General features: G+C 42.8%; 1 protein-coding gene across 1 annotated transcript; it reads left to right on the forward strand.

The window, feature by feature from the left end:
* Positions 1 to 7980: 7980 nt before the first annotated feature.
* Positions 7981 to 33137, forward strand: LOC127629729 (coiled-coil domain-containing protein 106-like). The gene is made up of 4 exons (XM_052106943.1): positions 7981 to 8100; positions 30393 to 30568; positions 31476 to 31669; positions 32824 to 33137. Exons 1-4 carry the CDS (start codon positions 7981 to 7983, stop codon positions 33135 to 33137), a joined length of 804 nt encoding a protein of 267 aa, XP_051962903.1.
* The last annotated feature ends 38952 nt before the right edge of the window (positions 33138 to 72089 follow it).

Consider the following 72089-nt stretch of genomic DNA (forward strand, 5'->3'; position numbering starts at 1 on the left):
TGTGTGTAAAGAATGTGAACAGACAGTGGTCTGTTGCTTTAAGGAAGCAGATAGAAGAGAACAAAAGCAAATGCAGAAAGAATTAGACTGTAGGGTTGAAAATGTGGAATGTAAAAATAAGATGTGTGAAAGATCTGTTTGTGTGTCAGCACCACCAGAACATTTTAATGTATTTTTTTGAAAAGTATGTTTGTGTTTTCCCACATGAAACGATGATTGTGCCGGTGCCGCCGGAATACGATCATCACTATCCCGTGGTAGAGCTGAAAGCCCTGAAACTGAACCCCAACCTCGACTGCTCTCAGCCCAGAAGACAAGCACCACAAGCAGCTTCTCCCGACTCGGACAGAGAAGGAGACCTGAATGAACTTTTTTCCTGAGACCTGAGATCGTACAAGCAGTGAAAGCAAGTTACATTGAATAGAGCGGGCGATTGACCTCCACCCTGGCACATGCTGTACACGCAGAGCAACAGCTGCTGACAAAGAAAGACAAAGTCAAGGCGAAGGGAGAGAGAGATCTTCAGCTGCAGTCTAATGTCAGCACATCAAAACCACAGCAGAAGTGGCCTGACAGGAAGAACAAAGACTATGGAAACCAGCGAAGATGGAGTTGCGGCGTGTGTAAGACTGACAACCATGAGTTTAGAGAATGTACGAGATGCAGGCTGTGTAAGCAGGAGGGGCATTGGGCCACAGACTGTCAGCAGAGGGAAAAGGCAGACTGAAGCAGAGCAGAGAGCGGAGAGCAGCGAAGGTGGGGGCCGGACACAGGGTGATCGGCTGCTGGCTACAGGACAGGGAAGTGAACATATTTTTACACACACACACAGACAACATACACACATACACTGATTACATACTGCTCTCTGCAATGAAGACAATGCTTGCAAATCTTTCAGTGTGACTGATGAAGTTTTATGTGATAATGTTTCGGATGAATGTTTGAGAATGTACAAAAGTTCAGGGTTTTTACAAATGCAGAGATATCAAATGTTAGTTGATGGGACATTAGTAGATTATTTGGTAGATTCTGGGGCTAGCAATTTCACTATACGACTATGTGACTTGCCATGTGTCCCAAAATTGACAGGTTCAGTGCATAAAGAGCACTTTGGCCTAGGGCCTTCTGAAAAATTCACAGTGAAACACAATGAAAAATTCACAGTGCCCTTAAAGTATGAGTCAAAGGAGAAGGGGAGAACATTTAAACATGCGTTTTTGTGTTCACCAGCTTGTCCGGTACCTCTAATGGCCAGAGATTTAATGTGTGAATTAAATTTGACCCTTACTTCCTTTGGAATTAGCATTAAGGAAGAACCACATATATGTTGTTCTAAATTTGAACCGCTGTGGGCTTATGAATGGTGTGTGAAAAATGATGATTGGGAAAAAATTATCTTGAAATTGGCAAAAGATCGAACAATGTCATTTAACACAGAAAATATGACGCCTGACCAATTGCATTGCAAGTCACATGTCGTAATTGAACATGAACCTCAATATGAGTAGGGGTGGTTTAACAGGGTAGAAAATGAGACTTTCTGGGGAAAAAAGTGTGTGTGCTCTCAGCTTGCCTGACAGAAAAACAAATGCAGTTCTATTTTGATAGCAGGGAACACTGAGGCACCCTAATCAGTGATCAAGGCCAAAGAGCAGCTGTGAGCAGATTTGGGCCCCTTTGTGAGAGAATGCATTAAAGCAACAAATTGGGCTAAATAAGTGCAGAAGTGAAACACAGCAAAAGTATAGGAGCATTTATGTCAAAATGTGATTTTGAGATCTAGGTACAGAGAACTTTAACTGCTATTGTGGAGAGTGCGGTGGAGAAACATGGAATGGGGGGGGGCTACTTTTGTCACAGACATTCACCTGGCTCTGACAGAAGTACCTCCTAGGTTATGGGTTAAACACAAATATGATGTGGGTTTAATCAAAGGATGTGAACCGGTTATAGTCAAACCAAAATCTGATTACAGACCGTGTCAAGCGCAATGCCACCTAAAAGAGGAGGCATTGCAGGGTATTATGCCAGTTTTTGACTCCTTGTTGAAGGAGGGCATAATTATAACATGTCATGATTCTCCAGTGCACACTCCAATCTTCCCTGTGAAGACAAATCTGTGCATATGATGAAGCAAAATTGCAGTTTGTGAAACAGGAAATAAAGTTTTTGGGAAATGTTATCAGACCAAACAGTAAATCCATCTGTGACAAACGTGTACATGCCATAAAATATGTGCCAAAACCAATTACAAACAAAAAAAAACAATTATTGTCATTTTTGGGAATGTGTGTTTGTTGTCGTACATTTATTCCTAATTATGCCATTCTTGAACAGCCTTTGCGAACCCTGATGATAGGGAAAGGGCTGAGGTCATGTGACAAACTTGTTTGGGCAAGCGAAGCTGAAGAGGCATTTGCTAACATGAAAGAGCAAATGGCTCTGGCTCCCACTTTGGGCCTGCCAGATGTAAACAAACCGTTTGTTCAGATGGTTGATGAGAAAAATGGGTTTATGACTTCTGTTCTTTTGCAGACTCATGGAGACAGACTGCGACCTGTGACATATTTTTCAACCAAACTTTATGCAGTAGCAGCAGGGCTACCACACTATTTGAGGGCTGTGGTGGCTGCTGAACTGGCATCCAGGGAATTTGTGGGGTATTCTGATTTAACTTTGAGGGTTCCACACGCAGTTTCCATGATTTTGCAAGAGCAGAGAACGTCACATTTAGCTACAGCCCGATGGCTGAGGTACCACACAATTTTATTGGACATGCCAAACATAACTGTTAAAAGATGCACAACTTTGAATCCTACCACACTTCTCCCGACAGAGGAGGATGGCGAGGGACCTCACTGTTTTCTGTCAGCGCTTAAACAGGTGTGCACACCGCGTCCAGATCTATTAGACACGCCATTAGACAATTGTGACAATATCCTCTTTGTGGATGGGTCGGCTTCCAAAGATCCACAAACAGGAAAGAATAAGGTTGGTTACGCAATAACCACTGAATTTGAGGTCGTGACATCTGGCAAACTGCCATCAAATTATTCAGCTCAGGAAGCTGAACTGGTTGCTTTAACAGAAGCATGTAAACTTATGGCAGACAAATGTGTGACAATTTACACAGATTAGCGTTATGCCTTTGGGGTAACACGATTTTGGTGCTTTATGGAAGCACAGAAAATTTCTGAAGTCAGATGGTCGACCAATATTAAATGTATCTCTTGTGTCTGAGTTTTTGGAGGCCATTCTTTTACCAGACAAGGTCGCGATTTGCAAATGCGGAGCGCACACTAATGATAACAGTTCAGTCTCAACAGGAAACGCACGAGCAGACACGGCAGCGAAGGCCGCGGCAGCGATGGAGACAAAAGAGACTACGTGTGCTTTGATATCTGACAATAACCTCAACATTTGTTCTTGTTTACAGAGCATGCAAACTTTTTCCACAGGCAAGGAGAAAACCGGTGGAAGGCAGCTGGCTGTAGCTCTAAGGAGAATGTGTGGATGAGCTGTGATGGCATGCTTTGTTTACCCAAACACTTCTTTCCTCATTATGGAAAGTTGATACATGGGTTAGACCATGTATCAAAAGAGGGGATGGTTGTGCAAATGAAAGAATTGTGGTTTGCTGAAAGGTTTTGCAAAAGATGTGTCATTTGTAACTCACATAACATGGCAAGAGGGATAAAAACACCTATAGTATCTCAACCACCACCAGGGGGGCCTTTTGAGTATCTGATGATGGATTTCATCGAGTTAACCCCTTGTGGGAAACAGAAATACTGCCTGGTGATGGTTGACATGTGGTCCAAATGGGTTGAGGCCTTCCCAACCTCGAAACAAGTCTCGGCAGCAGTAGCGAAGGCTCTTTTAACCGAGATTGTTCCGAGATGGGGAATTCCAAGAAAAATCAGCTCGGACAATGGGACACACTTTGCAATGAAGCAATATAGCAGGTGGGAAAGTTTTTGGGAATAGACATGAGAACACACTGCAGTTACCACGCCGCAAGTGGAGGCGCTATTGAGAGGGAGAATCAAACAATCAAGAACAAATTGGCTAAGTGCTGTGAGGAAACTGGGCTCACATGAGTTAAAGCACTCCCAATTGTGTTGATGTACACCAGAATGAGAAAAAGAGTCAAAACAAATGTAAGTCCATTTGAAATACATTTTGGTTGACCACCATTCATGGGAATAGAAAGGGGAAACAAAGGCTGCCATCAACAGATCTGTGTGAGAATGACATGTTGAATTATCGCAAAGAAATGTCTTCTCTGTTGTCCAATGTTTGTGTTCAGGTGAAAGCTGCTCAGGGGAAGGTTGCTGAAACATTCCTGCATAAGATCAGGCCTGGCGATTTCGTTGTGATTCGTGACCTGAGGAGAAAGAGCTGGAAGGCGAAAAAGGTGGCTGGGACCATTCCAAGTGCTACTGACGACTCACACGGCAGTGAAGGTCGCAGAGAGAGCTACGTGGGTTCATGCCAACCATTGCAGTCAAGTCTGAACACCAAGTACCACTATCAGTGGAAGAGCAAGGCCAGCCACAGAGGATAACATGGCCTGTGTGCAGAGTGAACCCCATCGTGTGGTCACAAGCAGTAATCATCGTGAAAAGGTACGAACTGAAAATAATTCAAGAACAATGCAAGACGGTTTAAAGCAGGATGGTCTGACTGCAGGGTCAGAATCAACGTGAAGGACAGAACAGCGGACAATTGTACAGCTGTCATCAACGACAAAGTCAACTTCACATGCCCATTCAGCAAGCCACATGAAACTTCACCTGCAGCAGTGTGGGTGTGTGGCAACAGGGCATTTCATCGGATGACATAAGAAATGGTCAGGGTGTTGTTATCAAGCTTTGAAGAATGTGGGTACATCTGTGTATTTGCCAAACAGGGCACCTGGGGTGGGAAGGGAAAAAAGAAATGTTGAACTTTTGCCTGGGGTTTTACCAAAGCACTATGCAGCAAATGTGGGGTGGTCATTGTTCTTAGGGGTGGGTACAACGGTAACAATTAATAAGATAAATGGGCTAGCATGGACAGTATTAGCAATAGCTAATAGCACAGAAAATGCTTTGACAATGATAAATGATGAAATGAAACAGTTAAGAGATTCAAAACAGGTTGGTTCTTGATAGGGGGAGTTTGCAAAATGTTGTGAATGTCTTGTTGTTTCAATATTCCAGATTACAGTGACAACATCACGAATGTAATTGAACACATGAGAAAAGCCGTACAGGAGCCAGAACATATTCAAAGTACATGGGTTACTTGGTTTATGAATCTCTGGGGAGGATGGGGGTATTGGCTGATTCAAACTGTGTTACCAATTGAGGTGGTAGGACTGTTAATATTGTTATGTTTACCATGCATCATAATGTGTGTTTCCAGTTCAGTACAGAGACTGGTTGAAGCAGGGGTGTCTGTTCAAATTGTAAAAATGACAGTATATCCAGATGAACACAAATATGATGATACGAGTAGCAAGAGCTGCTGTGAAATTTGTTAAAATGAGGTATGTCTTTCCTTTCTGAGAATGTTTTGATATGTAAAGAGGGTTATAAGCAGCGGTCATCCGTGTTACGAGATGGTGTACAAGGAGAGGGTTTGAAATAAGGGATTTTGTTATACTTTTATTCTTTGTATTTTTTTTTTATAGCCTGCTGACATAACCAAAATGTTAAATTGATGTGTTTTTTCTACTTAATCTGTACACTATTCCTTGTTTATTCTGAAGTGACTGAGGGTCTGATTGTATGTCAGACGTGCAGTAACGGTGTTTACTCATTTAGCCCGGCTTCAGATAAAGTCTTTACTTGCTTGCAATACTTAAGGGGACTATCCCCACAAAAAACAGCCTAAGCTTTTTATTTTTCCAAACATTATTTCACAAATGTTTAAGAGAGTGATCATTTATGCGAAAATCAGAGGTGAAGAGTGTAAGTGTGATGATATGACTTAAAATTTGTCTTATTGTTTATTATTGTGATTGAGTAATCTGAATGATAAAAAGCAGGGAATTGTTGTAGAAATTTTGATACTCAGTGGTCAAGACTCAGTCATTGCACAGGAATTCCACCTGGTCTTCTGATCTGGAAAGGGAGAAGACATTGGGAAATTTATGTTTGAACAAGGGACAGTATTTACGACTGAAAAGCAGAACAGAGACACCTCGGTCCAGGCTGAGTGGGGACCTCTGCCCTCTTCAGGTCAGAAGTCATGTAGTACAGGAGGGGTACGTTTGGGCTGGTTAATAGTAAATCAGACCTAGTAGCCTAGTCCCTGTATCAAAGGGAGAGAAGGGGGGAGGAAGATCTGCTTCTGCCAGCTGACCTCCCTGATAAAAATCACTCTCTCATGACACAGACGGGTTGCTGTGTCTTCTTGCAAGAATAAATTTATTTTAAAAGACTGTTTGAGTCAGAGTGTCTCTTACGCAGTGATAATGGTTGGTTGATAATTTTTTGCCACAACATCCCTCCTAAATGTTGCATACCAAATATCCTACGATATGATTTTAAAATCATGGCATCATCCAATCCCCCCTCGCTCTCTCTCTCTCGCAATCTTTCAAAAATGAAATGTTTGCATTTTTTGAGTTCGGAGGGGAATTTATGGTACTATACTGTATATACGTATATACTGTACACACACACACACACACACATACACACACACACACACACACACACACACACACACACACACACACACACACACATTATATAGAGAACATATCAAACAAAATATATATGAAAAAGATAGATTTAGTTGCTTGAAATCTAGAACCTGGGCCTGTATTCACAAAGATTTTTATCTTACGACTAGGAGTTCACCAAAGAGTTCCTAGCTAGGAGTTTTTGTGAAAAACCTATGCACAAAACTGCTAAGAGCATGCCTTTTTTTCCCAAGGGGAAGACACCGCGGAGACCACACCCCGGCCAGAGAGGAAATGTGTCACATGGTCTTGCCGAGTCTTTTTCATCAGAAGTATGTCATGTGAAGATATACTTTTAACGGAAGATATACTTTGCATGGGTTACCTACAGGGAACCAGCAAATGCGGAGCACCTACCCCAGTACAGGGCTTAGTTAGCACCTGTACTGAGCCGGCAGTGAGTTACTCTCCAAACTCGTCTGCAACAGGGCTAGGAGGAAGTCATCCAGGAAACATTTTGTGAACAATACTGGGAGTCAACAGCGCACGTCCTCAGCTCAGTGGAGGTGAAAGGCGCTATGCGCAAGCGATACACCCCGCCAACTGTCCCAGACATACCTGTTCGTTCCTGCCAAGACAGGTGACGAAACCGGCTCAACCCGGAGATTGTATAACATCGCAAAGTTGTGGCCATTGCAAATGTCTGTTAGAGAGGCGCCACTGGTCACTACACTCCTGGTAGAATGGGCTTGTAGCCCTGCGGGAGGCGGCACGTGCTGGGAGTGATATGCCATAGCTATGGCGTCAATGATCCAGTTGGAAATCCTCTGCTTGGAGACAGCTCTTCCTTTCACTGTCCACCAAAGCAGACAAAGAGCTGCTCAGAGATGCTGAAGCTCTGCGTGCGATTCAAATAGATGCGTAAAGCGCGCACCGGGCACAGCAACATCGAGGCTGGGTCTGCCTCCTCCTAGGGCAGCGCTTGCAGGTGTCCCATGAGGGAATGAAGCGCGGTCTGGAGGGATTCAACCTCCTGGCACCTCTCAGCAAACTGATGATCAGGTTGTGCTTCCCTAAGGACTTACCGTCCACTGTGTCGTGGTGTGCAGCTATAGTGGCTACATACACATTCAAGGTAGAGGGGGACAGCCTCCAACCCTCCTGCAGGAAGGAAAGCACCGATCTGACTGCGTATTTCTGGGAGTCTTCATGTCGGGAAGAACACCACTTAGCAAACAGATGCCACTTTAAGGCATACAGGCGCCTCATAGAGGGAGCCCTAGCCTGAGAGATTGTCTACCATGGCGGTTGGTAGGCCACCTAGGTCTTCCGTGTCCCGTCCAGGAGCCAGACATGGAGATTCCAACAAGGTGGACATCACCCGCACGAGAGACTGCGCCGTGACCTACATCACCTGGAGGGTGAGGTCAAGGCACCTTAGCTTGGTGGACTTGAAGGAGAGCCATGGCGTTCAGGGCGGGCCGTGGCTGTGAGCGGCGACATGGGCCCAGAAACCAATCATTGAGCCACGAGGGTTCAGGGGAGAGTGGAGGGTTCCACTCCAGCCCGACGCTTGCGGCTGCTCGGGAAAGCATGTCCGTCATTTCGGCATCGGCCTGTTACCGGCCGACCATACTCGAAGGGCGAAGCCCAGCCGAGGCTTCTGCATCCGACTGGACGAGCCCGCTCTCCGATGCTGCACTCAAAATCACATTCGCGGGCCCCAAACAAAAGGTCGAACTCGCACTGAGACGAGCCGGCACACTCATCCGGAAGCCTGATCGGGGCAAACGAGCATACTGGGGAATGGGAGGTCTGTGGGGATTTACCTGCTGGAGGTGGTCCCATTGAGGTCCCCAAATCGCCCCCAGTGCTAGCCGCACTGACCTCATACCCATAGGTAGAAGGACCGAGGGAGGGAGCCGCAGGTGTGGCTTGGTTTCTTACGAAGGCAAGCCACTACTGCAACGTTGCCATGGTCATGTCCTCGCAGTGAGGACATGATGCATCCACGAAAGTTGTCTCCGCTTGAGCAGCGCCCAGATACGAAAGACAGCGATCATGGCCATCGGAAGGCAAGAGATAATGACCACAACCAGGAATAACACACAAAAAAGACACATCTTTATAAAGACGTTTCCATGTGTGCCACTCTTTTAGAATATTCTCTTTTAGGGAAAATACTATTTTAGATTATACTCTTTCAGTTCTGCCAAAGCGCCCAGGGGTGATCTCTGAAAAATCTGAATGAGCGGTTCACAAGTCAGCTCCTTTATACCCGTATGTGCAGGGGAGTGGCATGCAAATACCACTTGCCAATTCCCATTGGCCTTTTATCAAAGATCAGAGGTGTCTCGGGCTCCCAAGTGTGACCCCTACTGTGACTTCATCGACACAACATCGAGTGAGTGACAGATAGGGAAACTTTATCTCCAGTGTACTTTGGTTGTTTCAGTTTGCGGAAGTGGTATCTGCGTGTTTAAGTTTAGAATAATGAAAACACACTTGCCATTCAAGCGATACCTTTTTTAAAGCTCAGTGTCAATATTATAATATTATAATATATTGTTTTTAATGTGGATCATATATATATTGTTCGCATGCTTTGGATCGTTTGTTAGACACTCTCATGAGGACTTCTAAGCTGTCATGGGTTTTGGAGCTACTTTAAATGTTAAAGTACTTCATGAAGTACTCTTAGATTAAATTTGGCCCAAAATTGAGCCCTAAAATTAGGAGTGACACGCCCCTAATTTTTAAGATTTGCTCCTAATTTTCCGCATTATCTCTTTCTACCATCAAATGCTGAATAATATTAGTTGTGCATAGAAAAAGTTACTTAAGTCACGTAATTGAAGCAGGGATAGCAGACTGCTTATTAGAACATCATTACTGAACTTGAAAAGTGCATCCCGTTGTAATTAAGACAAACTTATGCCTATTTGATTCTTGTGTGCTGATATTATGATAATTGAATGTAAAACAACAAATAATACTGTGTTAGCTGTGTGAGAGGAGGTCTACTGAGAGGCCTTTAATCATTGTCTACATAAGCACTTCTAACAGCAGGGCGAAACATAGGAGAGTTTACCTTCATTTTAGATTTTTGATTAACAAAAAAATAAAGGGAATCATTATTCATTAATAATAAGCATTTTCTCTTTTGCTCACAAAATGAAGTTTATATATAGCTATATTAATATACAGAGCTTTGAGTCTACTGTACGTGCTAATAGCACACTATTAAATTATTAGCAACTGAAACATCTACTATAGCACAGAGCTAAGTACCATTCTCAGAATCATACTCCCCCCCCCCCTTATGCTTTGCTCATTAATTGTGCCTGAACACTGCCACATGAAAAATAAATTGCTTTTAATTTGTGATTTCCTTTTTGCTACTGCCAGCTTCACTTAATTTAATTAGCTCTGAAACTGTTGATCGTGTTCAAAAGCTTAAGCCGCTCTCAAAATTGAAAAGACGCAGGCTCTTTTTATTTATTCATTTTTATGTGTGACCCCCCCACCACTCAATTAAGAGAATCGTTACCTTTCAACTAAAATGAATGTTATTTAAACCAATTAACATAGACTGGAAAATCTCTCGTTAATGAGAGGAGCATGGGTGAGTAAACAGAAATGTAAAAATTAAATTAGAAGAGAGCCTCTTCTTGTTGGCCCAGAATAATTACATGCTTAGTTGCCTAATTGTGTGGTGTAAAGCACCACAGCGATAGTAACAGATTGCCATGTTCATTAGTCTGCAATGGGCCACCTGCTGCTGGGGCCGCTGCACCCCCACTCCCCATACATGTGTTTATCCCAGGGGGGAGGGGGGTTTAGACCCAACACTCATAGTGAAAAGCAGATGAGCCAGCCAATGATAATGAGTCTTATGTGTTTGCTTTAAAATTGTCCAGTAATCCCCGTTTTCCTCAGATGTTTTACGGTATGTGTGAGTCTTTTTGGTCTCACCCCTTAATATTAAATTTAATGATTTAGGCTAAATTATACAGAAGCTATCCTGTTCTTCTGGATTGATATCTGTATGCAAAAAAGGGGGTGTTACTTGAGTAACATTGTTTTCAGTTCTAATGAAATATTAAATTATTGGCCTAGAGTAAAACACCTTGAATAAATCTAATTAATTCAGTGCGGTCAAAGCATGTGATTAGGATCTCAATCTATATTTTTCCTCTGCAAAAATATTTTGTACGACATCTGATCTCACAACGTCTATCAGTTCTGTGATATAAAAAGATAGCTGGCAAATAAAAGTTTTTGCTGTATTTCTCTTGTAGAGAAAACATAGAATTAGAATATGAAACCAAAAAAGAGAGAGCCCAAATTAATGTATGTAATATCATATAAGCTAGTGTGCTTTTGTTCTGAATTATCTGCAGTGTTGTGTGGTCATAAAGCACATATTTAGTACAACAGCACAATTTCTGTTGAAAGTGGAGTGATATTGTTTTTTACAACAATGAATGGGTAATGTGAATACACCCTATAATGTGAACACAGACAAGCAAAGGCATACAAACACAGTGCAGCATCCCAGTGATGTTATACTAAATATCAGCACTCTTGGAACACTGCTTGTCCTGTCAGATTAGATGACCAGAACTAACTGTTGTATAACACAAAACTCATTCCTAAGGGGGCTAATTAGGTATTCACAATAAAGACCCCATGCAGTCACTTGATAAAGGCAGTTACCTTTTACTGTGTTGATATATTTCATGTTGAAAAAGGAAGATGGGACGGGACATATCAAAATGTTTTTCTCTTTATTAATAGCCCATAGCCTTTAGTTTACATCAAAGCTGTTAATCATGATTTGCTATTTGCTATTGCAAGTGCAGAACATTCTCATTCTAGAGAACAAGGATACGCCTGTAAATGCAAGATAAGCCAAAAATGTTTTGGTTTGTTTACCCAGAAAAGAAAGACAATAAATGTTAAATGTGTATCTGCTAAAAGACGATTTTGTCAGCTTTTAGTGGTCAACGCACTCGTAACAAACAGTCACTAAAGCAACTTTTTGACTGGACCACCAAAACGCCACGCTTAGTCTGTATTTTAAATGTCACTTTGGTGCCTTAAGTTGTTTCAGAGGATTCCATTACTTTACCAAAGCCAAAATATAAAAATGAAATGAATGAATAAAAATTAATTGGTAACACTTTACAATAAGGTTTCATTCATTAACATGAGTTAATGCATTAGGTATCATGAACTAACAATTGACAATATGTTTTCAACAGCATTTATCTTTTTTAATGTTAATTAAGTAAATAAAAGTTTTTATTTTAAAAATGTATTCCTATATGTCAATTAGCATTAACCAAGATTAATAAATGCTGCAAGTATTGTTCATTGCTAGTTCACGTTGACTGATGTAGCTAATTAATGTAAAAAAATGGAAACTTATTGTAAAGGTTTACCAATTTATTTTATTGTTGCTTTATCATTTCATTATTTATTTCTGTATTTTTGTGCAGTGGGGGAGTTTTTAGGATGTCCAAGCTGTGGCCAAAAAATGAAAAAAGCATCATTATATATACATATATACTGTATATATATATATATATATATATATATATACTCAATTTGCAAGTAAGCACTTACAAGTGAATGTTGGCCAGAACCTTGAAGCTCCAAAAAGCACATAAAGGCAGCATAAAAGTAATCCATAAGACTCCAGTGGTTAAATCTATGTCTTCAGAAGGGATATGATAGGTGTGGGAAAATTTGGAAATTACACCATAAATATTTAATCACAAATAAAATCAAAGAAATGTCCTTCAAACTTATGTATAAGTACTACCCCACTAATTATTTTCTTGTAGAGAGATTTAATTGTGATGTCGATATATTCTGTACATTTTGTGGTCTTCATTTATTTTGGAGTTGTCCCTACTCGACTTGTTTTTGGTCTGATTTCTGCAAGATTGTTAGAGATCATATCATTCCCAGCTTTCAACATTCTTTCAACAAAATGTTTTTTTTTTTTTTTTTTTTTTTTAGCTATGACATGTCTCTTCATAAGGAATATTATTTGATTAATTTTCTGCTTTTGTTGGCAAAGTTTAGTATTCATAAATGTAAGTATGGTGGTTTAAACCATTAGTTTTAGCATGAGGTTCAGCAATACCTAAGAAAAATTTCCAATTTGAGTAACAAGAAAGCTGTTTTTGAAATATGTAAACAATTTGATATTTTTATTTAAACTGTTTATTTATTTATTTTCCTTTTTGTTGTTGTTTGTTTTAATATACCTCTTGGCTCTAGATGTAAAAGTTTTGTAAGCATTAATAAAAATAAAAAAATGTCTGATGCAGGTGTAAATTGGCGGGTCCTTAAACAAGCCCTCATAATACATCTCAAACTGATTGACACATTCACTTGTGAAATGGATTGCTGTGAACTGTATGCCAATGATTGACTTATGATCAATAATATGGTAGTAAACAATACATTGTATTCTAAAGCCGTGTTTTGTACTGTCTTATCAATGATTAACTCTTCTAAGAATGTAATGCATTTAAATTATTTGAATATTTTTTATTATATATACACATATATTTAAAGATAACTATGTATAATTATATATTAGGGCTGCACAATTAATCAAAATAAAATCGAAACTGCGATATGACCTTGTGCAATTATTAAACTGGAAGGGCTGCGATTTAATTAAATAAATAAATATTCTGCTCTCCTCAAAGTTTATTTGCGCTGCAGTCTATATTAAATTAGAGCATTGTCTGTGTTTTCAGAGTGGTTCTGCACTCCACAACTCCCTCTCATGTTTACCGTGCGTTCAGACCAGTGGTGGTCAAAATTCGTGGACGCTCTGATGTATTTAAAATAGGCTATCTTATATTTTTAAATAATATTTTGTGTTTATTGCATTATTCAATCAACCAACATTATTTTTGACAGCAAAAACTAGGCAACAACTATGGTTCCCCGTCTGTCGCTCACTTCGATGTTGTGTCGAAGAAGCGACACTAGGGGTCTCTCTTGAGCACCGAATATGCCTCTGATCTATGAAAAAAGGCCAATGGGAATTAGGCAGACAGTATTTGCATACCCCGCCCCGGACATACAGGTATAAAAGCGGGCAAATACTTAGAGTTGGTGGTCGTGTTGCAGTCAGCTGCGAGTCACACACCTGTTTTCCTCATAAGGTTGCCTGTTGGATTCGACGGCACATGACAGCGGCTTTCTCTTTCTCTGCACGGCAGTGCAGTTTGCCCCTGGGCACTTCGACAGCACAAGAAACTAAAAGAGTTTATGAAAGAGTGATTTTCTCTGAAAGAGTTATTTCCTCTAAAAGAGCAAATATGCAGCTGGCGTTGAACGTACTTTTCAGGACGCGTCTTTATAAAGATGCTGGCTCACCTCATGGCCAGTCTGCCTATCCTCTAGGGCTCGAGGTGGATGAGCTCACCACTGCATCGGAGAGCGTGGCGTGTGATGCTGAGGACTCCCCTGGGCTGCCGCCTTCAGGCCTGCATGCCCAGGCTGAGGCCGACACACAGATATCCGATATGCTTGCCCGGGCCGCCGCCAGCGTGGGTTGCCATCGTGGTTGGATGACTGGTTCCTTGGGGCTCCGCACCGCTCACAGCCGCGTCCCCCCAGTCCCGTTTTTCCCGGAGGTGCATGATGAGCTGACGTCTGCATGGAGAGCACCCCTCTCCACACGTCACAAAGTGATTCGCTCATCTGCTCTCGCTACCCTAGACGGCGGAGCGGCCCACAGGTACACGGTGATTCCTCAGGTGGATAGGGCTGTTGCGCTTCACCTATGCCCCGAAAACCCTACCACCTTGCAGGGTCGCCCTTTATTCCCCTCCAAGGCCTGTAGGACAACATCGTCACTGATGGCCACAGTGCCGCCAGACACGCCACTTCCGCACCGCATGCCATGGCCCTCAAGGCACTCAAAGATCTGCACAGGGGTAGCCCTGATCCCGACGTGCTGCAGGAACTGCGCTCAGCGGCCGACCTCGCCCTTAGAGCCACGAAGGTCACAGTGCAGTCACTCGGGCAGGCGATGGCCACACTTGTGGTCCAGAAACGTCACCTGTGGCTGAACTTGGTCGAGATGCGTGAGGCCGACAAAGTGCTCTTCCTCAACGCCCCTGTCTCCCAGTTCGGCCTCTTCGGCGACACCGTTGAGGACTTCACCCAGCAGTTCTCTGCGGTGAGGAAACACACGGAGGCAATCTCACATATTCTGCCCCGCCGCAAGCGTACCGCCGACAACCCCGCCTCACAGACCCCCTCGAGGACCCGTAAGGCTCCCAGGCGATCCTGAGGCGATCGACACAGGGACCAAGATGTTAGCTCCGGAGCAGGTAAGCAGACTTCTCCGTCCCCCGGTGGAGGGCCGGGAGGACAATCTTTTGTTGGATTTATTTCATTTGCCGCAGCCCCGTACCCACATTCTCAATAAAAGAGCTATTTTCTTCACACGGCACTCTGCCGCCACACCTCAACGGTCCCGAACCCTCCGTAAAAAATAATCGTCCCCTTGGTGCCCCTAGCACGAGCTTGGTTGCATGGCTTTCACTTCCCAACCCGTCACACTGGCTGGCCCGGACCATCCGACTCGGTTACGCAGTTCAGTTTGCCAGGCCCCCGTCCCCCTTCATGGGCATCCGCTTCTCCGCAGTACATGGCGAACATGCCAAATCCCTGCATGGGGAAATCGCTACTCTTCTACTCAAAGACACAATAGAGCCTGTCCCTCCAACTGAGATGAAGAAGGGTTTCAACAGCCCTTACTTCATCGTACCCAAGAAAGGCGGCGCTTACGACCGATCTTGGACATGCAAGTTTTCAACCGAGCCTTGTACAAACTTCCGTTCAAAATGCTCACGGAAATACACATCCTAACTTGCGTCAGGCATCCAGAATGGTTCGCAGCGGTAGACCTGAAGGATGCGTGCTTTCACGTCTCAATTCTGCCTCAACACCGACCCTTCCTACAGTTCGTGTTCGACAGCCAGGTATATCAGTACAAAGTCCTCACCTTCGGCATGTCTCTGTCCTCTCGCGTCTTCACGAAAGTCACAGAGGCAGCTCTTGCCCCGCTCTGAGAAGCCGGCATCCGCATACTCAATTACCTCGATGACTGGCTCATACTGGCCTACTCCAGGTCAACCGAGAAAAGAGCAAACACCTCGGTTCAGAGTATCTCTTTCCTCGGCATGGAGTTAGATTCAGTCTCGATGTTAGCACGTCTCACCAACGAGCGTGCGCAGTCAGTGCTGGACTGCCTCGCCACCTTCAGGCCAGGCGCAACGGTCCCTTTAAAACTTTTCCAGAGGCTCCAGGGGCATATGGCATCCTCCGCGGTGGTCGGGCCGCTGGGGTTTATGCATATGAGACCGCTTCAGCACTGGCTTCAGACTCGAGTCCCTAGATGAGCATGGCACCACGGCATGCACCGGGTATCACCCCCGCCTGCCACCAAATGATCAAACCCTGGACAGACCTCTGCTTTTTACGGGCAGGAGTGCCCCGGCAGATGCGCTGTCACGACAACACTGGTCCGGTGGAGAGTGGAGGCTTCCCCCCCAGTAGGTTCAGTTGATTTGGGAAAGATTCGGCAAGGCCCAGGTAGACCTGTTTGCCTCCCAAGAGACCTCCCATTGCCCGCTCTGGTATGCCCGAACAGAGGCTCCCCTTGGTGAGCTGGCCCTCGGGGCTACGCAAGTACGCATTTCCCCCAGTGAGCCTTCTTGCACAGGTGCTGTGCAAGGTCAGGGCGGACGAGGAGCAAGTCACCCTAGTGGTTCCTTACTGGCCCACCCGGGCCTGGTTCTCGGACCTCGTACTCCTCACAACAGCCCCTCCCTGGCAAATTCCCCTGAGGAAGGACCTTTTTTCTCAGGGACGGGGCACATCCAGACCTCTGGAACCTCCACGTCTGGCCCCTGGACGGGACGTGGAAGATCTAGCTGGTCTACCACCTGCCATCGTAGACACAATCAGCCAAGCCAGGGCACCCTCTACCAGGCAACTTTACGCCCTGAAGTGGCGCTTGTTCGCGAATTGGTGTTCTTCCCAGGTCAGAGTTAGGTCAGAGCTCCTATTCCTGCAGGAGAGGTTGGAGGGAAGGCTGTACCCATCCACCTTGAAGGTGTATGTTGCTGCTATCGCGGCCTACCACGACGCAGTAGACGGCAAGTCTTTGGGTAAGCATGACTTAATCATCAATAATCATCCCGGAGGTTAAATCCTTCACGGCCAAGCCTGTTCCCCTCCTGGGATCTCTCAGTGGTCCTCACAGGCCTTCAGAGACCCCCCTCGAGCCGTTAGAACCCTCTCTCTAAAAACAGCCCTGCTGATCACGCTCGCCTCCATCAATAGTGTCGGGGAACTGCAAGTGTTGTCTGTTAGCGACACTTGTCTGGAGTTCGGTCCGGCAGACACCCATGTGATCCTAAGACCGCGACCGGGCTATGTGCCCAAGGTTCCTACCACGCTTTCTCTTCAGAGACCAGGTGGGGAACCTGCAAGTTCTGCCCCGGGAGGAGACAGACCCAGCCCCTTCTTTACTGTGTCCGGTACGTGCTTTGCGTACCTACTTGGACCGCACGCAGAGCTTTAGACGTTCTGAGCAGCTCTGTGTCTGCTTTGGCGGACAGCGGAAAGGGAATGCTGTCTCCAAACAGAGGCTCTCCCATGGGGTGGTGGATGCCATTTCATTGGCCTACCACACCCAGGCTGTAACCCCCGCCCCTTGCGGGTCCGAGCACACTCAACAAGGAGTGTTGCCTCCTCGTGGGCACTGGCCAGGGGAACCTCCCTGGCAGACATATGTAAAGCAGCGGGTTGGGCAACACCTAATATCTTTGCGAGATTTTACAATCTCAGGGTTGAGTCAGTATCGTCCCTTGTCTTCTCAGGTCTGAGCCAGTAGAACTCAGTAACATGCTGATGAACTGACCGGGTGGATTGCTTGCACCTTGCGCCCTTTCCTCTCCCTCACAGTCAAGGTAAAACTGTGTGCTTTCTCTCCCAGGAGATTCCATATATTCAGCAATTCGGCGGAGGAATTCACTGACCCAATCCACTACGGGTACTTAATCTACCCGTATTGGAATAGGTGCTCCACAGGTCCGGACTCTTGCGCGGACTCCTCCTGTGTGTATATTCCGTGGTACGGCCCCCTTGTGAGTGGACCTGCGTCTCCCTTAGGCAGTTCCAGTTGCCCTCCGGTTGCCGAGCTGTAGCAACTCCCCCTCCTTGAGGCTGGATCTACCACCGTGCCATTTTTTCCACATGTGACCTGAGGGGCCCATGTGATGTATCTCGCCACTTGCCTCCCCGTTCCAGGGCAGGTGTGGTCTCCGCAGGGTCTTTTCCCCCTGAAAAAATAGGAAACTGGGTAAGTCCCCCTTCCCACGATGCGTGTAAGGGCCCCAGCCGCTTTGGCTCTATGCGAGAAACATAGAGAGAAAAGAGGCCCGGCTAGGCTCGGCCCGTTCCCAGATTGGAAATCGTCATCTTGTTCCCCTGCTTAGGGTAACCAAAAGGGTTCCGACGTCTTTTATGCGGCATTGGGGAAGGATACGTGCAGTCTGACACAACTGGTCGCCTTTGCACGTAAATATACCTGCCCACTCTTGTGTCAGCAGTACACTTACACGGCTCAGCGCATGGCGTGATTTTAATTGGACCCCTAGTGTCGCTCCTTTGACACAACATCTCTTTCCCTCCATCAGGGTTTACATCCGTAACCTAGAATTTTTACCAACAGGGACATTCAGTTAACAGTGACATTGAGCAGAAAGCTTACAAATAACCAGTTTTGACAGAGCTGCTGATAAAAAGTTAAATGATCAGCATTGATTGATGAGATGAAATCCTGATTGGAGCATCCCTAATATTCAATTTGACTGTTTCAAAAACTAATGATGATGATTAGTGTGCTGAGACCCTATCACAAAATGGACAAAAACAGGTACATGGTGGATGGTAACATTTGAATATGAAGGAGACTTTGTTTCACTGTTTATATACTTATTTGTTTGTGGTTGAACTGAAAAAGGTCTCAGTTAGTTTTTTTTTTTCAAGTGTGAAATCCCCAGTAGCCTTTTTGCAGTTGAACATGTAGAAAACATTACCATCATAAGCGCAGTTCAAATCGCAATCACAATATTTTTCAGAATAATCGCAATTTGACTTTTTGTCCAAATCGTGCAGCGGCAGCCCTAGTATATATTGATATAAATATGTATAATCATTATATATTGAATTATTGTTATATGAGGGGCTTTCTCAGCAAATATTTTTATATGCGATTAAATGCGATTAATCAATGTGGAAACTCGGTAAGCAGCTCAAGTTCTGTAATCAAACAGTGTTCTGTAATTCTCAGCTGCAATGAGCCTTAATCCTGAAATTGTTCATTTAAAGCCGTTTAAAACAATATCCTAGCTTAAGTAATGTAGTGGTAATACGAGCGCTGTTCTATGTAAACAATGACTAACGGATTCACTTTACGTCACCAACTGGCTCATTTTACACACAAAATGATATTTTGCCACCACCTGCTGGCTAACATATGTAATTTCAAATATAAACCCTAATGCCTAACAGATATGCACTGCTCTTACATATATACACTGCTCTTATATATATATATATATATATATATATATATATATATATATATATATATATATATATATATATAAATATATATATATATATATATATATATATATATATATATATATATATATATATATATATATATATATATATATAGCAAGTCTTCTTTGCTTTAACATATTTGGAATGAGAAATTAACTGGCACACCTCTAGCTTCCTGGAGGACTGGAAATCACCATATGAGAGTATTAGTTTCAAGTTTTATTTGTCACATACATAATCATACACAGTACGACATGTAGTGACATTCTTGATACGACTTTTCTCCCCACAGTTAGCGATAAAGATAAATTATGTTTATTGTTAAAAACAATAAAATACACAATAAAATAGGGGAAAGAGAAATATACTGTATGTACAAAGTATGCATATGAATATGAACAACAACAGCAGCAACAGTTTGATTGGCAATATATTTATATGTATATTGTGCAGGGTAAAGTGCAATTCAGAATCAGAATCAGAATCAGCTTTATTGCCAAGTATGCTTACAAATACAAGGAATTTGTCTTGGTGACAGAAGCTTCCAGTGTACAACAATACAAACAATACCAAAAACAGCAGCAAGACATAGGTAATTAAAACAAAAAACAAAAAAGAATACAATATAAATAGTTATACATATACGTACATACACTCACCTTCATACATACCCACATACACACACGTAGTGCAAATCTGTTACAATCTGTTATATAAAGAATAAAAAAACAGTATATTATGTACAGAGCAATGTAAGTAATGGCAGAAGTGGATATGTTGGATAATATAAATAGAATTAAACTGTGTATTGCACATAATTATTGCTCAATGGGCCAATTTAATTGTTCATTAGATGGATGCCTGAGGGAAAAAACTGTTCCTGTGTCTGACGGTTCTGGTGTTCAGAGCTCTGAAGTGCCGGCCAGAAGGCAACAGTTCAAAAAGGTAGTGGGCAGGGTGAGTGGGGTCCAGAGTGATTATTACAGCCTTTTTCCTCACTCTGGAAGTGTATAGTTCTTGAAGGGGGGCAGAGGGCAACCAATAATCCTCTCAGCAGACCGAACTGTCCTTTGTAGTCTTCTGATGTCTGATTTCGTAGCTGCACCAAACCAGACAGTTATTGAAGTGCAGAGGACAGACTCAATGACTGCAGAGTAGAACTGTTTCAGCAGCACCTGTGGCAGGTTGAACTTCCTCAGCTGGCGAAGGAAGTACAACCTCTGCTGGGCCTTTTTCACAATGGAGTCGATGTGTATCTCCCACTTCAGGTCCTGTGAGATGGTAGTGCCCAGGAACCTGAATGACTCCACTGCTGCCACAGTGCTGTTTAGAATGGTGAGGGGGGACAATGTTGGGGTGTTCCTCCTAAAGTCCACAATCATCTCCACCGTTTTGAGCGTGTTCAGCTCCAGGTTGTTTTGACTGCACCAGACAGCCAGCCGTTCAACCTCCTTTCTATATGCAGACTCATCGTCATCTCGGATGAGGCAGATGACAGTGGTGTCGTCTGCAAACTTCAGGAGCTTGACAGAGGGGTCCTTGGTGGTGCAGTCATTGGTGTACAGGGAGAAGAGTAGTGGGGAGAGCACACATCACTGGGGGGCACCAGTGCTGATGGTACAGGTGGTGGAAGTGAATTTCCCTGCCTCACAAGCTGCTGCCTGTCTGTCAGAAAGCTGGTAATCCACTGACAGGTAGAGGTGGGAACAGGGAGTTGGTTTAACTTAGTCCGGAGTATATCTGGGATGATTGTGTTGAAAGCTGAGCTGAAGTCCACAAAAAGGATCCTTGCGTATGTCCCCGGACTGTCCAGATGTTGCAGGACGTGATGCAATCCCATGTTGACTGCATCATCCACAGACCTGTTTGCGCGATAAGCAAATTGAAGGGGGTCCAGAAAGGGTCCAGTGATGTCCTTCAGGTGGGCCAACACCATCTCTCAAATGACTTCATGACCACAGATGTCAGGGCGACAGGTCTGTAGTCATTAAGTCCTGTGATTTTAGGTTTCTTAGGGACAGGGATAATAACGGAGCATTTGAAGCAGCATGGGACTTCACACTGCTCCAGTGATCTATTGAAGATCTGAGTGAAGATGGGGGCCAGTTGGTTAGCACAGGAACAAAGGCACGCTGGTGAGATGCCATCTGGGCCTGGAGCCTTCCTTGACCTTTGCTTCCAAAAGACACGGCACACATTGTCTTCACAGATCTTGAGTGCAGGATGTGTAGCAGGATGGGGGAGGAGGGGGGTTGCAGGAGGTGTTAATGGTTGTGTGAAATGAAGGTCCGAGTGCATGTGGGGTGTGAAATTGGGCCTTTCAAATCTGCAATAGAACACATTCAGGTCGTCAGCCAGTCGTTGGTCTGCCACAGGGTTGGTGGTAGGAGTCCTGTAATTAGTAAGTTGTTTCAGGCCACTCCACACTGATGCAGGGTCGTTAGATACCCACTTGGGTAACACTTTATTTTACGTTGTCCTTGATACAGAGTAATTACTTAGTAATAAATGTTGTAATTACATGTACCAAAATGTAATTAACATGTAACTAAGTTATGGTACAGCCTGTACTTACAGATTGTAATTACACACATGTAATAGGCAGCTACTGTTACACATATGTAACAAGCCGAGTCTGTTACGTGTTACAAACTTGGTACACTGTAATTATGTAAGAAAGTACTTAGTACCACACAATGTAACAAGAAGTACTTAAATATATTAGGCTACTAAGGTCTGCAGTTACACATGGCAAATGTGTACGTTTTGTAGCATTACATGTATGTAACATAAAATAAAGTGTATCAAGATTGTACTTGAGTGCAATTCATGTGTATCTACATACCTTATCCATCTTAAATAACCCACTAGTTCACAGCTTAAATACATGCATTAGCTTCCTAATTACATTGCAACTACAGAATATTACACAGGTATAAGCTACGTAAAATAAAGTGTATCAAGACTGTACTTAAGTGGACTTCATGTGTATCTACATACCTTGTCCATATGTACCTTAGTTTGAATTAACTCTCTAGTTTACAGCTTAAATACATGCATTAGCTTCCTAATTACATTGCAACTACAGAATATTACACAGGTATAAGCTACATAAAATAAAGTGTATCAAGACTGTACTTAAGTGGACTTCATTTCTATCTTACCTTATTCATATGTGCCTTAGTTTGGGTAAACTCACTAGTTCACAGCATAAATACATGCATTAGCTTCTTAATTACATTGCAACTACAGAATATTACACAGGTATAAGCTACGTAAAATAAAGTGTATCAAGACTGTACTTAAGTGGACTTCATGTGTATCTACATACCTTGTCCATATGTACCTTAGTTTGGGTAAACTCACTAGTTCACAGCATAAATACAAGCAGTAGCTTCCCAACTACATTACAATTACAGAATACTGTATTTTAACTCAATAGTGTAGAGTTGAATTGATGTGGTTAGCCTTTCCATCCACCTGCCTGCACACAAAAGGTGACATTATCAAAATGACAAGTCAAATTGTAAATTTATTTTCCCCCTTCAAATACAACATATAATTAACTGCTAAAATGTACAATGTTTCACAAACATTAATGAGAATACATATTTTATAAATGAAATTCAAGCATATGTACTCTAAACTTGATTTGTTTACAATTTTTTCAACAATCCCAGAATGCACACCAGAGTTGTATTCAACAAAATGGGAATTTGCATTATAATAGAACAGAATCCAAAACTAATCAAATCAAAACTAACACTTAAGCTTACCTTTCTGAGCTTTTTGTTCATTTTTGAGAGTGTTGTTGAACTGGATGCCACTCCATCTTCCATCATGTCAATCTGGCGTAGTCTCAATCCTTGAGCAAACCTATAAAACAACAAAGTTAGTATTTACAAAATTGAAAACCTTACCAATGTCAGAAATTGAAGTTTGTGACATTTTCCCAATGAAAATTATTTCCAGGGGATTTGTTTTCACTAACATTATATAATGTATCTGTCCCATCTTTTATATTAAATCAAAATACTTAAAATTGCATCTGTAGTGGCAAATTGTTTAATGCTGCCCAGATGTGGCATAAATGCATTTACACAGCAGTTAAAATCACACAAGTAACATAATGAAATTTCTTTATTCCTAATTTTATATTTAAATTAACAATAATAAAATGACCGAAAAAGGCCAGTGGTATCTTTAAATAACCTAAATTATGAGGCATGTTATATATTTATAGGTTCTTGTCATGCTTGCAAAAAAAAAAAACTTTTAGATTTTTTTTTAAATGTTCCAACATGAATTTGAGCAAGAACATCAGTGTTTTTAAGCCTGCACAAATAAATACTACATGTTCATACAGAACAAACCCATACAATAAGGAAATAAATCATATATATCAGATTCTTTCAGATTGGGGCCTATGGTTGGGGCACACATTCAGCTGCAGAACAGGGTAAATGCAAGTAACTCAAGACATGTTTTATTCTATTTTTACATAATAAACTTGGTTTATGTACTAACACATCAGTACATACTAATTAGAGGTTGATGATATTTTAGTTTCCTAGTATAAAATTGTGTTTAAAGAAACACAACAACTAGATTATTTTGTTGATACTACTAAACCTACTGTATATAATTGAATTTGTTAGAAAATGTTATTTCCCCTTCTGTCGCTCTCTCCACGTTGTGTCGGAGAAGCGACACTAGGGGTCTCTCTTGAGCGCCGATATCCACCTCTGATCTATGAAAAAATGCCAATAAGAGTTGGCAGCCAGTATTTGCATGTCCTGCCCCCGGACATATGGGTATTTAAGCGGCGCAAATATGGGAGTTCATTCAGAAAATTTCTTCGGAGCCGATGGTCTGTCTGCAGTTTGCTGCGAGTTACACACCACTAACGTTCCTGTTTCCTCTGACGATCTGCATGCTGTTGGATCTTGACGGCGCACAACAGCGGCTTTCTCCTTCACATTGCACGGCATGCATTGTTGCCCCTGAGCGCTTCGACAGCGCAGACACACACACACACATTGTGTATTTAAAAGAGTAAATTCCTATTAAAAGAGTAATTTCTCTAAAAGAGCAAAACACAGCGGCGTTGAACGTCCTTTTCAGGATGCGTCTTTTTCAAGATGCCCTTCCGCCCCTGTGTTGTTCCTGGATGCGGTAGAGTGCTCTCCACTTCAGACAGCCACAGGCGCTGTCTCCGTGTGTTTGGGCGCGATCACACCGGGCGGCGTTTGTGGATGGCTCATGTTCTCACTGCGAGAACATGACCATGACCACGTTAGCGATCGCGGCTTGCTTTCAACAGAGAGCAAGCCACCCCAGCTGCACCCGCATTGCTCCTTCTTCCCACGGGATTGAGGGCGATGCGGTTGGCGCTGGGGCGATTTGAGGCGGCAGCGGGTGCAGTTTCGCGGGTAGCCCCTGCGAACCTCCCGTTCCCGACACGCTCGCTGGTCCCGTCTACGCTTCGCGGCGATAGCGGCTCGCCTCACGGCCCGGCTGTCTATCCTCCCGAGCCCGAAGCAGATGAGCTCGCCGCTGCATCGGAGAGTGTGATGTCTGATGCCGAGGACTCCCCTGGACTGTCGCCTTCGGGCCGACGCTCAGATGTCTGACAAGCTTTCCCGGGCCGCCGTGAGCGTGGGGTTGGATTGGAACCCTCCATCCTCCCCACAGCCTTCACAGTTGGATGACTGGTTCCTGAGGGCAGCGCGCCGTTCGCGGCCTCGCATCCCCCCGGTCCCGTTTTTCCCGGAGATGCATGACGAGCTGAAGTCTACGTAGACTAGGTGCCACCCGCTCCACTCTCACCACCCTCGACGGCAGAGAGTGCCAAGGGTACGGGGCGATTCCCCAGGTCGATAGGGCAGTTGCGTACCATCGATGCCCCGGTAGCACTACCTCCTGGTGTGGCCACCCCGTACTCCCATCCAAGCCCTGTAGGACAACATCCTCGCTCAACGCGAAGGCCTACAGTGCGGCTGGACGCGCTGCCTCCGCCCTGCATGCGATGGCCCTCCTGCAAGTCCACCAGGCCAAAGTACTCAGAAGCATGCACGGGGGTGGACCTGATCCTGATGCGCTGCAGGAACTGCGCTCAGCGACCGACCTCGCCCTGAGAGCGACGAAGGCCACAGCGCAGGCACTCGGACAGGCGATGGCCACCCTAGTGGTCCAGGAACGCCATCTCTGGCTCAATCTGGTCGAGATGCGTGAGGCTGACAAGAACCGCTTCCTGGACGCACCTGTCTCCCAGATTGGCCTTTTCGCCGACACCGTCGAGGACTTCGCCCAACAGTTCTCCGCGGTGAAGAAACAGATGGAGGCCATAAGTCACATCATGCCCCGCCGCAGACCTGCTGCTACGGGCCCCGCCCCGTCTGCCCACCGAGGGCGTCCCCCTGCGAAGAAACCAGCTCCTGCTCTGCCTCAACCCGGGCCCAGCTCTCAGCCCCAGCGTCGAGCACCCCGCAGGCGGCGCATGCCCCTGTCTCACGAACCCCCTCTAGGACCCGGAAGGCTCCCAAGCGTTCCTGAGACAGCCGACCCAGAGCCGAAGACGTTAGCTCCGGAGGTGTTAAGACCGCTCCGTCCCCCGGTGGAGGGCCGGAAGGAGAATCCTTTGTTTTTTCATTTGCCACACCCCCTGACGGGGGCTGTGGTACCCACATTCTCAATAAAAGAGCTATTTCCTTTGCCTCTGGGTCACCTGGCCCGCAAATGCCATTCTCACGGCAATCTGCTTTCAGATTACGACAGTCCCGGTACACCGGACGCGGCGATCCCGCCTTCCGCCTGCCCACGACTGTCCCCCGGCCGGCCGGTTCAGACGAGTCCAGAGGACGCCAGCATCATACCTCCTCCTCAGTCACGAACCCGCCCCCTGCCGGGTTCGCGGAGCAAGGTAAGTGCTTTGAGTCTATTCTCAGCACCTCAGCCTCAGGCCGCAACGAAGCCGCCTGACGCAGAACTACCTGTTCCGCCCCGCTGCGAGGCCCCGCCGGGTACGTCCAAAATACTCGTCCCTTTGGTGCCCCTAGTGCAGAGCTGGGAAGCGTGGCTTTCGCTTCCCAACGCATCACGCTGGCTGCACCGGACCATTCGACTCGGTTACGCAATTCAGTTTGCCCGGCTCCCGCCCCCCTTCAGGGGCGTCCGCTTTTCCGCAGTACACGGCGACCCTTCTTACGGTTCGCGTTCGACGGCCAGGCGTTTCAGTACAAAGTCCTCCCCTTCGGCCTGTCTCTGTCCCTTCGCGTCTTCACGAAGGTTGCAGAGGCGGCCCTTGCCCCGCTACGAGTAGCCGGCATCCGCAGAGACTGTTCTGCAGATTGGTGTTCTTCCCGAACTGAAGACCCGCAGAGATGTGCGATCAAGTCAGTGCTCCTGTTCCTACAGGAGAGGCTGGACAGGAGGCTGTCCCCGTCCACCCTCAAGGTGTATGTTGCCGCCATTGCCGCCCACCACGATCCTGTAGACGGCAAGTCTTTGGGTAAGCACGACCTGATCCTCAGGTTCCTGAGAGGCGCCCGGAGGTTGAATCCCTCCCGGCCAGGCCTAGTTCCCTCCTGGTATCTCTCGGTAGTCTTGGCAGGACTCCAGAGACCTCCCTTCGAGCCGCTTGAATCAATTGGACTCAGGGCCCTCTCTCTCAAGACGGCCCTGCTGATTGCGCTCGCCTTTATCAAGAGGGTCGGGGACCTGCAAGCTTTCTCTGTCAGTGACACTTGCCTGGAGTTCGGTCCGGCAGATACGTCTGTGATCCTAAGACCGCGACCGGGCTATGTGCCCAAGGTTCCTACCACACCCTTCCGAGATCAGGTAGTGAACCTGCAAGCGCTGCCCCGGGAGGAGGCAGACCCAGCCCTTTCGTTGCTATGTCCAGTGCGCGCCCTGCGCATTTACCTGGACCGCACACAGAGCACCAGACGCTCTGAGCAGCTCTTTGTCTGCTTTGGGGGACGGCAGAAAGGGAATGCATCTCCAAACAGAGGCTCGCCCACTGGGTTGTCGATGCCATCACACTGGCTTATCACACCCAGGCCGTGCCCCTACCCTTGCGGGTCCGAGCTCACTCAACAAGGGGTGTTGCGTCCTCGTGGGCACTGGCCAAGGGCACCTCCCTAGCAGACATCTGTAGAGCCGCGGGTTGGGCAACACCCAACACCTTCGCAAGGTTTTACAACCTCCGCGTTGAGTCGGTTGCGTCTCGTGTTTTCTCAGGTCCGAGCCCGTAGAACTCGGTAACAGGTAGACCGACCGGCCGGGTGGATCGCTTGCGCCCAGCGCCCTTTTCCTGACGTCAAGGTAAAGTAGTGCGCCTTCTTCCCAGGGCGCCCCACTCCAAGTCGGGCCCCTGGTCGATTCCTCCCCAGCCCTCCGGGTCCGCGGTTCAGCAGAGGAACTCGCTGACCCAAGCCACTGCGGGTACCCTGATGGCTACCCTGTACTGGTATAGGTGCTCCGCAGGTAAGGCCTCTTGCGCGGACTCCCCCTGTGTGTAATTCCACGGTTCTGTCCCCTTACGAGCGGACCCCTGTGTATCCATTAGGCAGTTACAGCTGCCCCGGTCGCCGTGCTGTAGCAACTCCCCCCTTTCGAGGCTGGATCTACCACCACACCATACTTTCCACAAGAGCCCTAAGACGGCCGTGTGACATGTCTACCACTTTTCCTCCCCAAGAAAAAGGGCAGGTGTGGTCTCCGCAGGGTCTGGGTAAGACCCCCTTCCCTATATACGCGTAAGGGCCCCGGCCATGATTGCTCTATGCGAGAAACATAGAGAGAAAAGAGGCCCAGCCAGGCTGGCCCATTCCCATGTTGGCAAACATCGCCTTGTTCCCCTCCCAGGGTAACTAGAAGGATTCCGATGTTCTTATGGGGCATTGGGGAAGGGTACGTGCAGCCAGGGACAGACGATGCGCAGCGGGGATGAAATCACTGCCCGCCTCTGTATCGGCGGTTCACGTCCACGGTTCAGCGCATGGCAAGATTGGAATGGGTCCCCTAGTGTCGCTTCTCCGACACAACGTGGAGAGAGCGACAGAAGGGGAACGTTTGGTTACGTATGTAACCTCCGTTCCCCGAGGAAGGGAACGACACGTTGTGTCTATCCTCCGCCATGTCGCTGAACCGAGCCACTGTTGTGGCCGGACCATTTCCGGCTCCTCAGAAAAATCCTGAATGAACTCCCGTATTTGCACCGCTTAAATACCCGTATGTCCGGGGGCGGGACATGCAAATACTGGCTGCCAACTCTCATTGGCCTTTTTTCATAGATCAGAGGTGGATATCGGCTCTCAAGTGAGACCCCTAGTGTCGCTTCTCCGACACAACGCGTCGTTCCCTCCCTCGGGGAACGGAGGTTACATACGTAACCAAACATTGTCTTTCCTTCCTGTGATGGGGTGGCAAAGGGAGAAGCCACAGAAACAGCTTATTGTATAACCAAAAGAATAAAAAAAAAAAACCTGCAAGCATAATCATAAACAAGCCAGAAATTCACTGGGACTCTTATTTTGACATGTTTATGCTTTACTACTGTTGCTACAGTTTTACTTCTTTTTTTTCTTCGTAAATTTTTTTTTTTTTTTTTACCACAGATGATCGAGGGACATAAAATATGCCCTTTTACAACCATATAACATATTACAGTAATAAAAAAAACGTAAACATAATTCCACGAGCCAGTACAATGTGCAACATCGCAGCATTTTGACTTTGAAATCACATGTATCGACATTTCTCTGTTTTTCCATCGGCAGGAAAAATGAATAACACTTAATATTATAATTCATAATTTTGCTATAATAATTAAGCTTTTATCCTCTTTATATGGCCTTAAATCTGATCAAACAGAACCACGGAAATCCTATAACATGTCTGATGGCTATTTAACTTCTAAGAAAGCATGTTGTGTTGTTTAATGATATATATATATATATATATATATATATATATATATATATATATATATATATATATATATAATTGTGTGAATTACCTGTAAATAAACATCAACCATTGATGAAGTTCTTTATGGGATCGTGAAAAAATTGATCTGGTCCGGATTGATTTTTTCTTCCTTTGGGTGTGGTTCTGTTTGCGATAGCACACCCTGTTTTTTTAAAAAAGAAAGAAAAATATTAATGGTACTAAAGTGATCAGTAAATTAAAAATAAATAAATTACTCTTTTTTCCAAACCACTCACCAGGTATATCCATCTTTTCTGTTGTCTTTCACGAACTTCATTTTTCTTCTGCAGTGTCCACATCTCATTTTTTTGGCCAATAATTTATTTCGCTGCATCCATTGCTTTATCTTGTCATTTTGTTTGTGCTGTGGCAATGGTACAGACACCATATTTGAACTCCCGCGCTGCCGCGCCTAGCCGCCAACCTGCGCGTGCGCGGTTTCTGTACGTCAAACGCATTACCACGCGACACAATAATGTTCTCTATTGTTTAAAAAAAGGAATCGTCTGGAGTCTGGAGACGCCTGCAAAACGAGTACGAGTCGAGAAGATACAGTAGGTATGGTATAAGTGTTTTTGTTGCTATATACAGTACATATTTAGATAATATATTGATGTGAGATGTATTAAATTATGTATAGGACTGTCTCAGTTGACTGATTTACTATAAACTTTACAATAGGCAATATCAGATAACCACTACAGTCTATGGTCAGACTCTCTCTCTCTCTCTCTATGTATCTAACTCTCTCTCTCTCTCTCTCTGTATATCTTATCTATGTACCTGTACCCCCTCTCTCTCTCTCTCTCTCTCTCTCTCTCTCTCTCTATATATATATATCTTGTCTATGTATCTCTCTCTATCTATGTATATAGCTATCTCTTTCTCTCTATCTTGATAGATATATACATATACTTACTTTTAATAAAAATAAAGTACATTCACCGATTTTAATATTAAATACCATAGCCAAAAAGTTTTAATGATGTGGTTTATATCATATCTGCTGTGTGGATCACTATTTATTCTGATCCAGGTCCACCATGGCCAGCAAAAGAGGGAGAAAGAAAATGAAAAAAGTATGGATGAAGAGACTCTAGAGAGCCCCAAAAATGTGACAGAAGATCTACAAGTTGCTGAACAAGTAGAGAAGCATGGAGAAGACCAGATCATGCTAGATGAAGATAATGTGTCCAGCGAGGAGAGTGTACAGTGTGATGAGATGGTTCTGTCCAGTGGTAAGAGTTTAATCTTTGTATTCAGTCTTGATTCTGAGAATGTAAGCATTCCTCAATTGAAATTTTGAAATATAGATATGTGCCTTCGATTTTTAACTGGTACACAGAAACGGGACCACACTTTAGGTTTTACCCATACATTGCTTATTTTATTAACATTGATTTTTCAAGTTCATTTTTATTATCAGACAATGTCACTGATTTTAATGTAGTAGATTATTTTTAACATCATGCTTTTTTATCTTATGTTAAAATGGTATTGTCAAATAACTTTTGTTTATCTTTTTTTATCTCTTATTGAAATCTTTATTTAGCGCTTTGGTTAAAGTGGAAATCCAAGTGCTTCATAAATATGCCTTAACTCTACATTGAATATTTTGTTGATTGCAGATAAAACCAGCTCTCTGAATTTGCTGAAGAAAAATAAAAGACTGCGGAAAGTAATTAAGAAAATGCATGAGGAAATTGACATTTTGAAGAAAAAATTGAGGGCAAGAACAGGTTGGTGACTATGGCTGGGTGAGGTCTGTTAAGATGTTTATGAAATGTAGAACTGCTTTGCGACAACAGGATGGGGCTGATTTTAAAATAAGTCATTTTTGCAAAGTCTGTCAAGTGTCAAAATATCAAGGACAATTTGATTACCCATTTCATTTCAAACTAAACAAATGTTGCATGCAAGCTTTAGTTCTTTGTCAGGAGATAGCAGATGCCAAAGCTCTAATACATCCACAGTAAAAAACAAAACAAAAAAATGACTGGCAGTTTAGGCTTATTTATGGTGTGAACTGAAGGCACTTGAATACAAATGAAAACCAGTTCACACAAAAAGTAAATTTTTATAATGTGATGGTTTTATAATGTTTTTTGGTTGGGGGCAGGGAAGTCAAAAAGTACAAATCCCGTGATTCAGATGATTCTAGCTCCACCTCCAGCTCCAGCTCAAGCTCCACCTCCAGCTCCACCTTCAAGTCCACCTCAAGCTCCTCACTTTCATCCTCTTCGTTCTCCAAAATGAAGAAATCCCGCAAGAAGAGTAAAAAGGAGCACTGTCATCCTCTGGCAATGGCGAGAGGTACTGTTGTGTTTGGCAACCATTTTGCAATTAAGGGCCATAGCGTTACCTTTTTTTTCTAACAGGAATAACTATTAGGGATAATTCAGCATGCAGATACAGTTATTCAACACTCCTTGCACTTATCATTTGAAATGTTTTTCCCTTGGCACACCTTCCTAGGCTTGCCAACGTCTTATTATATTTAGTATATGAATACATAAGACTATTTCAAATAACATAAAATTTACATCACAATAACAAGATACAATGATTAAATACAAATGTGTAAAAGAGTCATGATTGTGATTCTAAGAATGTTTTGTAAATATGCAATTTGCTAGAATGTTGTTGGGCTTACCTCACATGTTTCTTGTTTATCTTCAAAAATAATGGGATAGCCTGCAGTAGATTAGCCAGCAGACAGGGCAGTTCACAGTAGAGTGCACATACTGGATAACAGTGTTCTTCAAATCTGACTTTGGTGGGCCTGTAGAGTTTAGCTCCATCCCTAATCATTTTTTTTATTTTATTTTTTTACTATTGATAGAATCCTGCTGTTCTTACCTGCGGTGGTTCCCAAATCCTGTTTTTGTAGCCCCCAACACTGTACATTTCATATGTCCTCATTGAACACACCCAATTCAATACTACATCTCAATTCGCCTTCATATACTACACCCTAAAAGTATACTCCTTTTGTGAGGAAAAAGTACATACATTTGAGTATGTATGAGAGGCATGTAGTAGTATCCAGCTTTAGGACATAATACTTCCTCATCTTTGACAGACAGCTCTGTTGCTTAGTTATGTGCATCCTGTCACCGTTTAAACTGCCCTGTCAATCATCTTGTCACAGTTCCACATTCCACAGATCCACAGTCTTTCATGAGGAGAAACTCTCATGTGGATAACATTTAATAAATATGTTTTCGTATATTAAACAACACTGAATAAATATATTAATTCAATGCATGTAGATAAGCAAGTTGTTTGGCTGGCAGTTTATATGACACAGACTTATATTGATTCTTGTCTGTACTTTGATCATTTACAATGCCGCCTAAGACAATTGGGTGGGAGTAAGCAATGCTATTTAATATATAATTTCAGTCCTATTCTAGTCAGTTTAAAGTAAATGGCTTATAATTCTGTTTTTCTTGTTTTCTTTGCAGCTCGCATAATTGACGATGTGGTACGTCGGTACCACAAATTTGTGAAGGCCTACAAGAGTCAGGGGAGCATGAATAAGGCCTTCAAAATTGTAGGTGTGGATCGTAACACACTGGCTCTGTCTGCTCCCCTGGCTAAAATTACAATCGCAGCTCCAAAGTTTTTAAAGAGCCTCCCACCATTTAATCTCAAAAAAGAGAAGCTTTTAGATTATTCAAAGCGTTGTGCGGAATCAATGACTCCAGAGGTCCGTGCTAAAATTGAAGAGCTAAAAGCGAAAGGGAAGCTTCTGCCAATCAAGTATAAATATAGATAAGACCCTTATTTTTCAGTTGTTTTATATTGGGGCTATTGTATTATTTGTTTCTGAATCAGTCCCAGTAATATGTTTAGCTTAACAATGTTTAAAAAGCCATTTTATTTTTGTGTTGCAATCTTTTAAAACTTCAGAATAAAGTTTTGAATTGTAAAAATCTGCTCACATCTCATTAATTTCCATTATTTGTATTGACAGGCAGGTGGCTAAAAAGGGTAGGTACACTTAAAGATTGGGTATATTTAATTTGTAGCCTTATGCTTTGTTTATTTAGCACTCGAAAATCACTCGTCCATGAACAGGCTACACTCAAATAGTGTATGCAGATATCAGCGGACTGTGCTGATGACAAAAATCATGTATTTATGCTGTGAACTAGTGAGTTAATCCAATCTAAGGCACAGATGGATAAGGTAAGATAGAAATGAAGTCCACTTAAGTACAGTCTTGATACACTTTATTTTACGTAGCTTATACCTGTGTAATATTCTGTAGTTGCAATGTAATTAGGAAGCTAATGCATGTATTTAAGCTGTGAACTAGAGAGTTAATTCAAACTAAGGTACATATGGACAAGGTATGTAGATACATATGAAGTCCACTTAAGTACAGTCTTGATACACTTTATTTTACGTAGTTTATACCTGTGTAATATTCTGTAGTTGCAATGTAATTAGGAAGCTAATGCATGTATTTAAGCTGTGAACTAGAGAGTTAATTTAAACTAAGGTACATATGGACAAGGTATGTAGATACACATGAAGTCCACTTAAGTACAGTCTTGATACACTTTATTTTACGTAGCTTATACCTGTGTAATTTTCTGTAATTTTAATGTAATAAAGAAGCTAATGCATGTATTTAAGCTGTAAACTAGTGAGTTAATTCAAACTAAGGTACATATGGACAAGGTATGTAGATACACATGAAGTCCACTTAAGTACAGTCTTGATACACTTTATTTTACGTAGCTTATACCTGTGTAATATTCTGTAATTTTAATGTAATAAAGAAGCTAATGCATGTATTTTAGCGGTGAACTAGTGGGTTATTTAAGATGGATAAGGTATGTAGATACACATGAATTGCACTCAAGTACAATCTTGATACAATTTATTTTGTTACATACATGTAATGCTACAAAACGTACACATTTGCCATGTGTAACTGCAGACCTTTGTAGCCTAATATATTTAAGTACTTCTTGTTACATTGTGTGGTACTAAGTACTTTCTTACATAATTACAGTGTACCAAGTTTGTAACACGTATGTAACAGACTCGGCTTGTTACATATGTGTAACAGTAGCTGCCTATTACATGTGTGTAATTACAATCTGTAAGTACAGGCTGTACCATAACTTAGTTACATGTTAATTACATTTTGGTACATGTAATTACAACGTTTATTACTAAGTAATTAACTAAGTAATTACTCTGTATCAAGGACAACGTAAAATAAAGTGTTACCAAAACGTGTTTTTCAGCTTCTCAGAGTAGCTTCTTTTAGCCACTCTGATTTCCCTATTCAGTGTGTTCCTGGCCTGATTATACAAGACTCTAACCCCACCTCTGTAAGCCTCCTCTTTGGCATGATGAAGCTGTCTGAGTTTTCCTGTGAACCATGGTTTATCATTGTTGAATGATAAAAATGTCCTAGTAGGGATGCACATATCCTCACAGAAACTGATGTATGATGTAACATTATCTGTGAGCTCGTCCAGGTCTGTAGCTGCAGCTTCAAAAACACTCCAATCAGTGCAGTCAAGGCAGGCTTGCAGTTCCAGCTCTGCTTCATTAGTCCATCTCCTTGCAGTCCTTACAACTGGCTTTGTTAATTTTAATTTCTGCCTGTAGATCGGGAGAAGATGAACCAGACAGTGATCAGAGAGTCCCAAAGCTGGACGTGGGACAGAGCGCTATGCATCCTTTAATGTTGTATAGCAGCGATCCAATATATTCCTGTCTCTGGTTGGGCATGTAATGTGCTGTCTGTATTTGGGCAGTTCGCTTGTGAGATTCGTTTTGTTAAAGTCCCCAAAAATAATAATAACTGAGTCCGGGTGTTGTTGTTCTGTGTCTGAGATTTGATCAGCCAGCTGTTGTAGCGCTATGTTCCCAGACGCGTTTGGAGGAATGCAAACACTCACCAGAATAAACGAGGAAAACTCCCACGGCGAGTAGAAAGGCTTACAGTTAATAAAGAGTGCTTCCAGATTAGGACAGCACATCCTCTTTAATGTTGTTACATCTGTACACCAACTTTTGTTGATGTAAAAGCATGTTTCACCGCCTCTCGTTTTCCCGCTCTGAACAGCTGGAAGCCCGGCAGATGTAATGCGCTATCCGGAATGGCTTCACTCAGCCAGGTTTCAGTGAAGCACAAGGCAGCAGAGTTTGAAAAGTCCTTATTTGTACGTGTGAGGAGATGTAGTTCGTCAGTTTTGTTGGGAAGAGAGCGGAGATTCGCGAGATGAATGCTCGGCAGTGCTGTTCGAACGCCGCGCTGTCGGAGCACGCCAGCGCCAGCTCGTCTCCCTCGCCTGCGTCTCGTAGCGCGTCTAAACAACACAGCAGCGCCTCCAACAAAAACATCCAGCAAAACGTCTGAATATTCAAAAACCGAGAAAAGATTATCTGGTATGTGCTGCCGAATGTTCAGCAGTTTGTCCCTGGTAAAACTGACTGGTAAAAGATTGCTAAACACAGGACAAACAAACAAAAACAACAAAAGAATTGGAGAGCTCCATACCGAGGCGGCCATCTGTGGCGCCATCATAGATGTACAATTGCGCAGTAATGTTCAGTATGTAGGAATGTAGACCTGCAACAGACCAGAATATTGCTGAAGAATATTGGTTCAAGTGTGTGTTGTATAGTATAGAGAACCTGGTCCTGGTGTTGTCCTTGGTTCAGGACACGGGAAGCTCCTCCTCATTCTCCTGGGAAGCTCCTCCTCATTCCCTCCATTTTGGCCATCAGGGAGTGGAACCATTATTAGGATGGCTGAGGTTTTTCATGATTTTCCTGGCTTTGGTCCAGCATTGTTTGCTGTAGATGGACTGCAGGTCAGGGAGTTTGATGTGGGTGATGCGCTCAGCTGTTCGCATCACTCTTTGTAGAGCCAGTATGTCCTGTTTTGTGCAGTTTCCATACCAGGCTGTGATGTTTCCTGTCAGGATGCTCTCAATGGTGCAGGTGTAAAAGTTTTTTAGCACCATAGAAGGCAGTTTAAAGTCGCTGAGACGCTGATGGGCCTTCTTCGCTATGGTGTTAATGTGACATGACCATGACAGGTAATGTGAGATGTTTATACCAAGGTAATGGAAATGGTCCAGTCTCTCCATTGTGCAATGAGTATAGCAGGGAACTTAGAACACACCCCTGGGGGGCTACTGTGCTGAGGGTGAGGGGGGTGAGCCATGTCTGCCCACCTTTACTGCTTGAGGTCTGTCAGTCAGAGAGTTGGAGATCCACTGACACAGAGGTTGAACTATTCTGACCTCCGACTTGGTGGTGAGTTTTGAGGGAATTATAGTATTAAAAGCTGAACCGTAAACAACAAACATGTTTTTAACATAATTTCCCTTCCTCTTGTCCAGATGTTCGAGGACTGTGTGGTGGAGATGTGTGATGGCATCGTCCGTTGTGTAGCGAATCAGCTCTATATTCTTCCACCATTAGGTAGCGAATCAGCTCTATGAAATATTAATAATCAATCATAACTTGTTATAATCAATTATGAATATTTGGATCAGTTAATCGGGTTAACTTGATGTAGCTACATTAACATTACAACCAAATACTCGGTTCATCCCGTGAACACTCAATTTTGGTTATTAATTAATTAATTAATAGAAATGTACATTTCGGGGCAAGGGAAATGTCTTTCTTACTAAGTATTAAGAGCAAGTAGTCAAAATCTATGATTAGTGACTTTAGATATGAGCTTGAGACACAGACAACTTTACATGTGACATGAACAAGACTTTATTAACTAGACTAAACATTTAAACTACTCTAACATACATATACATACATTCATACAGTTTACCAAGGGAAAGAGGGCTGAAGCAGAATACAGGAAGGCAAGAAGTTATAGCATTGTTTGAAGTTCAGCAGATCAACAGCCTGAGCAAACCATCATATTAGTTCTGACACGCCCTTTTTAGAAAGGGGTTAAGGATACTTAATGTATCAAATAATGAGACTAAGTTTGATACTTGCATGTCCCATTTGAATTAAACTGTCCTGATGCAATTTGTTGAGGCTCCAGTTGATCTTTGATGATGTTGTCTTGATGAGAGAGAGAACCAGGGGGAGTCAGAGACAAGGCCGTAGCCTGGCACACGCTTGGGAGTCCTTGGGGCCTTCTAGTTTGGCATCATTCAGCGAGAGAGTGAGAGAGCACAAGGCTCAGAGAACCAGAAAGCAAGAGATAAGCGACAAGAGAGAGAGAGAGAGAGAGAGAGAGAGGAAGTGGGCGCAGCAATTTTATACCCTCAGGAAACAGGTCCCACCTCTCATTGGCTCGACCAATAAGAAGGGTTTGAGTTCTAGGCGGGAATTTGGTTTATTGCTCTTTGTTGTAAAATTGCCCATTGCATGTGCAAGAAAGAAAATAGGAAACATACTTGTAATACTAATATGTTGTTGTTATCGACATATCATGTACACAGTCATTTCAATCTTCAGAATACCAAGTTATAGAGACCAAATATGCCACACATATGATTTTGGTTAACCATAGTATGCAAAGTCTGAAACATTAACCCATTAGTTTGCAAGAAAACATAGATCAAGCACATTTAAGGGAAAATGTGAGATGGCACATTAGATACATGTCAATATTTATCACATGGATATATAGAATATATATATAGGATTAACAGGGTTCATTTCTCTTTCTCAGTAAGAGAATGAAGTGAGGGTCAGTACTTCTCTGAACATTCCTTTGGAGGTCGTAAAATTCTCCTTCCTTTGGGCAGGAGAATGATGCCTTTGTCCCGTCTCAAGCTCATTTGCATGTTTCTGGCTGGGTTTTATGACGGTGAGAGATTTTGGGCTGAATGACTCAAAAGATAGTAAAACATCGCGTAATATCATTCTACAGAGATCTTATATTCAAATTCAGCTCGGACAAATTGTCAGGTTTAATTTGATACCAAGAAACATGTGTTTAGTGCACTTAAAAAGGGAATATACACTGAGGCTATTAAATATGAGGCCTCAGAGTTTAAAACACACAACGAAACAGTTCTAACGAGTTTGATATACCTCAGAAATACACAACATACAGGGATTACACGTATTTCATTAGCAATATGCAGTTCTGTGTTTAACTGAAAAACACACACACACACATTTTTACGTTCAAAGTTTCCCCTTCCTGTCCACCACGATAAGCACGTGGTGAGCATGCGGATGTCACATGCGGTTCTCTGTCAATAGTTCATTGTCTCTTTGTCAATACATTTATTGTGCTTGTGGAGACTGGTTGGCGCTATTTCAGTAATTAGGGGAGTTTTTAACAGTAAGTTCTTGTTTGTTCGTGAATCTGTTAAAGCCACTGATCCTCCGCCATACCTTACAGTTGAGCGATTTGGACGGTAAGCGAACTGTAAGGGATCCAGGGTATCAGGTAGTGAGGAGGTGACAATAGTCATTAAGGCAGGAAGGTTGGGGTTTCTTCGGGACAGGAACAATAATGGACTGTTTAAAGCAGGTTGGAATTACTGACTGTTCCAGGGAGAGGTTGTATATCTCTGTGAACACCGGTGCTAGCTGGTCAGCACAGACTCCGAGGACCTGACCAGAGATTCCATCTGCTCCTGCTGCCTTCCTGATGTTCACTCTCTGGAAAGCATTTCTCATGTCGCACTCTGTGACGGTGAACGCATTTCAAGCTTTAATGCTCTCCGCATACAAGCAGTCATTATCGCTATTGGCACTGTCAGCACCGTTAGCACAGTAAACTGCACCCTCGAAGCGAGTGTAAAAAGTATTCAGCTCATCTGTGAGAGAAGCATCAGCATTTGCGATTTTGGGGGATGGAGTTTTATAGTCCGTTATCGTTCTCAGTCCCTGCCACATGCTTCTGGAGCCACCCTGTTAAAACTGTGACTCCAATTTCTTCCCGTAGTGCCGTTTTGCCTCCATTACTGCTCTGCGTGTGTTGTAAGATGCGATTTTGTAGTTGTCCATATTCCCAGTGGCGAGCCCCGCTGTAGAGGAAGCGGTGTGGGATGACAGAGCAACACGGATGGATTTATCCACCCACGGCTTCTGGTTGGGAAACATCCTGATGATAGTTTTGCAGACTGCATCATCTATCAATTTCCCAATCAGTCCCATGACTGCTTCCAAAAACACATTGATGTCATCAGAGCTGTGCAGTAACATGTCCCAATCTATGTCAACTAGAGCATTTTGCAGAGTGGCCACTGATTGGTCCATCCAGCGCTCGACCTCCCTCTGAACCGGAACTTCTTGTTTCAGCCTTTGTTTGTATTTAGGCATGAGGAAGATGGCAACATGGTCCGATTTCCCAAATGGTTGTAGAGGGATCATGTGACACTGAAGACTGCAGTATGATGTTGAAAATTCAGCTTTGATCACAAATTGCCTTTTACAATATATTTAAATAGAAAACGGTTCTTTTAAATTGTAAAAAGAGTTCAGAATATCAATGTTGTTTCTGTATTTTGGATCAAATAAATCCAGTCTTGGTGAGCAGAAGAGACTTCTTTTAACGGTAGTGTAGGTCTAAATTTAAAGTCTTTATGTAAAGAAAATGTATAGTCAGATTTCTTCTTTTAACTTAAAAAACTTGATTTTGATAATTAAGTCTCCTCACATTAATTCTCTATCCCTCATTGATAGGCCCAGGGGAGGGTCTTTTGTCTCTCAGGTGTGAATTACAATCCATATTCATGATCATTCACGCCTCCTTGCATATTACCTTTCAACATTAAAATTGTCTTACAAAAGTTAATTGTCAAAAATGAGTGATCAGGCTGGTTTTCACATCATTTTGTAGCAAAAACTCTAGGCTACAAGATCCCATTCTCAAAAGGTTTGTGCACAAATGTTTAGTATGTGTTATAAGGCATTATTTCAGTGACTTAAAATGTTAGTTTTTCAAAAACCATGCATAAACGTTATTTTCTAAAAAATACAAACCTGTACACACATGTTGCTCACATATTATTGTAGCCCAGTTTGTGCTGAATACAGTGTTATCAGACTTTAGCCATTAATATGTTCTTAACTCTTTCCCCGCCAGCGTTTTTAAAAAAAGTTGCCAGCCACCGCCAGGGTTTTTGACGATTTTCGCTAAACTTTAATGGCCCGCAGAATATTTTCTTCCATGAATATATGAAGATGCTATATATCAAAATAAAGATCTGAGCCTCTGCTTTTAGGCAAAAAAACGATTTTATTTTATCTTCATATGTTCTTTTTTTATTGCCACTTGAACAGAGGTAGGTTTTGTCAAAAACAACATTTCGGACAAAAAGCTGAGAAAAAGGCATTTTTATCAAACAAGTGCTTTAGTATTAGTATGGTGTTCCACTTCACGTTTGAGACGATCGCAGTCTGTTTCTTTGATCAAAGAGTTGCGTACTCTTTCAAAACATGCGCGCGGGTCTTCCTTACCATATACCACCTAAAACACGGATACCCGGAAAATTCCGTGTTTGGCGGGGAAGCGTTTTTTCATAAAACCCGGAAAATTCCGTTTTGGCGGGGAAAGAGTTAAGCAACTGAAAAAAGCACAAATGTCAAGGCATGTCAAAACTTCTCCAGGGCCCATTATACCCTCAGACCCCAGAGGGTTAAATGGGGTGTAATAATGATCAAGAGTCCTGTTGCCTGTAGCATGTCAGTGCATCACATTGCATAATTTATTGGAAAATAGACATAAATCTTCATGAATTAAATATGAGAATCCATCAATATTTCTATAAATGTGCACACTTTTGGACTAATGTTAAATTGGATGTTATTCACTTAAGCCTGCTTGGGACAAAACAGCGGGTGTTTTACATCATTCAATAGGTACATGCATTTGTTTACGGCTTCATTTTCACAATGCTCGCTTTGATATTTTGATGTATTAACATAAATTAACATAAATTAATTAATCTGGCAGTAACATTTCTACTGTAAAACAGTGGTCTTACATCGATGCCTGAGGCTTAGAACTTTTTAATGATATATATTTTGTCAAGATTAATTACATTCTTTACATTGAAACTAGAGTAAATTTTAACAAATGTAAACAAAGAACACCAAAAATGTTAACAGAAAAAACATTGATGTAGTTATGTAGCATTTTCCTCCCATTACACCACTACTTGTTGCAAAAAGTATTTAATTACTGGCAAAGTTACTCTGTTTTGAAAACAGATGAATTAGTGTAATGCACCTGAAAATGTAGTTAATTAAGTTGCGACACTACTTTTAGGTATAGATTTCTCAACACTGATTTAGGATCAGTAGTTTGGTAGTATTTTGTGGTATTGAGTGGGTGAAAGTGAGACCATAGCAGCAGAGGTGGTTCTAGAGTCAGTGGATAAGCCCTTAGTCAAGTGGTGAGTGGTGGTGGCGTAGTGGGCTAAAGCACATAACTGTTAATTAGAAGGTCGCTGATTTGATCCCCATGGCCACCACCATTGTATCCTTGAGCAAGGCACTTAACTCCAGGTTGTTCCGGGGGGATTGTCCCTGTAATTAGTGTACTGTAAGTCGCTTTGGATAAAAGCGTCTGCCAAATGCATAAATATAAATGTAAGTCAATTTTATTTGTATAGCGCCTTTCACTACACACATCGTTTCAAAGCAGCTTTACAGAAGATCAGGCATTAACAGAAGATAAAACTGTAATGTCTATAATGTCAATGAATCATTATTGTGTAATTAGATAAAATATGATTGTTAATCGTGTTTAAAATAAGTAATTCAATAATAATTGTATTTATAACCCCAGTGAGCAAGCTGAAGGCGACTGTGGCAAGCAACGCAAAACTCCAAAACATTTAGATTATTGGAGAAAAATAACCTTGGGAGAAACCAGACTCACTGTGGGTGCCAGTTTCCCTCTGGCTAACATCATGAATATAATGCCAATATCACTTATGTATAGTGCAAGTCATGCTTTAAAATGATTAAACTAAGTAAGTGTTAAGGGACAGTGTTTAAACATAGATTTTGTACTGAATTTATGAACTGTAAGATTAATGACTAATGTCTTTGAAGTCCATCCTGAATTAACTGCAGAAGTTCACATAGATGCAATTGTCCTTGTTAATTGGCTGATGAAGGGTTTTGTTGGCAACTGATAGTCTATGTATTCCATTATAAGAGTATAGTCCATGAATAGACAGATCCTGGCAGAGATCAGTGAGGTGCATCGCAGTTCAACCTGGCCAGTCATTTCGATGAGGTTCGGTGTGGTCCATCCTAAATTCAAGGTTCAGACAATGGCATATGAAGTATCCCATGTCTTATGGTTGGAGTTGGCATCAGTTCATCCTTTGAAGTCCATCATAATAAACTCAAGTGATGTTTGGATGGCACCGGCTGCATTTAGTCATCATCACACAGCGACACGTAGCAGTGGAGTCCAACATGAAGCAGGAATGGAGCTGGATCCAGCCGGTTCTGGTGACCTCAGTATAGGAGTCCAGAGGTTGAGACATGGAAACAAATAAAATAATATAAGCATAGATGACATTCAATTTATTGCAGAGTCATAGATCATGATCAATGTTTCTGGTTCTGGCAGACTAAACAAAAGCAGCGTAATTGTGGGTTGGAGGATAAATTAAGTTTATGAATGGCTAAATAGATGAGTCTTTAGTCTAGACTTAAACTGAGGGAGTGTGTCTGCATCTCGAACAGTGTTAGGGAGACAATTCCATAGTTTAGGAGCCAAATATGAAAAGGATCTACCTCCTTTTGTGGATTTTTATATTCTAGGAACTATTAACAGGCCAGAATTTTGTGATCGTAATGAATGTGATGAAATATAGCGTGGTAGAAGGTCAATTAAGTGTTAGTTAACAGAATTTTAAAACGAATATGAAATTGAACAGGTAGCCAATGTAACGATGATAAAATTGGGCTAATATGATCATATTTCTTGGTATTTTGCTGCTGTATTTTGAACCAATTGAAGTTTATTTATTGATCTTGCTGGACATCCTCCCAGTAATGCATTACAATAATCTAGTTTTGAGGTCATGAACACATGAATTTGTTTTTCAGCATCAGCAACAGAGAGCATGTGCCGTAATTTAGCAATATTTCTTAGGTGGAAGAATGCTGTTCTACAAACACTGGTAATTTTGATTTTCAAAAGGAAAGATTGGTTTCAGATATAACACCTAAGTTCTTTGCTGTTGAAGATGATGTAGCAGAACATCAATCAAGAGTCAAATTATATTTTAGTGGCTTATTTTTTGAGTTTTTTGGTCCAATAATTAGTACTTCTGTTTTGTCAGAATTGAGTAGAAGGAAATTTCTGGCCATCAAATCTTTTATTTCATTGATACACTCTGCTAATTTGGAGAATTGTGAAATCTCATCAGGTTTTGAAGAAATATAAAGTTGTGTATCATCAGCATAGCAGTGGAAACTTATTCCATGATTCCAGATCTCCCAGGGGAAGCATATACAAGGAGAAAAGCAGAGGCCCTAAAACTGATTCCTGAGGCAAACTTTTGTTTGGTTTGACAATTCCTCATTTACATAGACAAAGTGGTAGCGGTCTGCTAAATAGGACCTAAACCATGCTAATGCAACTCCACAAATGCCAACATAATGAATCATAACCTATTCAAGAGAATGTCACGATCTATCATGTCGAATGCAGCACTAAGATCTAAAAGCACTAGAAGAAAAATGCAGCCGCAATCAAATGATAAGAGCAAGTCATTTGTAACTCTGATAAATGCAGTCTCTGCACTGTGACAAAGCCTAAATCCTGACTGATATTCTTTGTATATACTATTTCTCTGTAGAAATTAACATATTTGGAAGGATACTACCTTTTACTACAAAGGGAGATTTGAAATCGGTCTATAATTAGCCAGTTCTCCAGGATCAAGTTGTGGCTTCTTAATAAGTGGTTTGATAACTGCCATTTTAAAGTTTCTTGGGACATGTCCTAAGCATAGCGAGGAGTTAATAATATTAAGAAGAGGTTCTGAAATTACAGAATATACCTCTTTAAGAGCTTAGTTGGTATTGGATCTAACATACATGTTGTGGCTTTTGATATTTCGATCTGCTCTTCATGACCTATGACAGCGAAGGATTGAAGTTGCACGTGAGGAAAATTATTAGACACTGTTTTCTTAGGTGCTATGACAGATGATTGCATAATTCCAATTTTATTTCTGATTATTTCAATTTTATTAGTAAAGAAATGAATGAAGTCATTACTCTTGTGCTGCGACGTAATATCTGGTTCTGTTGAGGATTTATTTCTAACCAATTTAGCCAAAGTACTGAATAAACACCTAGGATTGTTGTGGTTATGACTTGTTTCATGATGGCTCCGCAGATGGCCACCTCGGTGTGGAGCTCTCCAATTCTTTTGTTATTTTTGTTTGTTTGTACAGTGTTTAGTAATCTTTTTCCAGTCAGTTTTACCAGGGACGAACTGCTGAACATTCGTAAGCACATACCAGATAATCTTTTCCCGGTTTTTGAATACTCAGACGTTGTTTTGTTGGACATTTTAGTCGGAGGCGCAGCTGTGTTGTTTAAACGCGCTATGAGACACAGGTGAGAGAAACGAGCCAGTGCGCTGGTTAAACCCCGTCAGCGCAGCGTTCGAACAGCACTGCCGAGCATTCATCTAGCGAATCTCTGCTCTCTTCCCAACAAAACGGACGAACTACATCTCCTCTCACGTACAAATAAGGACTTTTCAAACTCTGCTGCACTGTGCTTCACAGAAACCTGGCTGAGTGAAGCCATTCCGGACAGTGCATTACATCTGCCGGGCTTCCAGCTGTTCAGAGCGGATCGCATCGTGGAGCTAATGGGGAAAACAAGAGGTGGTGGAACATGCTTTTACATCAATGAAAGTTGGTGTACAGATGTAACAACGTTAAACAGGATGTGCTGTCCTAATTTGGAAGCGCTCTTTATTAACTCCAAGCCGTTCTACTCGCCGCGGGAGTTTTCCTTGTTTATTCTGGTGAGTGTATGTCGGGCCAAATGCGTCTGGGAACTTAGTGCTGCAACAGCTGGCTGATCAAATCACAGACACCGAACAACAATACCCGGACTCAGTTATTATTATTCTTGGGTATTTTAACAATGCAAATCTCACTGATTGGAGAGTTTTTGAAGCTGCAGCTACAGACCTGGATGAGCTCACAGATACTGTTACATCATATATCAGTTTCTGTGAGGACATGTGCATCCCTACTAGGAATTTTTTTATCATTCAACAATGATAAACCATGGTTTACAGGAAAACTCAGACAGCTTCGCCATGCTAAAGAGGACACTTACAGGGGTGGGGATAAAGTCTTGTATAATTGGGCCAGGAACACACTGAATAGGGAAATCAGAGTGGCAAAAATAAGCTACTCTGAGAAGCTGAATGTGTTTTACTGTAGATTTGAAAGGCCCAATCTCAAACCCCACACCCGCTCTGACCTTCACTACACACAAACACCAACACCTCCTGCAACCCCCCTCCACCTCCCTCCTGCTACTCAACCTGCTCTCAAGATCTGTGAATATGATGTGTGGCTCGTCTTTCGGAAGCAAAAGATGAGGAAGTCTTCAGGCCCAGATGGCGTCTCACCAGCATGCCTCCGATCCTGTGCTAACACACTGGCCCCCATCTTCACACTGATCTTCAATAGATCACTGGAGCAGTGTGAAGTCCCATGCTGCTTCAAACGCTCAGTTCTTAACCCTGTCCCTAAGAAACCAAAAATCACAGGAATGAATGACTACAGACCTGTTGCTCTGATGACTGTGGTCATGAAGTCGTTAGAGAGACTGGTGTTGGCCCACCTGAAGGACATCACTGGACCCTTTCTAGATCCCCTTCAATTTGCTTATCGTGCAAACAGGTCTGTGGATGATGCAGTCAACATGGGATTGCATCATATCCTGCAACATCTGGACAGACTGGGGACATATGCAAGGATCCTTTTTGTGGACTTCAGTTCGGCTTTCAACACCATCATCTCAGCTATTCTCCGGAATAATTTAAACCAACTCCCTGTTCTCATGTCTATCTGTCAGCTTTCTGACAGATATCTACCAGCTTTCTGACTAACAGGCAGCAGCTTGTGAGACAGGGGAAATTCACTTCCAGCACCTGTACAATCAGCACTGGTGCCCCCAGGGATGTGTACTCTCCCCACTACTCTTCTCCCTCTACACCAATGACTGCATTGCCAATGACCCCTCTGTCAAGCTCCTGAAGTTTGCAGACGACACCACTGGCACCGGCCTCATCCGAGATGACGGTGTGTCTGCATACAGAAAGGAGGTTGAATGGCATGCTCACTGGTGTAGTCAAAACAACCTGGGTCTGAACACGCTCAAAACGGTGGAGATGATTGTGGACTTTAGGAGGAACACCCCAACACTGACCACCTCACCATTCTAAACAGCACTGTGGCAGCAGTGGAGTCGTTCAGGTTCCTGGGCCCTACCATCTCACAGGACCTGAAGTGGGAGACCCATATTGACTCCATTGTGAAAAAGGCTCATCAGAGGTTGTACTTCCTTTGCCAGTTGAGGAAGTTCAACATGCCACAGGCGCTGTTGATACAGTTCTCAGCAGTCATTGAGACTCTCCTCTGCAATTCAATAACTGTCTGGTTTGGTAAAGCTACGAAATCAGACATCAGAAGACTACAAAGGACAGTTTGGACTGCTGAGCGGATTATTGTTTGCCCCCTGCCCCCCCTTCAAGAACTGTAGACTTCCAGAATGAGGAAAAGGGCTGGTAAAATCACTCTGGATCCCACTTAACCAGCCCATTACCTTTTTTAACTGTTGCCTTCTGGCTGACGCTTCAGAGCTCTGAGCACCAGAACCGTCAGGCACAGGAACAGATTTTTCCCTCAGGCTATCCATCTCATAAACAGTTAAAGCGCCCCATTGAGCAATAATTATGTGCAATACACAGTTTAAGTCTATGTATATTATCTAACATATCCTCTCTACCGTTACATACAAAGGAAAAAAAATATATACAAAAATAAAACTTTTTGCACTGTACATAACATACTGTATTTTTGTACTTATATAACAGATTTGTTTTAGATTTGAACTACATATGTGTGTATGTATGTATGAATGAAGGTGTGTGACTGTGTGTATGTACGTATATGTATAATTATATAGATATTTTTATTATCTATGTCTTGCTGCTGTTTTTGTATTGTTTTTTGTATTGTTGTGTGCTGGAAGCTTCTTTCACCAAGACAAATTCCTTGTATGTGTAAGCATACCCTGCAATAAAGCTGATTCTGATTCCGGTTATTTTCTATGAGTTTGCTAAAATATGCTGACCTGGCAGCTTTGAGTGCGTGTTTGTAGCTACAGACACTATCCTTCCATGCACCACGAAATACTAATTTTGTATTCTTCCACATGCTCTCCATTTTCCAAGATGCTCTCTTGAGAGCATGAGTGTGATTATTGTACCATGGTGCAGGGTTTATTTCTTTCATTTTCTTTAATCAAAGTGGGGCGACACTATCAAGAGTGCTAGAGAAGACTGCATTTATATTTTTTGTTATTTCATCAAGTTCTTCTAGGCTTTGGGGTTTATTGAGTGTATGAGATAGATCTGGAAGATTATTAGTGAAGCTACCTTTAGTGATCGAAAGAATAGTTCTACCTGAACGATAGCATGGTGTACCATAGATTGAGTAACATTAGCTGATCGCAGCATACAAGAGACGAGGTAATGATCCGAGATGTCATCGCTCTGCTTCAGAATTTCTATATTATCAACATCAACTCCATATGATAGAATTATATCTAGTGTATGATTATGGCAATGAGTTGGTCCTGTTACATTTTGTCTGACTTCAAGAGAGTTGAGAATATCGATAAATGCTAATCCCAATTTATAATTTTCTTACCTATGTGAATGTTGAAGTCATCAACAATTAAAGCTCTATCTACAGTAACTACAAGATCTGATATAAAATTAGCAAATTCACCAAGGAAATCAGAATAAGGCCAGGATGATCTATATACTTTAGCAAGGGTAAAAGACGACATAATTTTTTTATTTATATCTGACGGTGTCACATTAAGCATTATTAGTTCAAAAGACTTACGTTTATATCCTGTCCTCTGAGTAACACCAAAAACTTCACTGTAAATTGTAGCAACACCTCCTTGGCCCTTCAGACGAGATTTATTTAAACTAATATATTCATCTGGGTTTAAACCACATTTCAGTCAAACAGAGCGCATCCAAACTATGAACTGTAATAATTTAATTAACAATTAGTGCTTTGATAGAAAGAGATCTAATGTTTAGTAGCCCTATTTTTATATGATGTTCTATCTTTAATTTGTTTGTTTTGTTCAAGTTTGACCTTAATAAAAAAAAAACTAAATTCTAAATTCTGGGCCTCAGTTAGTCAAATACTATTATTATTAAGACTATGAGCCAAATTACTAGAGAGGAAAGCAGCACCTTCCATGGAGGGATGGAGTCCGTCTCTCTTTAGTAGGTCATGTCTACCCCAAAAACTCTTCCAATTGTCTATAAATCCTGTTTTATTCTTCAGACACCACTCAGACATCCAGCCATTCAGTGACACTAATCTACTATAAACCTCATCACCACGATGAGCAGGGAGGTGACCAGAGCATATTACAGTGTCTGACATAGTTTTTGCAAATTCACACACCTCTTTAACATTATTTAACGACTGGGAAGCCGGACATCGTTAGTACCGACATGGATAACAATTTTAGAAAATCTACGTTTAGCATTAGCCAGCACTTGTAAATTTGATTTGATGTCAGATGCTCTGGTACCCAAAATGCAATTAACAATAATGGCTGGAGTCTCTATTTCCACGTTCCTTACAATAGAATCGCCAATAACAAGAGCTCTTTCAACATGATTCCCAGTGGGTGCATCACTGAGTGGGGAGAATTGATTGGAAAACCTAACAGAAATGGGAGAGTGGTATCTCTTTGCTGAGCGAGTATGGGGCCGAGACGTCACCCAAAAGCCCTGCTGCAGGGGCTATACAGCCGGAACCAAAGTGTGTGTGTTGCTCTCTGTACTGCTCGCATCCGAAGCAGTATCTACCGGCTTCTCTTTCTCACTGACCTCCACTAGCGTTCAGATGCGTGTCTCTATCTCATTAAACATCTCCGTCAGCCTGACTAATTCCTTACATTTATCACATGTGAATCCCTCACTGCTGACGGAGGAGGCTATTGTAAACATGTGACATGCAATGCAGAAAGAAATAACATGAGCGGAAGCCATGACTTACTGCAAATTGTTTGTTGTTCCTGAGCAGTTAGGGTTTGAGAGGATGTGAATCCCTCACGCAATTGTTTGTTGTTGTTGGTTTCGCTTGATAAGCGGTGCTTTGAGATCGATGCAATAATCTGTGTAACACAGAGGAGAAAAACGGGTATGTGCTGAAAAATGTATGCAGTTTGATCACGATAAAAATAGAAAGCGGATGCAGGTGGAATATGCGCGCAGTTGAATTGTGATAAGAGAACAATGCGAGGGAAAACATGATGCGCGCTTAAAAATGGCAGATGTTAAGGATTAAAGGCTGAAAACGGATATATAAGCGATGCTAAAAATACTAGCAGGCTACAATCATAGACTCTAGCTAGGCGCCAGCAGCAACAGTAAGTCCAGTGATGTAACGAGTCCTGACCACTGTGGATATGTATTTGACCATCATTTGATTAGATATCAGAATACAATACAATTTAATAAAAGGTTGAATGTTACATCTGTAAGGTGCAGGGATAGACTGGCCATCAGGAGCACCAGCATTATTCCCGGTAGGCTAGTCAGTCGATTAGTGGGCCACCCTCCCCTCGTCGGACCGCAAGATGATCAAGGTCAGATGCTTGCCCCACTCTTATTTATCAAGCGCTGCTATTTTCTGCTGTGCATGTGAAAATCCAAATGCAAAATCCTCACATAAACCAGCCAGTGGCACCTGAGCAAAGTGAGACAGGACTCTCCCATCCACACAGCACTCACATATGCTCTAATTTTCTTAGAAACATCCCTACAAAGTAAAGAGAAAAATATTGTGCCATAACCAACTATGAGGCTATTCCATCACCACCCTTTTAGAAATTTACCTTGCAGTTACTGTAGTAAAATTAAGTGTAGAATCTATGGTGTTTTGGAAGAAATGTTGTATATGTTTATGTAAAATATGACTCCCTGGAGCTTAAATGCGTCATGACATACTCTTAAAAAAATTAATGTTATTATCTTCCCTGAGGTCCACCTAGAATGTTAGTAAAGTTTGTTTTTTTTGCACCAACATCAACGTCATAATTTAGTCATATATAATCATTTTCTACCCTGTCTCTGGCTCTCTGACTGAAATGCTTGGTTTTAAGCTGCCTGGCCTTTTAAGACTTCAATGTAAACGCCCACTGTTGTGATTGGCTAACATCATGCTGCCTTTCCAATGCAGGCATATTTGAAACACAATCCGAAGAAAATGAACCAACTCCAGACAACATTATTACTAGATTTCATGGTTAACACGTAAAATCTGAATTGGATCAAACTGTTCACTCCAGCAGAGCATAAACTAACAAACAGTCATGACCTATGAAATATTCATGAATGAAATTGCATACTTAGAATTTTTCATCCAATAGTAAAATTTTACCAGTCCCATCTTTCAATAACAGTTAATTTGCAAACCTTGAATCATATTGCGACTACTTCACAAGCAATTCACACTGAAATCTTCTGAATACACAAACATAATACAATACACAGTGATGTTGGGTGCTTCAACTAGGTTCAACAGGCCAAAGCAGAGATGCTGGTCTTCACATCACACATCTTCTGTTTGTTTACACACACATTGCCGGAAACACATAAAAACGATCAAAGATGTTTACTATGAAAAATAGCACAGATGGGTGCAAAAACCGTCCAGGAAGCCTTCCAAACAGCACAATGGGGGATCTGTTTTAGAATGATAACTTGACATTGCCTCTTTTAAAAGCAGTGCAAGATGTGTGATAACAGTCAAAGCCATTCGTCTAGAGCACATTTATGTTGAAAAACATTTAAATCCAGATACATTAGGCACATTAAGGTGTCTAGTGTAAGTCCACTTTGGATGAATCTCCCATGAAAGTCCCATCTCTCTCCTCTTCACCTGTGTGACTGACTGAGCACCAGTGCAATCAGGCCAAGGGTGCATTGATTCCCACGGGATTGAGGACGACGCGGCTGGCGATGGAGGCGATCTGGGGATGGCAGTGGGCTCGGTTTTGCCAGGTACGCCCCCGCGAACCACCTGCCCCTGGCACGCTCGTTGACTTCCGTCCAGGCTCGAGGCAACATCGGCTCACCTCACAGCCAGCCTGCCTATCCTCTGGAGCCCCCCGAGCTGGATGAGCTCGCGGCTGCATTGGAGAGCGATCCGGCATCTGACGCGGGTAACTCGTCTGGGCTGCCGCCTTCGGGCCAGCACGCCCAGGCTGAGGCCGATGCCCAGATGTCCAACATGCTTGCTCGGGCCGTAGCCAGCGTGGGGCTGGACTGGAACCCTCTGTCCTCCCCACAGCCGTTGCTGCTGGATGATTGGTTCCTGGGGTCTGCGCGCTGCTCACAGCCACAACCCCCCCCAGTCCCTTTCTTCCCGGAGGTGCATGATGAGCTGACGACTGCATGGAGAGCTCCCCTCTCCACTCGTCACAAAGCCCCTCGCTCATCCGCTCTCACTACCCTCGACGGCGGAGAGGTTCATGGGTACACAGCGATTTCCCAGATGTATAGGGCGGTTGCGATCCACCTATGCCCCGCGCACGCCACCACCTCTTCCGCCCTGCATGCCATGGGCCTCCTGCAAGTCCACCAGGCCAAGGTAATCAAATATCTGCACGAGGGTAGTCCTGATTCCGACATGCTGCAGGAACTGCACTCAACGACCGATGTCGCCCTCAGGGCCACGAAGGCCACAACGCAGTCACTCGGCCAGGCGATGGCCACACTTGTGGTTCAGGAACGTCATCTGTGGCTGAACTTGGTCGAGATGCGTGAGCCGAACAAGACACGCTTTCTCGAGGAAGCTTCCTTCCAGCTTTCAGCCCCCGCGTCGAGCACCCTGCAGGAAGCACACACCCCCGTCTCACGGACCCCCTCGAGGACCCGGAATACACCCAGTCGCTCCTGAGACGATCAACCCAGAGACCAAGATGTTTGCTCCGGAGCTGGTAAGCAGACCACTCCGTCCCCCGGTGGAGGGCAGGGAGGAGAATCCTTGTTTGAATTTATTTCATTTGTACCCACATTCTCAATAAAATAACTATTTCCTTTGTCTCTGGGTCACCTGGCCCGCAAATGCCGTTTTCACGGCACGCTGCCACCACACCTCAACAGTCACGGCATGCTGGACGCGGACCCCCCGCCTTCAGCCCCAGGACTGTTCCCCGGCCGGCCAGTTCTGACGAGTCTAGAGGATGCCTCCACCAGACCTCATCCTCAGTCACTAACCTGCCCCCCCTGCCGGGTGTTCGGAGCAAGGTAAGTGCTTCGAGTCTTTTCTCAGCACCAGAGCCTCGGGACGCACTTTTACACCCCGATGCCGTACTACCTGCTACGCCCCACTGCGAAGCCCCACCGGGTACGACAGAAATAATCATCCTGTTAGTGCCCCAGCTTGGATTACATTTACATTTATGCATTTGGCAGACGCTTTTATCCAAAGCGACTTACAGTGCACTTATTACAGGGACAATCCCCCCTGGAGCAACCTAGAGTTAAGTGCCTTGCTCAAGGACACAATGGTGGTGGCTGTGGGGATCGAACCAGAGACCTTATGATTAACAGTTATGTGTTTTAGCCCACTACGCCACCACCACTCCATGGATGCGTGGCTTTCACTTCCCAATCCGTCACGCTGGCTGGCCAGGACCATCCGACTCGGTTACGCAATTCAGTTTGCCAGCCCGCCTTACGACCAATCTTGGACTTGCGAGTTGTCAACCGGGCTTTCAAGGTCTGTCAAGGTACTTGTCGTAAAGCTGGATTTAGCTGGATCTACAGGAAAATGCCACTCCTGCTGCTGAGAGGGCTTTGGGGAGATTTTGTACTGTCCATTTTTAAATATCTGGAATTGGAGGACTTGCCAGGTAAGAGAAAGATGAATCAAGAGCGATTGGGGGACGGGCTGTGGAAAGCTGATGTGTTCTTGCAGGGAGAGGAGAAAGGAGTCTTCTGGATTGACATTTAGGAGACTGATCTGGAGAGCGCTGGGTCTGATGACCTGTAGGCTCACTGCGAGACTCTGAAACTGGAAGGTTGGAAATTCCGGTTCTGGGCTGCAAGAGTGGTAGTGGAGTGTCGGGAGGGAGGGTTGGAGAATTCGTCATCTGGCGGGAAGAGTTAGATCTCCAGTGAATCTGACATGTTTCTTGGTTAGAAGCGGGGTCAATGACAAAAAGGGCTGTCACCAGGGAGAGGTAAACAGGGGCTTATATATTCTACAGCTAATTGTTAACTTGGAATGATGATAATCATAATAAAAATATGGGGACAGAAAAGTTTCCTCATAAGCCCTGTTCAACGCTCCTGTTCAGATCCTGCCAGAAGACAAACAGCAGGGGAGAGTAATTTGCCCCTCACCAGGACGGGACCTAAACTGGTGGTGGATGGGGGATGAATATAACGCACATGATGTGATACCTGACAGCTGGATTATGATTGACGTCTAAATTAAATTAATGGTGTATGTTACAACGAGACTTCCAGACAGAACTGTTGCTACACTTCCATTTCTACCACAAACACTCGGAATAATGAGAATAATCATAATATGGGGATAGAACAATACCATCGTTCAGTGCTCAGATTCTCGATCAAACCGTCAGATCCTGCAGGAAGACGAACAGCAGGGGAGAGGAACATACCCCAAAAGGAATTTAGGCCTGATTAAAATTAAACCCCCAAAAGTAAAATAAAAATAACAACGCCGAATGACAAACCATGACTTCTGAAGGTGAAGATAACCTGGAAAATAAGTAAGAAAGAATTGTATGAAACACAGGATATGACTTAATACTCATTAACCTATAAAAGTGTGCGTACTTATGTTATACAATACAGACGCATAGACTAGCTTGTGTTAATTCGGTGGTTCTCAAAGTGTGGGTCGTGCCCCATGGGCGTGAAGGTATTGTAAGTGGGGCACAGAAGACTGACCCGTTCTCAAATCACTGTCACACATTCAACAAAAATAGTGACAATACACACAAGAACCAATGTGAGCAATTTCTACACCTCTGCTTTTTCTCCTGCTTGATTTAATCTTTTGGCAGGCACTGCAGCATGAACTGCACAAAGCATGTGAAAGTGTCAGGTGTGCTCTCAGCCGGGCTTATGTAAACAAAGATGTCTCGTGTTTCAAATGGGTGAAACGATGAATTAACACTGATATTTTGGTCAGTCCCTCACACAATACTATTGAATGGCTTCAGAAGAATTGATATATAAGAACCAAGAGGTAACGATGACTTGTATGGTGATTTTGGAACTTGGATAGCCTTTCACCATCCTCTAATCCCTCAGTCTTGTCGCTGACACAGAGTACATGTCACTTTTCTCAGTGCTGGCCAGGTTGGGCTAATCACAGTTGTTTATTCTTACTGGAAGTTTACTGGAGTTTAAAATGCTTTTATATATACTACAGAGGTGGATTAACATTCACAGGCATGAATCCTTGCCAGTGTTATTATTCTCTTAAAAAAATATTCAGTGAAAATGTCTCCATTGAGTGAAAAACATTCTGCTGTTTACATGCAGATGAATGGAGGATTCAATTTGCTCTGTGTTCATGCCCAGGGGTTGCTCCAGCAGCAGTATCGTCTAGATTACTTTTGTAACCTCCATTCCCTGATGGAGGGAACAAGGCATTGTATACCCGTATGTCCGGGGGAGGTACATGCAAATTCTGTCTGCCAAATTCTCATTGGCCTTCTCTCAATTTCAGATGTAACAGAGGCCATCAAGAAAGTCCCCTAGTGTCCCTTCATTTGACACAACGTCGAGTGAGCGACAGACAGGGAACACTTTTTATTTATTTATTTTTCCTTCTGTTTTTGTATGGTTTGAAAGTGTATAGGTTTTATGTATATATGTAATACATAAAATTACAGAACAATGTTGGCATTGTGACAAATGTTTGTTCATTTCATAGTATTTTTAAATAAACTTTTATACGTGATATGAAGATGAAAGAAAATGCTGTTAATCTTGTAGATTTTGATTTAGGTTTTTTGTTTTGAAGGGGGGGGGGAGCAAAGTTTTTGTTGTTTCAAGGATAGATGATGCTTGCGATCTGTCCAAGGTTTTTGAATAATGTGAGCTTAGATTGTGTAATACCCTTGAAAAGGATAACCAAATCTTGCCTATGCACACAAGCCCTTGAAAATGGAAGCATTGTCTGTGCAAAGTATAACAATGCTTATGACGTGTCTGAGCCTTGAATAGGGCGAGCGTGGGTTGTGCAATATCCTTGAAAAATTGGAACCAATGCTTAGCTATGCATCTGAGCCCTGAATGGGGAGCATTGTTGTGCAATACCCTTGGAAAGAATAACAATACTTTTGACACAACTAAGCCCTGAATAGGGCGAACATTGTTCGTGCAATAATCTTGAAAAGATTAACAATGTTAAAATGTGCTTTTGTGGGAGTGGAGCTACCCTTGTGTGATTCCTTTGAAAATTATAAACAATGCTGTAATTAGGGTTTATATATATATATATATATATATATATATATATATATATATATTAGGGCTGTCAATCGATTAACATTATATAATCAAATTAATTACATGGTGTCCCGATTAATTCATCACGATTAATCACATATACAAATATTTGCTGAGAAAGCCCCTCATATAACAATAATTCAATACAAAATGATGAAATAATTATACATAGTTATCTATAAAAATAAAAAAATGATATATATATAAAATAAAAAAATATTCAGATAATTAAAATGCATTACATTCTTGTAGCAGAAGAGTTAATCATTGATAAGACGATACAAAAATTGGCTTTAGAATATAATGTATTGTTTACTAGATCATAAGTCAATCATTGGCATACAGTTCACAGCAATCCATTTCACAAGTGAATTTGTCATTCAGTTGAAGATTTATTATGAGGGCTTGTTTAAGGACCCGTCAATGAACACCTGCGTCAGATATTTTTTTTTTTTTTAGAAACAAGCCAGGGGTATACATAGTACACAATACTACAGATATACACTGACCTAAAGGATTATTAGGAACACCATACTAATACTGTGTTTGACCCCCTTTCGCCTTCAGAACTGCCTTAATTCTACGTGGCATTGATTCAACAAGGTGCTGAAAGCATTCTTTAGAAATGTTGGCCCATATTGATAGGATAGCATCTTGCAGTTGATGGAGATTTGTGGGATGCACATCCAGGGCACGAAGCTCCCGTTCCACCACATCCCAAAGATGCTCTATTGGGTTGAGATCTGGTGACTGTGGAGGCCATTTTAGTACAGTGAACTCATTGTCATGTTCAAGAAACCAATTTGAAATGATTTGAGCTTTGTGACATGGTGCATTATTCTGCTTGAAGTAGCCATCAGAGGATGGGTACATGGTGGCCATAAAGGGATGGCCATGGTCAGAAACAATGCTCAGGTAGGCCGTGGCATTTAAACGATGCCCAATTGGCACTAAGGGGCCTAAAGTGTGGCAAGAAAACATCCCCCACACCATTACACCACCACCACCAGCCTGCACAGTGGTAACAAGGCATGATGGATCCATGTTCTCATTCTGTTTACGCCAAATTCTGACTCTACCATCTGAATGTCTCAACAGAAATCGAGACTCATCAGACCAGGCAACATTTTTCCAGTCTTCAACTGTCCAATTTTGGTGAGCTCTTGCAAATTGTAGCCTCTTTTTCCTATTTGTAGTGGAGATGAGTGGTACCCGGTGGGGTCTTCTGCTGTTGTAGCCCATCCGCCTCAAGGTTGTGCGTGTTGTGGCTTCACAAATGCTTTGCTGCATACCTCGGTTGTAATGAGTGGTTATTTCAGGCAAAGTTACTCTTCTATCAGCTTGAATCAGTCGGCCCATTCTCCTCTGACCTCTAGCATCAACAAGGCATTTTCAGCCCACAGGACTGCCGCATACTGGATGTTTTCCCTTTTCACACCATTCTTTGTAAACCCTAGAAATGGTTGTGCGTGAAAATCCCAGTAACTGAGCAGACTGTGAAATACTCAGACCGGCCCGTCTGGCACCAACAACCATGCCACGCTCAAAATTGTTTAAATCACCTTTCTTTCCCATTATGACATTCAGTTTGGAGTTCAGGAGATTGTCTTGACCAGGACCACACCCCTAAATGCATTGAAGCAACTGCCATGTGATTGGTTGATTAGATAATTGCATTAATGAGAAATTGAACAGGTGTTCCTAATAATCCTTTAGGTGAGTGTATTTTACAATAATGAAAAGACATTATATTCATTACATAGTGCAATGGTTTTCAATGCTTTGGAGTTGTTGGAGGTACAAAGAGTATTTAAATAATATATTAAAAAAACATTCTCCAAAATACTACTGCGTGGGCACAATCCCCAAAAATGTGAGGATCAGATTCATCTACAGTATTACAGAAGGAGCAAAGTGCATTTATTTCAGGGAGCATGTTTCTTAAAAAAAGATTGACTGAGTAAAAACGGTGTAACAGTTTAAAGGACACCTCCTTAACCTTGTTGGTAATTAAATATTTGTGAGGTAAAGACCATACGATAGGGTGACCACCTGGCTATTGCTCTGTTGCTGGTCAGCAGACCTGATTTTGCGGGACACGAGGGATAGATAACTTACTATTATTGTACTAGGTGAATAAATATTGATTTTAAATTAGATGTATTTTTGCAGTGATGATAAATGTTAATGACGGCGCTGTGAACGTCACTCAGTTTGGAATAAGGCCTACAATACAAACTAATTTTAACAGCACAGACCTACTCAATGTAAATTTAATGAAGTGAAAATAATAATCTAATCGTTAAAAAGCACATTTCCAAATAAGCACATCAACTCCATTATTAAAGACTAGAAAGATTAAATGCGTTCTTACCGGATTTAGTGCATCTTGAATTCAAATTTGTTTGTCTGATCTGGCTGCTTCGAGTAGGGCCTTCTCGTTCATTATGATTGTAGAACTCCTGGCAGGTGTAGGTGTTTACTTTCACCAGGAGGTCCACAGATGCTCAGTTTCTTGTCTCTGTCCACGCAGCGGTCATCAGTGAATTTATCCTCTCCACGAACGCGTTGGTGACAGGAATGCTCAAAGCCAAAGATATCAGAGCTGTCATGTTTGGGGCACTGAAATGCTTCAGCAGAGCTGTCCGTGAAACTTCGATGGCATACCCTGCACTCTCCTTTTTTATGGTCACCTGTAACTGGTTTTAACCATGTATATATTTTCTCCAATTCTTTATTATACGAACAAAGACACTTTTTCACAGCTGAAATTGCACTTACTGCCCTCTGGAAATAATAACGGAAGGTGCATTACCCCCACCAACTGGTAAGAAGTGTGGATCTGGTCAAATAATTACATTCTTTATACAGGTATATTCATACACACACACATATTTTATATATATATATATATATATTGAGTGGGACTCAAGATAGCGCCGAGTATGGCTGCTGCGTTGCGAGCTCCGACACAACACTGCAGTTTATTGTATGTTTTGTTTACAGTTTTTTGTTTTTTTGTCTTGGATGTTGTCTGCCTTATTGTATACGACAGACAAATACTTATCGACATTGGTTCTGCAATTACACACCGAAAACCGGACTTCAAATTCCTCAATGCCAACCCGCTGTTTACAAAAATGCCAGTGGAGCCCTTTGTCTGGGCTGCCCGGCTGCGGAAACGCAGAAGGAAAAGGGGAAAAAGAGCCGGCGTTCTCATCAGAGTAAGACGTCATGCAAATTGACCCCCGCTACCCAGTATACTACTGGCAAATGTTCAGTCTCTGGACAACAAGCTCTTCGAGCTGAGAGCGCGGATCTCAGGGTTCTCCATGTACCGAGCAGACAGAGCGAAAAACCTCTCAGGTAAAAACAGTTGGTGGTGTATGTTTTATGATCAACAAATCATGGTGTGATCAGAGGAACGTACATTTTATCAAGTCTTTCTGCGCTCATGATCTGGAATATCTCATGCTTCTGTGTCGACCATTCTGGCTACCGAGGGAATTCACAGTGGCCATTATCACTGCTGTGTACATCCCCCCCACAAGCCGACACAGACCGGGCCCTCAGGTAACTGTATCGGAGTATAAGTGAGCAGGAAACCCTGCACCCTGGGGCCACGTTCATTGTTACCGGGGACTTTAACAAAGCCAATTTTAAAACAATTGTACCAAAATACCACCAACACATCAGCTTCAACACACAAGGGGAGCGGGTTTTGGACCATTGCTATTCTCACATGGCTACAAATCCCTACCCCGCCCACCATTTGGCAAATCAGACCACTCTGCCATTCTGCTTCTGCCCACTTACAGGCAGAAACTGAAACGGGAAGCACCCACCCTCAGAACGATCCAGTGCTGGTCGGACCAATCAGACTGTATGCTACAAGACTGTTTTGATCACACGGACTGGGAGATGTTCCGGTCTGCCTCTGATGATGACATCGAGGTTTACACTGATAGCGTAACGTGTTTCATCAGGAAGTGCATAGAGGACTTTGTGCCAACCAAAACAATACGGATCTACCCCAACCAGAAACCTTGGGTTAACGGCAATGTTTGCCTGCAACTTAATGCGCGGACCTCCACTTTTAATTCCGGGAACGCGGAGGAGCATAAACAAGCCAGTGATGCCCTCCGTAACTCTATCAGTGCAGCCAAACGCCACTACAGGCACAAAATTTAAGGACAGTTCAACACCACCGACTCTAGAAGTATGTGGCAGGGAATTAACATCATCACAGACTACAAAGGGAATAAAAACTCTGCCGTGAACACACTGCCTCGCTCCCGGATGAGGTTAATACATTTTATACTCGTTTCGAGGACAACAACACCGCCCTCGTGGAGAGAGCACTCGCGCCCGACTCTACAGAGGTTGGTTCACTCTCCGTCTCTGTTGCGGATATAATCCGATCCTTCCGACGGGTGAACATCCGTAAAGCCGCGGGTCCAGACGGCATTCCGGGCCGTGTCATCAGAGCGGGCGCAAACCAACTGGCTGGTGTTTTTACGGACATTTTCAACCTGTCCCTCTCCCTGTCTGTAGTCCCCACATGCTTCAAAACATCAACCATTGTGCCTGTACCGAAGCAAGCCAAAATCACTTGCCTAAATGACTGGCGTCCAGTTGCTCTGACCCCCATCATCAGCATATGCTTTGAGAGGACCACTTCTGTATTCCCTATACATGACTGTGTGGCAACACATAGCTCCAATGCCATCATTAAGTTTGCTGACGATATGACAGTGGTAGGTCTGATCACTGACAATGATGAAACAGCCTACAGAGAGGAGGTGCACACTCTGACACGCTGGTGTCAGGAGCACAACCTCTCCCTCAATGTCAGTAAGACCAAGGAGCTTGTAGTGGACTTCAGGGGGAAAGACAGAGAATACAGCCCCATCACCGTTAATGGAGCACCGGTGGAGAGAGTCAGCAATTTCAAGTTCCTCGGTGTCCACATTACTGAGGAATTCACATGGTCCGTCCACACTGAGGCCATTGTGAAGAAGGCTCACCAGCGCCTCTTCTTCCTGAGATGGCTGAGGAAGTTTGGAATGAACCACCACATCCTCACATGGTTCTACACCAGTATTGTAGAGAACATCCTGAGTGGCTGAATCACTGCCTGGTACGGCAATAGCACCGCCCACAACCGCAAAGACCTGCAAAGGGTGGTGCAAACTGCCAGAAACATCATCGGAGGTGAGCTTCCCTCCCTCCAGGACATAAATAACAGGCGGTGTGTGAAAAAAGGTCTGAGGATCATCAGAGACTCCAGCCACCCGAGTCATGGGCGGCTCTCACTGCTACCATCAGGCAGGCGGTATCGCAGCATCAGGACCCGCACCAGCCGATTACATGACAGTTTCTTCCCCCAAGCAATCAGACTTTTGAACACTTGATCTCTCACGATCAATAATCAGCACTGCACTTTATTAATCTTATTATCTTATTAACTGGACTGTCAAATATATTCACCACAATACAGTATAACTACTATATATATATTTTTTTTATATGCTTTTATTTTCTATATTGTGTGTATTGTTTACTGTACATTGTATATTATTATTGTGTTGTGTAAGTATGTGTACATTTGATATGTAAATTGAGTTGTGTAAATATGTTGTTTATTGTAATTGGTATATGTCTCGTCACTGTCATGACTGCTATGTTGCTCAGAACTGCACACAAGACTTTCACCTACTGTTGCACTTGTGTACATGGTAGTGTGACAATAAAGTGCTTTGATTTGATTTGATACAGTACAAATACAGTACACATACATACATCCTCATTCACATTTCCACAAACTAATTATTTTGGAGTGATTGGAATTTTATTTTTGATAAAGATTCTGAATAATTTAACAGAAACCCTTAAATGACAAAATTATACTATCAGAGAAACGTTTATCAAAAAAAGAAGGACTTCAAATAATACTTAATATTCCAACTGTATCATCTATGTTGGGGAAAAGTTATGCTTATAAATTAAAGACAAAGAGAGAAGCATTTTTTTAATATATATTATAAGTAAATGAATTGATAATTTCTTTATTGTTTGCTTCAATATCCAATCCACATGTCAATCAAGTCAATCACTGAAACAACAGTGCCACCTTGAGGAACAAATAGCATGTAGACTATGATATACTGTACATGCATAACACGCAAGTGATATTCCCCGTTGTGGCACTGAAAATGTATTTGATAGAGTACTCATTTGTATAAGCTCTAAGTAAAAACATTTGATTTTATATCAATATAATGCTAAATATTTTGCTATTTAATTTTTAATATATACTATCATAACAGGTAGATTGAGGCATACTGAAGAGTTGTGAATTGTGAGGTAGTAGAGGGGGTGGAATGAGATAATTGCTATCACTATCCACTGGCTCACGCTGGATTGCGCAGCTTAGCACAGAAAATACAAATAAAAACAAAGTAGACTAAGGGGTACATTTTTTCATGCAGATGTGAGGGACATCAATAGGCTATTTCTAAAACAGAGAGAAACTAATTCTGTATATATCTTAATAAAATGATACTGCTGTCCAATTACACAACCAAAAAAGTTATTTTTTTCTTTCTAAAAATTCTTTCTAAATATCTAATCAAATACATAATGTATCTACCTGAAGCGTGTGTATACGTTTTTGATGCACAAAAAAAAAACAGTTCCAGAGGCTCCTGGGGCATATGGCATCCTCGGCCGCGGTCGCACTGCTCGGGTTGATGCATATGAGACCGCTTCAGCACTGGCTTCAGACTCGTACCGTGCACATACCATGTGTTAATCACTTCTTCCTGCCATCAGACTTTCAACCCTTGGACAGACCTCTGTTTTCTGCGGACTGGAGTCCCCCTACAGCAGGTGTCCAGACATGTCGTGGTTACCACAGACAACTCTCAACTGGGTTGGCCACACCAACTGCCTAGAGTTGCTGTCCTTGCCCTGCGGAGGTTTCTCCCGTTGATCCGGGGCAAGCACATCTTGATCCATTCAGACAGCACCATGACGGTAGTGTACATAAATCGCCAAGGCAGCCCTCGTCATATGTCACAACTCGCCCGCCATCTCCGTTGAATTTGAGCTGCATGCCACTTATATCCCAGGCAACCTCAACACGACAGCGGACGCGCTGTCGTGACAGGTCTTTCTCAGCTGAGAGTGGAGGCTCCACTCCCAGGTGGTCCAGCTGATTTGGGCTCTTTGCCTCCCAAGACAATTCCTACTGCCCGCTCTGGTATTTCCTAACAGAGGCCCCTCTTGGGACAGATGCGCTGGCACACAGGTGGCCCTGGGGGCTGCGCAAGTACACTTTTCCCCCAGTGAGCCTTCTTGCACTGGTGCTGTGCAAGATCAGGGAGGACGAGGAACAAGTCATCTTAGTGGCTCCTTACAGGCCCACTCGGACTTGGTACTCGGATCTCACATTCCTCATGACAGCACCTCCCCTGAGGAAGGACCTTCTTTCCCAGGGACAGGGCACCCTCTGGCATCCACGCCCAGACCTCTGGAACCTCCACGTCTGGCCCCTGGATGGGACATGGAAGATCTGAGTGACCTACCACCTGCAAACATAGACTAGATCAACCAAGCCAGAGCTCCCTCTACCAGGCAGCTTTACGCCCTAAAGTGGCGCCTGTTCGCAAATTTGTGTTTATCCTGGTCTGAAGACCTGGGGCTTGTTCTTCGTATGTTGCTTAAAACATCCGAGATCAAATGAGACATGCAAGATGATATCATCGTGCTAATCATGATCCGGCTAATTGGGTTCTTCGAACACACCTGTTGTTTATGATTAGTATCGCTGGATTGAGTTATCTGAGATAATTGCGCATTCATGAGTTGGTTTAAAAGGGGATATGTATCGATAGTAGAAACATTGATCAGCAACGCTGTTATTGGCTGTTCAGAATGGCCAAAGAACACGCCCAGTATTTCTCCCAAGCAGAACAAGAGCTTTTAATGGAAGGTTATGCCGAATTTGAGTCTTTAATTAAAACGACAGGGAACACCTCAAAGTCTGCAAAAGCCAGGAGATAAGGCTGGCAAAAAGTAGCAGACAAATTAAATGCGTAAGTGCTGTCCATGGTAGATGTTTCTATCACTTTCTACAGTATGTATTTTTGCATTTTAATAATTTCATATTTACTTTGTTCTATTATGTCAGAGCCTCCATGGGACCCACTAGAACATGGGGACAAGTAAAAGTGAAGTACAAGAATATTCTACAAAATGGTAGCCTTTAATTCTTATACTGTCTTTATTTTAAAAAGCCACTTTTTTCTTCTTTTTAAAAGCCACTGTTAAATAAGGTCTTTGTCTGTTTATAACAGCCACCAAGAAAAAGGCTGAAAAAAAAAAACAGGTGGTGGTCCTGCACCACCACCACATACCCCAGCAGAGGAGCTGGCCCTTGGGTTGAATGAAAACCGACCCATTTTGGAGGGCATCCCTGGGGGCAGCTCTTCCTCAGACCCAAAGCCAGGGACCAGTAGCAGCAACACCTTCATTACTGGTAGGCTAAATGAGCTTTCAATTCTCTTAGTACACTGTAAAATTATTTGTTGCTGCATTAAATGAAGTCTAATCCAAATGGCTGGGACAGTCATTTCAACCATTTGTGAAAGTGAAAACTTCTAAACTTTTAGTTAATATAAAATATGTTGCCATGAGTTATTGATCACATTATATTTTTTACAGTGTAGTTAATTGTAATGACAATTTTTTTGCCCCTCTTTTGTGCAGTTTTACATACTACACCAACACTTTTACCTGTTCCCAAGCAAGTGCTGCTGAAGCATATGCAGTAAGTTGTGTACTTTTTCTAAGAAAATGCAACACTTTGTAATACCCATTTATTTCCATTGCACAGGACAGTGAAGAAACCCTCTCAGATGACTGTCTTTACACTAATTTGTATATACTTGTGTACCTATTCTTTCTGTCTGCAATATGAGTTACAGGAGCCCACACCTAGAGAAAGGCCTACAGAAAGGCTTGCAGAAGAGCCTGCACAAAGAACTGATACAGAGGTGGACAGTGTTGTACTTTTACTTTTTACTTTTGTTGCATGAGGCATGTTTTGACCCTTTCTTTTTCTTTCACAAAATGACACAAGGTGACATCCGTTCCCTATATAAACGGCATCTTCAACAAAAAATCTAGTATTTTGACCTGAAAATCAAAAATTAAGAGGAGAAATTGAACTCGACAACTTGAAAAAGAGAAAAATTGCACTAGAGATAGAGTTGCTTCAAAAGGACCTTCAGAGTATGTGCTAATACACCATTTGACACATAGTAGTATTGCTGACTTTACATAACTATCTCTTATTGCAGGCAAAAGATGACTTGCTGGATTTTCTTTATAAAGAATTGTTTAAATAAAACTCCAGGAACTAAGCATATTTGTCTTGTCTTTTATTACACATTCAAAAATGGTGTTCCACAATTCTGTCCCGTGCAGCTCTGCCACTAGGTTGGTCTAAGTGCACTGGCTGGAGGTCATTATCAGGCTGCACCTCCACCACAGGGGTCCTCTTCTTTCTGATAGTGGCAATGTTATGCAATATGGCACATTCAACAATTATGTAACAGGTCCTGTCAGGTGCAACCCTCAGACCCTTCAGACACTGAAATCTTTCCTTTAGTTGCCCAAAGGTCATTTCAATGCGTGCCCTTGTCCTGGCTAGAGCTGCATTGTAACGGGTTTGTGGTCCAGGGTTTGGGTCAGGGAATGGTGTCATGAAATACTGCCTGCAGGCATAGCCCCTGTCTCCAAGCAGGATCCCATCAAAATCCCCTGTATAATGGAAAAATGCAGTTTTGTTAGGCTGAGCATAAGTGTGTGTAATACTGTGAGCTTGACATGTATATGTTCCCTTACCACGGTCAAATAATGTGCATAAATGTGACTCTCTGGAAATTCTTGAGTCATGCACTGATCCTGGCCATTTTGCTTCCACATTTGTTATATGGAACATAGAGTCACACACCATCTAAGAGATTTTAGTCAGTCAACTGCATACTTTTTGATTCCATTCCTTTTTTTTTTTTTATGTAATATATTACTAATCTGGAATATTATAAATTGTAATAGTAACTTACCTGCACATTTACACTGTGAACCCCCTTTCGGTTCACAAAATCCCCTTCATTGGGGCCTGGTGGGGCCTTGATGGTGACGTGTGTGCAGTCTATGGCACCAATCACGTTAGGGAAGCCTGAAGGACACATACTGTTAGTCATACTTTTTGGCATGGTCATGATTGCATGTCATTAACAATTATAAATGTACCTGCAATAGCAAAAAAAGTCTGCTTTACAACCTGGGGTCTTAAGTGGCTTGGAAATACCACAAAAACCCCTAAAAACTGCTTGAGTGCCAGGTAAACTTTGCGAATGGCACGACAGACAGCACTTTTCACTAAGTTCTCTGCATCTCCAATAGTGTAAAGGAACGTGCCACTCGCAAAGAATCTCAGGGCAATGCACACAGTCTGTGCAGTTGTCAAAGCCCGACTCCTCCGTGTTGAACACTTAATGTGTGGTTCCAACAAATTAATGATGTAAATAACACCCTCACGAGAAAAACAATATCTCTCAACAATTACACTGTCGCGCTGCGCTAAAGGATCCTGTCTATCCTGCAATACGCGATTAATTCGAAAAGCTCTGCAAATTATTCTTGCACCTTCCGCAACAGGTTGCTGTCATAAAAATGGACAAGACATGGCTACGACAGACTTCCCTATCTCCTCCGCTTATAATGCCGCAATCTAATCCTGTTTACATGAAATAAGCCTGCTCACGAGCAGGTTCAAGCTAGCACACCTGTTGCTATAACAGCAAGTCCAGGATGAGCGTCGAAGAACCAAACAATCCAAGATCATGCCAAATCGCCAACAATCAAATCCAGATAAGTGAGTTAGCGAAGTACGAAGAACGGGCCCCTGCAGAGATGCGCAGTTCGGTCAGTGCTTTCATTCCTGCAAGAGAGGTTGGAGGGGAGGCTGTTCCCCTCCACCTTGAATGTGTATGTAGCCGCTATCGCGGTCCACCACGACTCGGTGGAAGGCAAGTTCTTGGGTAAACAATACTCGAATATCAGGTTCCTTAGAGGAACCCAGAGGCTGAATCCTCCCCGGCCAAGCCTGTTCCCCTCCTGGGATCTCTCAGTGGTCCTCTCGGGCCTTCAGAGACTTCCCTTCAAGCTGCTTGACTCAGCTCAGCTCAAGGCCTTCTCCTTGAAGATGGCCCTCCTGCTAGCGCTAGCTTCTATCAAGAGGGTTGGCGACCTGCAAGCGTTCTCTGTCAGCAACATTTGCCTGGAGTTTGGTCCGGCAGATGCTCACATCATCCTTAGACCGCGACCAGGCTACGTGCCCAAGGTTCCTATGACCCCCTTCAGGGATCAGGTCTTGAACCTGCAAGCGCTGCCCCGGGAGGAGGCAGACCCAGCCTTTTCGTTGCTGTGTCCGGTACGTGCTTTGCGTATCTATTTGGGCCGCATGCAGAGCTTTAGATGTTCTGAGCAGCACTTTGTCTGCTTCGGCGGAACGCGGAAAGGGAACGGCGTCTCCAAACAGAGGTTAGCTCACTGGGTGGTTGACGCTATCTCCCTGGCCTACCAGACCCAGACTATGCCCGCTCCCTTGCGGGTTTGAGCACACTCGATGAGAAGTGTGGCATCCTCGTGGGCACTGGCCAATGGCACCTACCTAGCAAACATATGCAGAGCAGCAGGCTGGGCAACACCCAATACCGTTGCGAGATTCTACAAGGTGGTCTCGTCCAATGTTTTGTCAGGTCCGAGCTGGTAGAACTCGGTAATACGGAACAGCCGACCGAGTGTTTTGCTTGCACCTAGTGCCCTTCACCAAAGTTATCCAGTGCACTCTCTCTCCCAGGTTAGCCACTAAGCTTTCGCTTCCTGGATGTTCTTCCTGATAGAGGGAATGTGATTTTGTGTACCCCTTGCCACGACACTAGACCTAACACTGTAAACGGCCGTACCTTATTCTCGCCTCCTCAATGCAAAAACCTGACTGACAGACACACGCCCTCTTCCCTTTATACCCGTATGTCCGGGGGCGGGACATGCAAATTCTGTCTGCAATTTCTCATTGGCCTTTTCTCAAGTTCAGAGGTACGCAAGGCTCTCAAGAAAGACCCCTTGTCTTGTCTACATTCGACACAACATCTCGTTTATCTGTGTAGAGAGAAATTGTTTTCCTACTTAGAAATATAAATGTAACTTATTTGATATCATGAGAAAAACGCACCACGGACAGCAGTAAAGGGCAAAATAAGAAGAAAAAAAGAGCATAAAAATATCAGGGGTGCAATAACATGCAATATTTTCACAAAGTTTAATTGCATAAGTTACATTTAAATGTATATACATATATTTACATTTAGCAGCAAAATAAATATACAGTACAAATGATAGTTTCTCCAGGGACGCTTGTGTGTCAGACACTGGAAATGTCCCACCCCTTACTGAAATGGAAAATATGATTGGTTAGCAAATATCCAATCGCGTCTGAAATTAACGTTCTGATTGGTGGATCAGCTTAGTCAAACTGTCTGTCTTGCCAGTGCTCCCCGGTGCATCTCCGTACACATTTAGAGAGAATCTCTGTATCTTTTTTTAAAATAATAATAATAAAACACAATTCACTCAACATTGCTGCGGCATCGAGTTATTAGATTGAAAAAGTGGAATTCAGGAAGCCAAACATATTTGCCTCCCTGGAGACAATGCATAATCTCCTCTGGTATTCTATGATAGCAAGCTCCACCAAGCTTAGCTCACAGATGGCAAGCAAAATGTGAATATGTGTTTCCCTCATCAGCTTGCTACGTCAAGTATTGAGCAAGATAAGGGAAATCAAGGAAACAGTTATACTAGTGGCACCAAATAGCACAAAATCCAAAGAGAATGCTCCAACATGTGAAATTCCTTCAAGGTTGGATCTGCTGTTCTAAGCTCAAGACAAGATCTAACCTCCTCGGCCAGATCTATTGACACTCCATGTCTAGCCTTTGAGTGGGGCTCGTCTAACACAATAGGGTTATCGCAACCGGTGTTAAACACCATACTACTGGCCAGTGCCCCATCAATGAGGCGGCGCTTTGCTAATTGGTGCTCCTCTTGGGTGAGGACCCAAAGAATTGCCCTGTGTATATGATTCTCTCCTGCAAGAGCGTTTGGATGCAGATTTGGACTCATCCACATTTAAGATTTACGTTGCTACCATAGTGTCCACTCATGACATCTGAGTGCTTGACTATATGCAACACCCTCTGGTCAGCAGATTCTAAGAGCCTGCTACCAATCTAGGACTTAGTGCTGGTGTTAAAAGCACTTAAGGGTTCCCTGTTTGTTCCACTAGAAGTAAGCTTAAGCATACTCTCTCTGAAGACTGTGCACCTACTTGCTTTGGCATCAGTCAAACATATTGGGGACCTTCAGGCCATTTTGGTCAATACTTCCTGTGTAGAGATCGGACCTGGCCTCTCAAAGGCTCCTTAAACCCATGGAAGGTTATACATCCAAAGAGCTTTCAGTAAGGCTCATCCCAGATCTTAACAGAGGAATAAGGTTGATTACTGGTTATTATTGGTGTTACACTATGGTTTCTCTATTCACACTGTGGTGAATGAGAGCATGTAAAATGTTTCACTAAAAAAGCGCCCAATTGACTAAATAAATTCAGGCAACAGTGCAAACACACCCACAAAATCGCAGCTGCACGCAATTTGCATGCTTAATTCTGATCTTGCGGTTTGAGTTTGACCGCAATATAGCTGAGGATGCTGCTGACCACTGTATTTGACACACCCTGCCGGGACTGAACAGTAGCACTTTGATCCAGACACCTGGATCATCTCTTAATCACAGCGCATCTGGATATATGACAGGTTATAACGCTCTTCAACATAATTTGATGATTTTTCAAATAATTACTGCTAAAATGAGTGGTTGAAAATTTTCACAAACATCTCTTTTAAATAAAATTCATTTTACAGCCTACTTTCATTTGGCAAGTTTTGTGAATGAAGCGCAATCTTTAATGAGCCTAATTTTCATAGCAAGTAACATTTAAATATTGAAGATGCAGCACAATTTTAGTGCTGATTGCATTTACATTTATGCATTTGGCAGACGCTTTTATCCAAAGCAACTTACAGTGCACTTATTACAGGAACAATCCCCCCCGGAGCAACCTGGAGTTAAGTGCCTTGCTCAAGGGCCCAACAGTGGCATCTTGGTGGTGCTGGGGCTTGAACCCCTGACCTTTTGGTCAGTAACCCTGAGCCTCAACCACTGAGCCACCAGTTATTAGTGAATAAGACGCAGGTATTTGCGCTGAAATACCATGTGCAAAAGTGGCACAAGTTTATTTTGCTAACCCCATTGGCAGATTTTTTTTCTGGTTTTTAGTCTAAAGTTTACAACATTTTGTCAGATTTATCTTCAAATAAGACTTAATATCCTATCCCATTTTGCTTGACATGTAAATAAATCACGTTGAAAGAAGATTTAGATAATTATACAGGAAAACAAGACAAAAATACTTGAAATGTTTTTTTGCAGTGTGCTGCACACTGGTGGATGTTGTAGAGAGTCCCCTGTTCACTGTATAAAGAGCACTGAGTGTAGTGTCCGAAAAAGCGCTATATAAATGCAACATTCATTCATATAAAAATTATAATATATATTTTAGAATAAACTTGTCATCACCACAAGATAATACAAACATCCCCCTGGCGGCGGCCATTTATATCAGAGATTTTGAGGGGATAAATATCGTTGGATTTGTTTCATGATCATTTGTGCTCAGCTTAAAAAGAACAAGCTTCTTTATGAAATGTTCTCTTCCTCGGTAAACATATGGCCCAAGGCTGAATGTTTTGTATACAAAGAGAACACAAGATCACTTAATGGATAATCATTCACATCCACTCTTTTCCATTAATTTTGGTGTGTGCTTGTTCAGTCTACTCAAGCATGATATGTGGGTATTCCCCACTTTCCTGTTCATACCAGGCTGCTACAAGGAGCGCTTCCCAGGAAGAACTAGTTTCTGGATTTGTCGAAGTTTACAAGGTTCATGACATTTGAATTGTATTCCAAAATGTTATTTGAGAGAGTTAGTAAAAAGATGTCCTTGAGCATACGTGTAGCATACTTTGCTCTCAGGGTTATATCTGATTTTACAGTATTTTATCTCTTAAAACTTCCCAAAATAAATTAACTGTGGTGGTCATTTTATATGACTCCTGTCTTCCTGTCCAGAATAAACTGCAATATTTTGTGCAAATTGACTGGCTACACAACTACGATATAGGAAATCACTGCTTTATCATTATTTTGTTTTTATTTATATAGTGATGTTCTTCTTTTTTTATCTTATTGCATGATGAACTTTGATGAACACTTTTTACCATCACTGCCTTGCTTCTCTTCCCCTTTTAAATGGTTTCCCTAAAGCTCTCATTCATAATGCTAAAGATTTTATTATTATTATTATTATTATTAAGACATGTATTGATTCCATCCACAAAAATAGATGAACACAAAATTAAATATGGAATCAGTTATATAAATTATACCCCTTCCCCTGAACATCACCCCATCACCCAAAATGCAGAGTCTGGGGCAAAATGAAAATTGTGTGTTCAAAACGTCACACAAAAATCTTTAAACCTTTAACCAACATTCTTGTATCTTAACACATCCCCAAAAGACATTGGTTGTGTCCCCATCTTCTGATTGGCATCGCCAGCAGGTGAGTGTGTCTTTAAGACCAAGTCTATACAATCTAGAGGGTGTTGTAGAAATTTTGATACTCATTGATCAGTGATAGTCATTGCAAGGGAATGCCCCTGT

This window comes from Xyrauchen texanus, chromosome 36 (assembly GCF_025860055.1).
Source record: "Xyrauchen texanus isolate HMW12.3.18 chromosome 36, RBS_HiC_50CHRs, whole genome shotgun sequence".
Classification (NCBI taxonomy): domain Eukaryota; kingdom Metazoa; phylum Chordata; class Actinopteri; order Cypriniformes; family Catostomidae; genus Xyrauchen; species Xyrauchen texanus.

What these genes read in the sequence shown, in the direction of transcription:
- LOC127629729 (XM_052106943.1), top strand. Translation starts at nt 7,981, where the DNA reads ATGGCGGTTGGTAGGCCACCTAGGTCTTCCGTGTCCCGTCCAGGAGCC. An exon ending in TGACCTACATCACCTGGAGG is followed by an intron (nt 8,101 to 30,392) that starts GTGAGGTCAAGG and finishes ATTCTGATCCAG; the next exon opens with GTCCACCATGGCCAGCAAAA. An exon ending in TCCTCTGGCAATGGCGAGAG is followed by an intron (nt 31,670 to 32,823) that starts GTACTGTTGTGT and finishes TTTTCTTTGCAG; the next exon opens with CTCGCATAATTGACGATGTG.